Here is a 71,767-nt window from a genome sequence, read left to right as displayed (position 1 = left end):
GAGTACTGCTTTTACTTTTGAAGGATTTGGCCGTATGCCGTCGCGACTGACAACATTGCCGAGCAGTAGACCAGAAGGAACACCGAAGATGCACTTTTTGGGGTTAAGCTTCCACTTGTATCTATTAAGCGCCTTAAAGGTTCGGTCCAGGTTGTCGATTAGGGTGCTTGCATCCCTTGTTTTGACGACCACGTCATCAACATAGGCCTCGACGAGGTCATCACGAATCTCGTCGTGGAGGCATTGTTGGATAGCCCGTTGATAAGTGGCTCCAGCGTTTTTGAGTCCAAATGACATGGTCGTGTAGCAATATGCGCCGAAAGGAGTAATGAAGGATGTTTTTATCTGATCGTCTTCCTTTAGCGAGATCTGGTGATAACCAGAGTAGCAGTCTAGAAAAGAGAGGAGTTCGCATCCGGCTGTTGAGTTGACCACCTCGTCGATGCGAGGGAGACCAAAAAGATCTTTAGGACAGTGTTTATTGAGATCAGTGTAATCAACGCACATTCTCCATTCATTATTCTTTTTGCGTACAAGAACCGGATTGGCAAGCCAATCGGGATGATACACTTCTTTTATGAATCCGGCTGCTAGAAGCCGTGTTATTTCTGTCCTAATAGCCTCCTTTTTGTCACGAGCGAACTGTCGCAGCTTTTGCTTGATTGGTCTTGCGGTCTTCGAGACATTTAAGGAGTGCTCGATCAGGTTTCGTGGGACACCGGGCTTGTCTGCGGGTTTCCATGCGAAAACGCTCACGTTGTCCCTTAGAAACCTGACGAGCGCGTCTTCCTATTTGGGATCCAGATCGGCCCCGATGAGGGCCGTCTTCTCGGGGCTGCCGTCGACCAGTTGAACTTCTTTATGTTCCTTGGATTTTGAATTCTTCCTGGCGGTCTCCTGCTCGGGTAGTCGGAGTTGGTCGGGAGGCAGCTGTGCGGCTTGAGTCGCCGTTTCTGCCATCCAGATTGAAAGGTCAATTTCTTCGGTGATCTTGAAGCTCTCTTCTTCGCAGGTATATGCGATGTAAACATTGCCTCTGACGGTCAGGACGCCCTTCTCCGTAGGCATTTTGAGGACCAGGTATGAGTAATGCGGGACCGCCATGAATTTTGTCAACGATGGTCGGCCCAGTATGGCGTGGTAGGTCCCATCGAAGTCGGCGACCACAAAGTTGACAAACTCTGTCCGAAAGTGGTCGGGTGTGCCGAATTGGACAGGCAATGTTATCTGTCCGAGGGGCACTGAACTCTGACCTGGCAAAACTCCCCAGAATTGAGCATCGTAGGGTTTTAGTTGTGCAGGAGATATCTTGAGAGCGGGCAGGCTGTTGCGGAAGAGGATGTCAATGGAGCTTCCTCCGTCCACGAGCACGTGCTCGAATCTGATGCTGTTGATGCAACGGTCCAGGATTAGAGGGAAACGTCCTAGCTCTGGGATAGCGGCCCACTGATCCTTCCTGCTAAAGGAGATCTCCCTGTGCGACCACGGAGGAAATTTCGGGTCTGCGATCAGTCCGTCCGTGCTGTCTATGTTGAGGCAGGCTCTTTTTAATAGCTTTCTTTCTCGCTTAGATTCGATGGAGACCTTGCCCCCGAAGATGGAGTGGACCACGTCAGTGGGGCTGACGTATTGGTGTCGAGGGTCCCTATCTTGGTCCTCGTCCTCGTCTTCGTGGTCGGGCCCGTCTCGCTTGCCGTTTTTCTTGGCGGAGTCGTCTTGGGCGGCTCGCCGTGTATAGATGTTTTTAAGGACGCGGCACTCTTCCATGGTATGATTAGATTTTGGATGTAGTTGGCATGGTCCCTTCAATGTTTTGTTGTAGTCTTCTTGGTAGTCTCGCCGCCCGTTGGGACGCTTGACCGTATTCACTTCGTGGTCGTGGTCGCGGGGGCGTTTTCCTCTGAAGTCATCGCGATTATCGCGCCGCCGATCCCAACCTTCTCTGTGATCACGGTTGTCGGGACGGCGGTGGTTCCTGTTGTCGAAACGACCGCGACTATCGTCTCGTCGGAGAGGCTGGTCGGGACCTCTTGTATCGTCCCGGATTAATTTTTCTGCGTCGTCAGCATCGGCGTAATTTTTGGCCGTGGCGAGGAGCTCAGCCACTGTTGTTGGCCTTTTGCGCAACAGCTTGTTCCTCAGTGCTTCATGGAAACGCAGACCCTTGATGAAGGCAGAGATGGCCTCATCGTGGGAAATCTTCGGGATCTTGAGGCCCATATCCGAGAATCGTCGGATGTAATCGCGCAAGGGTTCGTTTTTCCTGTCCCTTATCCTTTCAAGGTCATACTTGTTTTCAGGCTGCTCGCATGTGGCGATGAAGTTGTCGATGAAAGCCTGGCGTAGCTCTTCCCAAGAATCGAAGGAGTCCTCAGGCAGGCCGAGGAGCCACTGATGACCAGCCTGGTCGAGGACTACTGGGAAGTAGTTGGCCATGACGTGCTCGTCTCCTGCTGCTGATCGGACGGCGATTTCATAGAGAGTGATCCAGTTCTCTGGATTTTCCTTGCCGTCGTATTTTTGAGTTTCTCGAGCTTGAAATTGCGGGGCCACACGACCTGGCGGAGGTGTGAGGAGAACTGTCTTAGGCCCGGGGGGCCGTGCGTTGCATCGTACTCGATACGGCGCAGGTTTTCGTGGACTGCTCTCTCCGTGACGCGTCTGTTGATGTGGTCTCGGGCATCTTTGGGGGGGATGTTATATCGAAGATCCCTGTGCTGGTTTACTTCTTGACCGCGCCTGTGGTTCTGCTCGCGGTGACCGTCAACATCCCGACCACCATCGTCACGCCGTGAATCCTTTCGATGGTTGTCGGGGGAACGACTACGGTGATGCCTGCTGGGAGGCAGTGAGGTCCGGCTATGGTGAGTCTGGTCGGAGGTGGCTTCTGTATAGGAGACGGCCTGGACTCTTTTGAGTAGAGTGGCTGTCTGTCCCATCGCGGCGATCAGGTGTGCCCGGACACTGGTTCGGACCCCCTGGCACTTGGGAGTATCAGGGAGCCGATCAAGATTGGCCATGGCGACGGCCACATTGGCACTTGGTGTTTTATAAACTTGCTGATCTCCGACCATGTCAAAAGCGTCACTGAGATTATGCGGCGGGATTTGACGTTCCTCGTCCGCGCGTCGTCGGGCGCGATCGGCATTTCGCTGCTCGCGGAGCTGTCTCTGCTCGTCTGTTTCTCCGTCGACGACCGGCTCGTCGGCGCTGACGTTGAAAACGATGTCTCCTCACCGGGGTGGGAAGACCGGGAAACGAGGGAAGCCCGGAGGACGTGACGGCAGATCCAAGTCGTAGTCCTCGTCCTCGGAATTTATGACTTCAGTGGGGATGGAACCAGTGCTCGAATTTGTGCTGGAAGCCTGGCCGTCCCGTAGTTCTTGGATCGTTACTATGTTGACGTAATGACGAGCTGGTCGACCGTTCCCCTTTGGCGACCAACCAGCATTGTTAAAGAGGGATCAGACGTGTCTCGAGTAGAGAGAGGCCGAGTTGTTCAGACCGCAATGACAATCTTCCTCCGGGTTAGCTTTGAGCTTGACGGATCGTCCTGAAGGAGTTGAAGTTATCGTCAGAGACGTTCCCAGCCGTTCGTGTGTAACGACACGAGTTGGCCGATGGGATTTGAAAAAATCCGTTGGGGCGGCTTGATCAGATTGGCGCAAGATTCCATCTACTAGTTGGGAAGCTTCAAGTAGCTTGGAATCGGCGCGGTCAAGTGTTTGGAGAAGGTTCGAGCAGTCGATCTTCTTTCCCTTGTAGTGCGGGAGCGGTGGTCGGGCGCTCGGAGCGGTCACCCGAGTGGTCGGAGTCGACGTGATCCCAGATTGGATCTGGGTTCCTTCCGAAACCGTGGTCGTGAGACCAACGCCGCGCGTCGTCCACGTGATCTGGCCGACTGTGAGCGTGAGGCCTTCGGGCACGATCGCGGAAGCTGGGATTGTGACCATCTTGTTCGCCGGAGAAGTTGCACGCACACCCCCTACCTGGCGCGCCACTGTCGACGAAAGCTAGTCGGCAGTCTACCTTGGGGTATACCCACGGTAGTAGTTTATCGGTAGACGGTGCGCAAACTACGAACTCGATGGTGACGCAAGACACAGACAAGCTTTTTATCCAGGTTCGGCCGCCGAGTTGGCGTAATACCTACGTCCTGCGTCTGATTGTATTGGATCGTGTTGAGAGATAATGTGTCCTAGGGGGGTCCCTTGCCCCTCCTTATATAGTCTGGAGGGCAGGGTTACAGATCTGGAAACTAATCCTAGTCGGTTACAATTGCCATGGATAATTCGATATCAATTCCTATTCTAACCGACTAGAATCCTGCTTGATCTCCACGTCTTGTTTCCTTGCGCGAAACTCCAAGCTGTCGGATCAAGCCTCGAACTCGTCTCGTAATGGGCCAAGCCTCCTGGCCCAAGTCTAGCCGTAAGGGTATAGGGGTTTATACCCCCACAGTAGCAGGAACAATAGCAGCTATTTGATTTAACTGAGATTCAATCATTTTATTAAAGCTAATTTGATTCTTGATGGCAGTAGAGAAATTATCCATTCTATTATTTATATTTTCTAGCATTTTATCATTAGATGCCAATTTCTTAGATAGGTTATCCATTAGCTTTCCTTGATTAGACACTAACTCTCTCAGAGGTGGAAAATTATTATTATTGTTGTAAGAATTATTACCTTGATAATTACCTGAGTAGTTAGGCCTTTGTTGATTCCAACCTTGATTTTGTTGAGGACGGTTGTAGTAGTTGTTGTTATTGTTGTTGATGTAGTTCACATCCTCAAGTATCTTAGGGCAGTGATTGCCTGCGTGTCCAGTATCTCCACACTCCTCACAAGTCATGTGAGAGTCGTAGATGTGCATAACTTCTTTCTTATCTCCAGCTCTATTATCGAGCTTCTTCATGAGCAGGTCTAGCTTTGCAGACAACATGTGTACCTCCTTGAGCTGATGCATACCTCCACCTCTCTTGCGTGTCTGGGTCCTCTCTTTATTCCAGCCTTGGTTGGACGCCATCTTCTCCACAAGAGCTGTGGCTTGTGATATGTTGAGTGACAAGAATGCTCCTCCAGTTGCAGCATCCATGGTCTCTCGGGCACTGTTGCCGAGCCCATGATAAAACGTCTGCATTAGTAGCCAACTCTCCATTCCATGATGGGGACATTCTAGGATGTAGTCTTGGAAGCGCTCTCATGCTTCTGGAACAGATTCATCATGTTGTTGCTGAAAACTTGTAATCTTCCCACGGAGAGCATTGGTCTTCCGCATGGGAAAGAACTTAGCCAGAAAGTTTGTTGAGCAGAGTGCCCACGTAGTATTATTCTCCTTTATAGCATAGAACCACTGCTTCGCTCTCCCCAACAGTGAGAATGGGAAGAGGCGAAGTAGTATATCATCTCTGGGGACTCCTGATATGGTGAATGTGCTGCAAATCTCCAGAAAGTGTTAGAGATGAGCACTAGCATCTTCGTGTGCCTTCCCACAGAACTGGTTGGATTGCACCATGTTGATAAGTCCAGGCTTGAGCTCAAAGTTGCCATCGATCTCTGCAGCAGGTCCAGTGCGGATGTTGTCCGTAGTGGGAGCTAAGAACTCGCGGATCGATTTGTTCGCCATAGCTTCGAACTCTGAAGACAAGTTCCGGTGATCTTCTTGATTGGATGAAGCTTCTTGCTGAAGTGTTGATGATCTCTTTTTGAGCTTGGCTCTAGTTTTTCTGAATAATGCTTCAGGATTGTCAACAAAATTTCTTGGAAGATGTCTTCTATTCATACATTCCCCTGCATAAGATAAAAATAGAAAAAATATTGGGGTAAAACTGTATGAGAGATTAGATAAGCTCAATCATATTAGTGATGCGAATGATAACTCAAAATTCTATATCCATTCCTGATTAGTAATCAACCTTCCCCGGCAACGGCACCAAAAATGCTTGTTGGGTATTCTTAACATCATTACCAAAAGTAGGCTTAGTTTTCTAAATCTGATAACGGTGCCAAAAATGCTAAACCTATCCCTCATACCACTTAAGTCAAGTTGTCATCCCCAGCATGACATGAGAGACACGGTATTGAAATATGCAATTGCTCATCTAAATAAATAATGAATGGGATCTGCAAGCGCACAGATTAATACCGATGTAGCATTTTAACTGGGAAGTATTCCAGGTATCGTTATTTATATTTTTACCACTGGGAAGGGATTAGTAACCATCAATGTTGATTATAGAATGGAATATGAGATTAAGTATCTATCATTGCATGTATAATTGAGAACATTGTATCTAACTCTTTCATACAGGGGTCAGTGTCACATAAAAGATATATGAAGTAATGAATAGTGATAAAGATAATTAATCTGATCAGCATAACTTAGCCACATAATAAATATGATAAGCACCTCAATTAGATATTCTAGAAAGTCATTAGCATGGTATTAGAACGAACTATAAGAATATTTCCTAAGTTATTCTCAACTACATAGTCTAGCATTATCATAGTTAGTGCAAGCATACTTAGCAATCATTGCGAGACAAGACCACGCCCATGCATAGTGATATTAGCAAGGTAAATGAGAAACATAGCAATCACTCCCATGTAATAATGTTGCTCTGCCAGCCCAATACACGAGAGGGGGACTATATAAGAATCAATGAAGCTGTCACTATCACGAACTACCCCGCGATCTGGCATATTAGGTGCAATCGCAGATAAATACGGTATAAGCACCACGCCTACACAATATCTATCATTTACCCATGGATCCAATGGATAAACGTTATACAATCCTAAACATGTATATAAATCCAATCTAACTAAGCCAACTATATAACTATAATAAACTAAGAACAATATAATCTTGAATATAAATAAGTTGAACAAAGTCATAAACAATATATTGAAGTAGAACAAAGTCATATTCATAATATTGAAGAACAAAGATGAACAATTAGAAAAACAATTAGAGAATTACCAAGAATCCTCTTGACAGATCCGGAAATCAATCGAAGATTGACTCCTTCTAGTTCTAATCCTACGTAGCTATGATAATCTAGATGTCTAATTGATGTGGTGGCTCTAGGCTTGATCAGAGGCTTCTTCTCCCTTGAGGAATAATGAATTAGGGTTGAGAGGCTCTCTCCTCCAGGGGCCAGGGGGTCTGGTTTTATAGTCCCTTCAAGTGAATATGGGTCGTTGGATCAAACCGACATTGATTGAACGGTTATCCTTGATCCTTTAGGTCGGTGGAGATCTTTCCCGAAAGAGAGTCCTGATCCAACTCCAGGAGGGGGCGGGCGCCCAGGTCAACTGGGCGGGCGCCCAGTGCCTGGCCCCGTTCGGCCTCCGCTTCCTTCCCGTGGCTTCTGAAGTCCTCTAGATGTAAGATAATTGCGCGGCACGTTGATATCTCTATGAAATCCCGACGTGTGGGCCTTTCTTCCGTATTTCCTGATAACCCCCTGCAGAAATAGATAAACACCAAAACTCGTGGAATTCTGTCAGATAAAACCCTAAGTCTAGATGTTGATTTCATTTGGATCCTTTTCTTTATTTATTTGATAATTAAATTTGATACTTAAGGACCGTCAACAACCACCAAGTGTACACCATCATGTGCATGTGTGTTAGCAATTTCACAAACATTTTCTTCAAAGAAGTTATGCTAGCACTCTACTAGATCCTAACATAAACACTCAAGATGTTGACCTAGTAGCACTTGATTCATGAGATGACCGTGATTGTCCCTCTTGATAGTCGGCTATCTATTATAAATTTGATCAGTCACTTCTCTACTCATCTTAGACCAGCAAAAGCAAAACCCTATGGTTATACCTTTGCCTTGATCACTTTACTTCTTGTCCATCACCAAGTTCTTGATCACCATGATCTTTATTTCTATATTCATGCTCCATCTCTTTGTGATCATGTGGCCACCACTCTATGCCATCACTTTACTTCTTGTCCATCACCAAGTGCTTCATCACTTGTGTTGCCATGCCTAACTTAAATCACTTTAACACAATGACATTAGCAACTTGGTGTCATTACTTACCAAAACCAAAGTTAGACTTTCAACCACACTACCTTGATGTGCCCCACTATTGTGGCCACAATGCCTTGTTTATGGACATTACCTTTGTAAGGTAGTGTGGAAGGTCCTGGCTAGAGGGGGTGAATATCCTATAAAAATTTACAAATTACTAAAGCAAATTGTTAGTCAATAACAAAGCGAAGTTTTTTGCTATAACTCTTCTAAAGAATGCAAGCCACCTATTTGCTATAATCTCTATGTCAAACAAAGGCTAAGTCTCTACTAACACTAGAGAGCTACCTAAAGTTTTACACAAAGAAAACAAGCCACACTAAATTGTGGGAATGTAAGAGAGTGGGATGGGATCTTTATACCACCGTGTAGAGGGAATGGACCCAATCAATAAGAATATCAATCAATCACTAGGAGAATACTAAGGAGGCAAGCGACAATCGATTTTTCTCCCAAGGTTCATGTGCTTGTCGGCATGCTAGTTCACGTTGTGTTGACCAATACTTGGTGGTTCTCCCTTACAATGAAAGCACTTAGCATCAGCAGCTGGTCCAGCCTTGGGCGCAGGTGAATTTGGCTTATGGATCTCATCCTTAGCCTTACCCTTTTCCTTCTTCCAAGTGTTGCCCTTCTTTCTCTTAAAGTTATGCTTGTTTTAGATTGCCAATACTTGGCTACTGCTTGCACCTTTCTTGATGTTAGCCTCTGTTGTTTTCAACATGCCACATAATTCATTTAAGTCCTTCTCCGCCCTATGCATATGGTAGTTCGAGATAAAGTTTCCATAACTGGGCAGAAAAGACGAGAAAATGAAATCAGTAGCCAACTCTTGGCCAATCGGGAAGCGTAGCTTCTCCAACCTCTGAGTGTAACCAACCATCTTGATTACATGTGGACCAACTACTGTGCCCTCTGCTAGCTTGCATTCAACAAAAGCCTTTGAGACTTGGAACCTTTTAGCCCTAGCCTCAGATTGAAATATATCATGAAGCGCTATGCTTATATCATATGCTGCATGATTATTTTCGAACTGCATCTGCAAGTCTGGTTCCATACAAGCAAGCATGAGGCAACTCACTTCAAGATCAGCATCACATGCTCTCTTGTAAGCGTTCTTCTCTATAGAAGATGCATTATCTGCAGGTGCTTCTGTAAATGGGGTGTCTAGAATCTCTTCCTTTTTCTCAGCCCTGAGAACAATTCTCAGGTTGCGGATCCAATCCATATAGTTTGTTCCATTCAGTTTATCTTTCTCAAGAATTGAGCGCAAAGTAAATGTTTGATTGGTAGGCACCATCAATCTATAACAAAAGTAATATAAAACACTAAGACAATGTATCCAAGATAGAGTAAATAATATTAAATAAAATCTACTCCCACTAAAATCAATATCTCTCGATTGATACTTAGTGATTCAAGATCTACAACTAACAAGTCTACTAGTGAGCTTTAGCATCACTCCTAGTAGACATGGTAGATTGGTAAGCAGCTCCTTGCTAATCATAACACATATGACTCTTGTTGTTGGGGTAGCATCTCTATGCTTTTGTTGCCCTACTACTTATGCTCCAAGGTCCCTAACCATTAGGATGACCTCGTTCAAGTAACCAATCCTTCTATAGTAAGTATCTGATATGAATCTACCTAGTCAAGAAAAACCAGTGGCACCCTAATTTTATAGACCTACCACCAATTGTACAAGACACATGATAGTGTAGGGTTTAGGGAAACATTTAACGTAAACATTGCTGAGAGATCGTTCTACTTCACTACCACATGCATATAGACAAAAACATTATCGCATATGAAAGTATAACATAGTAAAGAACGACATTAACACAGATATGACTTGGTATAGCCCATTATCACTTTGGAGATCTCCATCTATCTCTTCATCATGGTGATCTCCATATCCATGATCCACATACGCCATCCACCAGTAATGAGTCCACCAAGACTAGCTATCACTAACGCAAGGTAGTAAATTAAAATTACATAGTCGCAGATAGGATCATCACAGTGTGGCACGCAGGCCATTACATCAAAAGGACAATATTTATATGGCTCCAACCATATTGTCATTGTCATGACATGCAAGCCATGAATTTATTACATAAATGCATCACATACACATAAGAGTTATACCAGTCATGAATCCTTGCAAAATAGAGTTAACCGATTCTGACGTCTAAACTTCTAGGGCAAAAAACTCTATTTTCTCGACCTCGGTTACACTGGGAAGAATTGGATGTAAAAAAATTTTCTATGATTTTTGTTTAGAAATCATCTCGATCCAAGTTACGGATCAAAAGTTACGGTTGTTTTACCAAACAACACTTTTCTCAGCAATTCGGCGTCCGGCAGTAGATCCCATCTACCACCATCACACATCATATGCGCTTGGCACTTGACCTAGGGTCCAATTAGATCAATCTGGTTGATCTCTATCTTGCTATGACTGAGTTTACATGTATCACTTAACTCAGATGGTGGAATTCCTTCCATAACGAGTAGATTGTTACAATACCAGCATGACAAGACCATGAACCAAGATGAGAGACTCATCTAAAACCGTACATATCTCTGTATGTACCTAATTGAACCTATAACAAAGCAGCAATGGCTCTAATACCATTGAAAGGTTATAAGGATTGTTGATGGTCCTTAATGCTCACATTTAACCATCAACTAATCATGGAAAAGGAACGATATGCAACCAACATCCAAAATTAGGGTTTCATTTGACAGAATTCCACGAGTTTTTGGTGTTTGTCTATTTCTGTAGGGGGTTATCAGGAAATATGGAGGAAATGTCCACACGTCGGGTTTACATAGAGATATTAATGTGTACCACAATTATCCAACATCTAGAAGAGTCCAGAAGCCACGGGAACGAGCGGGAGGCCGAGCGGGCTCGAGGGCTGGGCGCCCGCCCTCCCCCCTTGGGTGCCCGCCCTGCCCTGGTGACCAATCAGGGCAGGTCTCGCAGATCGTGCTCCACCGCCTTTGAAGATCAAGGAAAACCGTGCGATTAAGGTTGGTTTGATCCAACGGCCCACGTTCATTTGGAAGGGCTATATAAGCAGGCCCCCTGGCCCCTAAGAACATACCTCTTCTACAGAATCAAAGCTAGGGTTTCAATTATTCATCCAAGTAGAGAGGATCCCTCTAGTTCATCTAGTTCTAGTTCTAGTTCATCTAGTTCTAGTTCTAGTTAGTTCTAGTTGTAATCTAGAAAATAGGGAGAGAGAAGAGGAGAGCGGAGGAGGAGTCGGATCTGTCGGATCTTCCTCAACATTGTACTTTTGCAGCAACTGGTTCGTTCTTCATCGTTCTCCAAGTTATTTGATTCATAATTCCTGAGTTCTTTAATTACTTTTATTTATATTCAAGTTATTTATTGGATTCCCGCTTGCATCAAGTGCTCTAGTCTTTGAAACGCTAGAGTAGTAATTAATAGATTAGACGTGGTGTTTAGTCTTGCAATTACCTGGAATTACACCCAATTCTGCAGATTGTTGTGGTAGCCCTAGGGTAGTGACAGCCCTAACGGTCGACGTATTCCACCTCGTTCGGATCGGTGTTTGTAGGACCGAAGTCAGAGCTTTCTAGCCCCCTTCTCATCTCTTTCTGTGGTTAGTGTTCTGATGTCCCGAAATAAATATTCTTTGAAGTAATTCTTGATTCTTAGATCAACTAGAGAACTCTTAGGAAACTTCCTCTCTTCCCACCAAAAATAATTATATAGTTATCTTTGGGTGATCTTGAATCTTAATTAGTATACTCCCGGGTGAAAGCTACATCGGTATCCGTGCGCTTGCGGATTTCTCTATTTGCGTTTAAAATACCCAACAAGGATGCTACGCTAGCCAGAAAACAAAAGTTTGACCTCATAAACTAGGATCAACTGCTAGTTATAGATCACGAGATTACCACTAGATGCGCAGGTGCAGCGAAAGTGACTCGATGTAGTCGTGCGCATCGCTGCAGTGTTGTGCAGTTACATGGTCATTCATCATGTCAATCCCTCTCGTGTGGTTCATCCTTATGCTCTAGATGCAGCATCTTAGAGGTATCTCACATGTATGGGAAGAAGCGTCGTGCCTTCGGACTGCTAGGTCTGTGAGGAGCAACAGGCGCGGGCCTGGGTGAGTGGTGGCGGCTGCCAAATAGCGTGTATCAACCCTAGCTGCCCCACCCTCTCTTTTATAGGTGTCCCCTAATCAGCCCCGAGTTGGAGGCCCAATTAAAAAACCCTAAGCCTTGTCTAATTCAGGTCCAACCCGAATTAGGCTTTCATCCCCTTAAGCGTGCGACCCTATGGGTTTACATACATATAGACATGAGCCGAGTACTCCTACTCGCCCAATAGTTGTCAGCAGCCTCTAGCAAGGCATGACAACTCCTATACGCATGTAAATATCATGTCAGACGAACCACTACAAACACATACATGTTATTCTCTTACCACACGATATTTGGTCCAACTCGTGGGTTAACACTTAACCCAAGCATGGCCATGCATTTTTTGATCTAATCACTTGAGTGATCTAGTGATATCTCTCTCACATAGAGAGAGAGAGGCAAGTTCTATCTTGATTATGTATGTCTCACATCATATTTTCTCACAAACTCGAAGACCCTATCCTATTACAAAGTAGCGTTTAGTAGTCCCTAAGTAGGTCGTTTCACATCTTGAGAATATACGACAATCTCAGGTCTAAGGACATAATGTACATGATGCACAAAGAGAGAATAAGAATAACTCATGTTGGGTCTGTCCAGCCCTATGTCATACATGTGCCCACATTATTAGTTTAACATCTCTATGTCTATGACTTGTGAAACATAGTCATCAACTAATGCATGTGCTGATCTAATATTCATGTGTGTCCTCAGACGAACTCTAATCAGGGACAACTTTAGAATAACCATACAAGTAAATGAGTATCATAAACAATTCACATAATCGTCAATTGATACAAGTTTGTCTATAATGGATATTCATTGAACTCATAATATATGTTATGGATATAATCATAATATCATCATCTCTATGACCACCTCTAGGGCATATTCCTAATACAAGTCGTCTAAGGTGGCGGAAACCACCAAGAGTAATAGAAATTCACAACTCAAATGATCCCTAGTGCCACTAGATGCAACCACTTAAACAAATGCACTTGGAATCACTCCCAATCTTAGAAATATGAAGAATCAATGAAGAAGATGGATGGGAGATGTTTTCTTAGGCTCACAAGGATGTCAAGTGAGTTACACCCAAAAGCCGGTTACCCACTATTTATAAGCCCCCAAAAGAATATAGTTGTTGGCTCTCTGTTCACACAAAACTCGGGGCGACCAGATGCACATCCTCAGTGTCTGATGCTCGGACTACAACCACGTGTCCTCTGTCTTTCAATGTCGCATGTTAGATCTCAACGGTTAAGTTCACACCAGACTCGCTTTAAAATAATGACTGGATGTTGGACCCTAGGGTCCGATCTCTACTTAGAGAGGTCCCAGAACACGGTTTCCTCCACCAGACACATCTGATGACTGGTGACCAAACTCAGCCCCGCGTCTAGTCCTACCACTGCTTGCTCGCTCATGCCACGTTAGCTCGACTGGATGATGAACAATGTTCACCCAGCGTCCAGTTGCCTACGTCTGCTGCTCTCAATAAGTGACTGGACGTGTAGGTCCCTGTGTTCGATACTCAACCCTAGGTTGCTACCTCTGCACACTGCAATTCAGTACTAACCGGACACAACCTCAGCGTCCGGTGTACCCGACACCAACATTTGGTTAGTGTTTGTCAGTGTTTCTCGATGAGAAACACTACCGTGACTTTGGCACCTTCTCAACCCTTGCTCAAATGTGCTAACCACCAAGTGTATCATCTTATGCACGTGTGTTAGCATGTTTTCACAAACATTTTCAAGGGTTAATGTTAGCACACTAGGTTCCTAATGCATATGCTCATATGAAATCACCTAGTGGCACTTGATAACCACTTTAGCCATGAAATTCCTCTCTTCATAGTACAAATATCTAAGTGTGATCACATCCTCTATGGTGTCTTGATCACTAAAACTAAAATCCTATGTTATACTTTTGACTTGATCAATTGGGTTTTGTTTCTCTCATATTTTCCATGTTGACCACGTGATCATCTTATAGTCATCACCATCGTTGCAATGATCATTTCTAGCTTCATGACTTGGCATGGGACCATTCTTACATGTCTACACATTTATATTAGGATTAGTCTCTAGGTTTTATCAGTTATCTAAAACCAAACTAGGGCTTTCACAGTGGCTACCATGTCACCTTAGCATGGCAAGATGCTGTGAGGAAGAGGCAAGATCTGGTGGGAGAAGGAAGCTCAATTGCATAAATATAGGTTGGATCTAGTCAACTTTGGTCAGCCCACGTCACCATGCTAACTAGAGAAGGATAAAACACCCATTGCAATATCTTCACTACCCACTATGTAAGAATTCAATTTCATCGCTTCAAGTTAACATTCTTAAAAGACTAAAGGATGCTTCCCAACATATGACTCTCCATAGCTAGCTTGGTGCCTCAATGTTGTGCCATTGCTTGAGCACTTCTATGTCACATGTGTACCTTGATACCAAGTTGCTCACTTGTGCTTTGAAATGAACCTGCAATTTCCACAAAGGGAAATCCATAGATAAATAAATAATACAAGCGATAGTCCCAACTCCCAAGAGATCATGCAATCACTTGCTCATTATCTAGTTGGTACCATAATCCTACATTATAATTACCTATTTTAAGGGTTACATGACATGAATTCCCATTTATTACAAGGCCCATGTGGGTGCGCGCATGCACACATGCACAGAGACAGAGAGAGAACAATATTAGAGTAGAGCAAAGTGAAGAGACTCCATCCACCAATAGGCAACTCAAGTCTGGGATGAACCCTCTAGTCATCCCATTCATCATGGAGGTCGACGAGTTCTACCCTCCATGTCATGGAGGCTGGCAAGCTCCGTCCGATCTACACACCATGGATCTCACACGGCTCATGCTTGAGCAACAATGACACCAAGAGACGTGTGAGGTGAGCGACAAGGGACAATTGCATGGAGAAGAGAATAAGGTAATGTAGGGTTGGGAGCGTCGTCATTGAGGCCAAAGCAGATCCCGCTTGGTGGGTGATTTAGTGTGGCAGTGGTGGCAAGGAGAAGCGAGAGGAATGAGGAAAGGATTATCATGGGTTGATTTCTAAAAAGATGCAAGGTTTTTTTTTGTAAACTATACACTAAGGAGAAGTGAGAGGAACGAGAAAAAACTATTACCGGTTGATTTCTAAAAAAATGGAGGTTTTTTTCGTAAACTGTATACTGCCACACGTCAGTATGCAGGGAGCCACCAATGCCTCCATTGCTCTCGTGCGGGTAGGAGGGAGGAGGTTTTAATAAACCTAATATATATGTTTGCGTCATTAATATTTTTGTACAAAACTAAAATAGTCTCCTACCTAAATATATGATTTATATAATCAGACCGCACCCAACAACATCCAAAAAAATTTTAAATCCAAATTTATCTACCTTCGCAATAACCCTATTTCCCTTTATTCATCCCACTGTATCTTGTATAAGAAAGAAGTATTACAGGCTAAATATCGATAAATTTATAAATTAGTTATAGTTCTGATGGTGTCTAAGTTCCAACATTTCTCTAGTGGGATTGGATGTATATATGTTTATGAATGAAAAAGGTTTTTATGGTAGATGGTGAGTGTAACTTATCTCTTCTGTTCAGCGACATATATTCCTTCTAAATACTTCACGAATTGAACACTTGAACCGATTTTCCCGATATAAGATAATGAATTTGTTAAGCATAGGACAATTGGTTCCACTATGGTACAAACTAGGTGATTTTGTAGTGAAATGGGAATGAACGATATGTATACCTTAGTCTTCTTCACTTCCAATAGCCTTTGCAGCGTATGCAATGTGGGTTAGAGATGCTGTGAGTTCAAATCACAAGCGAGCACGTAGCAATCTTGGTTCCAAGCACTTTTATCTCCACTATGCTCTTGCAGCTTTTTTTCAACATGGATCTTGGGGACAAGTTAGGTGATTAGCTGTTGACCTGAGAGTTGTACTATTTTGCCGATTCTCAATTGTTATCGTTAAGAAAGAAATAGATGGTTTATGCACATTATCCATGAGCTCAAATACAACATTTCTTCGCCAAACCATCTATGGTGTCATTATTTTTAAAGCACCACCCAAAGCTCTGATACCTAATGGCTTTATCTTAAGAGTTGTCATAACCGAATGTTTTTAATAGTTGATTTTAAATGTGTCAACAACATGCTAACAACCAAAATGATCAAAAGAAGGTTGATACTTGATTTTCATATGGTTTCCCAAACCAGCTAGGATGGTTTATGAACTTTGTCAAAATGCATAATGGACTTCATCATTGTGTTCCTCCCATCGAGCCGTTAAAAATACCATTAGTTTAATTATTATTTGACATTATAATGCTTGTTTGCTACTCACTCTGTTTCAAATTATATGACATTTGACTTTTTAAATATATTGTTTATTATGATATAATGTATATCTAAGTGCATGGCCATAGATATACCCAAATGTCATATACATTAACAGAGTGCTACCATATACTTTGAACCACATGAAGATAGTTAACCGCATGAAGATAGTTTGAACCAAAGTTTGGATATCTACCATATACTTTGAATCAAAAATCAACCGCATGAAGATAGTTAACAGAGTGCTACCATCAACCGCATGAAGAATGGCAAAGTTAACACAACATTTTAGATCTAAACATTTTATTATTTGACTATTTTTATGAATTTAGTTATCGATAATATACTACTCTAAACTATATTTTAAACTTATATACCATACTTTCTTAATGTGAGAATATCTAAGATTGAAATCCTAACTCTGCCACTATGCATTATAAAAGATATGTGTTTAAAAAAGTCAAAATATCTTATGATTTGAAACGGAAAAAGTACTTCTGTATACTTTCCTCTGTCCTAAAATATTTGAAGTTTTAGATTTGGACATAAAAATTAGGATGAGTGAAAATGTGTGGTGCATAGAAACCAAGAATGATAGAGATAGAGAGAAATATAAAAAAATGTATTAAGAAAAGAGAGAGTATGTATTGAAAAGTGGGAATATTAAACATTTTAAGATAAAATTTTAATGCTACTCCGTATAAGATTATTTATTTTGAAGGCAGTGAATATGAAATTTGAGTATTCCTCGCCTCAGGGCCTTTTTTATTTAGCCGTTATAAATTTCAACAAGTAAGTATCTTCCGTCACCATCGTCATTTTTTAAAAGTAAACACAAAAGAGAGGAAAACGAACGAATTGCCTCTGAATCCTTAACGGGTCAAAAGAACAGACGACGATCCGACGCCGGACCTCGTCCCCCTTCGTCCTCCTCCACTGCAAGTCTGCAACCACCATCTGGCTTCCTATTCCGCTCGACCGCCTTCCTCCCTCCTCCCGCTCGCGCGCGGAGCGAGCCGACACCATAGGGAGAAGCAGGCGCCAACCGTTTCACCGAGGATACCTCCCTGGAGGCCGGTGATCTCCGGTTCCGGCGGCGGAGATGGGATCGTCGTCGCGGATCTTCGAGTACTTCGTAGTGTGCGGGCTGGGCCCGGAGATCCGGTCCCTGGATGGCATCAAGGGTTTCCATGGTGTTGAGGAGATGTACATGTCGGCCTTCCTAGACCAGTTCCCGCCGTCCAACCACGCTCTGTACCCTCCGCCGCCGCCGCAGCTCCCCACCGTGAGTTTGCAGATCCTGCCTCTCCTCCCTTCCCCTCGCCCCGTTAATTTGATTGAGCGTTGATCTGCTTTGGGTGAATTCCGGTCGAGTTCCCTCCCGGCAGAGTAGAATGGACCGAATTGGGGATCACCGAAACACGTGCATTCAGCGTCGGCATTTGGTTAGGGGTGGCTTGTTGCTCATTTCGATAAAAAGAACACTGATTGTAAGGAGTGAATCATGCTGCTCTTATGCAGCGGGCTTATTGCTAGTATCGTGTGTTTATGTGGCTGCCTCACTAGCACAGTGGTGGAGCCAGAAAATTATGAAAGGTGGAGGTGATGAAATTGTCTTAGCCTGCTGCAGAACATGCTTTCTCTGCATACTAGCCTGCTGCTCCCCTGTGCCTGCCTGTTGGCCCTCCTGCAGGGCTCATGCTGCACTGCTGCTGCGTGCTCTCGATCGTTGATTTGTTGTTAATCTGTTTTTTAACATAAATGATATCTAATCTCTCTTTAAATTGCTCTTTTACCTCTGGATTTGTGAATCTGATCCTATGTAACATTGAATGGTCACAAATGCAGTGTGTTTTGCCAGCGGGAGTAAGAATATATTCTTCAGGGCTGGACACAGATGATGTCTCAACTTATCCACGTAGTTATCCTATAGTTTTAACAGGTACATGTCATAGCCATTCAGATTTATATGTCTGGTTGGAAAATAATATTTTGTATAAATTTTGTAGTATACTGTCCAAGCCTTATGGTCAAAACTGCTATTGCTTTGCTGTATACAGGTCACCCTTTTAATTATGTTGTCATTTCTTGTAGAGGGAGATGGCTCAAAAATTTATGTCAGTTGTATTGCATTTCGGGATCCTATTTGTGAAGATATAATTGAAGCCTACCAAATTCCAGCGAACTCCTTTGCTGATAAATGCATCTGCCTTGTGTCCCATTCTCCTAGTTTCCAAGTCCTTCGTGATGCCCTTGAGGAAATATTTGTTCTTTGTTTTTCTCCTGCAGGGTGTAGGTAAATTTAGTATTCATGTGCTTTGTATGTGCTTGTTTCAAGTACCAACTACTTCAGAATCTAATTTTCTGTTATCGGATTTCAGCAAGCCTTTGTGGGACATAATATCTCATATGGTGTCACATGTGACATTACCCACACCAGGAAAGAATCGTGTCTTATTTGCCATTGAGAATTGTCTTCTTTCTGCGGAAGCTCCTCCAAAAGAATGGCTTCCCCACGCTGATGTATGTTTCCTGTTTTGATTTGTTCTTACACTATTCAGCCTTGTTTGCAGTATAATTCCTATGTTAAATTGAATACATTCGTTTTATTCACATCAGACTGGTTATATCAAGCTTTTCTGTGCCTGCAGATATCGTTCCAGCCATTGGTGCAGTGTCTGGATGTTGATAAACTAATACTGCTCTTTACTGCTGTCCTGCTTGAAAGAAGGATATTGCTTCGATCAAATAAGTATTTGATTGTTCTGTCCCCACTTTCCACTTAGCAACTTTGATCATTTTCCTCCCTCGGTCCCTCCTATCAGTTCATCCTTATCTAGCCTACTCCAATTTACTTGGGACTAAAGTGCCTTGCTGTATCTCACCCTTATCTCTGCATGTCATAGCCACATAAGTGAAGGAACTGTTTCATTGCATGTGTTACCTAGACATGAAAGAGTTCTTGACACATTCGCCACCATTAATGATGAAATTATTATGCGTTTGATAGACTTCTCTTTGATAATAATGCAGGTATACTCTATTGACTCTAGTTTCAGAAGCCATTTGCCATTTAATATACCCAATTAGGTGGCAGGTAGGTTTCACTCACATATGTGGTTTCATAAACTTTTTCATTGGACTTGAAAAGTACCTTGGAAAACAACTGCTGTGATCGAGGAATTCATTTATATCTGTATCCATAATTCTGGCTGATATTATGTTCCTAATCATGGAGTGAATTCATATAGCTTATTCTGTTTGCTGCAGCATGTCTATATTCCAATAATATTCTCTAGTGGGGTTGATTACATTGATGCCCCGACACCCTACATGATGGGACTTCATTCTGGTGTTGACACATCTGCGGTGACAATGGATGGTGTAAGTTGTAAAATCAAGACAAGATTTTCCATTTGCTAAACTTTTTGGTCTTGCTCTTTTTCTCTTGTAGTGATATATCAGTTCTCATTTATTTGGTATGAAACAGGATTTTCTTTCTTATTTTTTTTCTTAAAAGGTAGTTTTGGTTGCCTTGATATTCACAACTGATGTTTGAGTGAGACATCTTCATTCTATTTGATTTGCAACATAAAAGTCGGAGGTGTGTGCAACACATGTTAAGAATCTTCCAAAGCGATAACGCTTTGCTTGAACTTCCAACATATTTGATTTTTGCAGAATTTGTAATTATACTAATATTTAGAGCTTGAGGGCACTAGGTTTTCTTCCAGATGTGTTAATAATTTCCATTATGATAATATGACTACTTATTCAAGGATAATTTTGTATCGACTCCAAGTAATTCTAATTAGTTAAGTACCTATTCAAAGTACTCTTAAGAGAAGTTTTGTTTTGGTTATGTGCATGCATGCTTCAAATAAAAGATTCTTTTGTTGCTTATATTTAGCTGTTTTCTAACCATGGTGTAGTTGTCTTAATTCATTTTTGGTTTGACAGCTAATACTTGCATTAATCTATCACACTTGACACATTCTCAAATCAATGCATTTCAACATTGTTATGATAAGGTATATGACTGCAGGTAGTGGTGGTAGATCTTGAATACAACCGGATAACAACGTCAGAAGAAATTCCTCCAATACCAGAAACTGAACATAGCTTCCTTCGTGGTGAGATATTAAAATTACTACAACCCAATGTCATGGGAATTGATTTCATGAAAGTCAATCTTGCCAATATGAGTGACCGTTCTTTAAGGGCTGGCACAAAATCATGGAGTCAGGAACATGATTTCCAACTTAGGTAATTCTATTCTCCTTTCCTATGCTTACCATGCTCTGCTTAATACTGCCTTAGATATGAATAGAGATGAGTAAGTTGCTAGTACATTTAGTTCCTGCACCATCATATGCACATGTGCTAGATATTTGGATTGTTTTTGCCATTTTCTGTGTCACATGATACCAGAATCAGTGGGTATAAATTATTTTGTCATAAGCAATGCAGAAACTACTGGAATCTGGAAAGAATAATATGTTCATCCTTAGTCAGATAGGGACCTTAGAATTCTTTGTGATGTTACTCCCAATGCTTCACAATATTTGTCCATTCTCCTGGGAATCATTATTTTTAGGTCTTGTAGTTCCGTTTGATGCTGTGAAAGAAGTTAAATTGTTTCAGCATAACATTCAGTAGGAGCATGTTTTATTAGTTGATATTCTTTTTTATGCAGGCTGATATTTTTGAGATTCTTTGCACAGATCCTGAGTGGTTACCGTAACTTCATTGTAAGACATCATGTCTAATAACTTCTGAAGCAGCCATTTATAATGTTCATAGTGGTAACTTAGGAGTACCTTTTCCCCCTTGTCAGGATACTACTTCAACGACTGGTTTCAATTCTCAAGCTTTTCTGAAAAAGCGTTCTCGAGCAACTAATCAGCCTGTCGAGTCCATGTCAATGGTATGCTTCCAACTTGTGCTTACTCATTTTTATTTTCTTTTTCATGCTGTCATAATTGTTAGTGTACAATTGAGATGTCTGAGGAAAGAATTTAATGGTGAACATGGGAAAGTTTGTTTGGTTTCCTCAACTGCTGTTGTAATTTTCTTTATATGGTATTTTGTCTGTTTTTTAATTACTATCTTATAGGGTTTCAAGAAGAGACCTAGCTGCGTGTTTCTAAAGCACAACTACCTTAGTTATTATAAACTACATTATACAATACAATCTTTAGATTCTATGTTCATTGGTCACCAAAACCAAAGAGGGGTGGTTTAGGAGACAAGAGTATATGAGCAAGAGACAAATTTGGGGCTTGTTTGACAGGGCTCAAGACGAGCTCCACAATAGAGCTATGTGGATCCCTGCCAAACAGGTGAGCTCTAAGACGTTTGTAGAGTGGCAGATCATTGGAGCACCCCTAATCGTATTACAAAAATGTAGAGAGGTGAAAACCTAGCTCTCTATGTAGAGTTGCTGATTGAAAACTGAAGTGCCCATACACGCACTCTGTAATTACAAGGAATTGCCATTGGTGTTAACCCCCTCGGTCTCGCTCGCCCCCTCTCTCCCCTGACTTGTTTGTTCCCATCGCCTCTCGCTCCCACATGCTCTCGCTCCACCCTTAAACCCCGGGCGCCGGAACTAAACCCCACCAACAGAAGAAACTGAAGATGACGAAATAGACCCAGACTGATGCCTCTTAACCACCACCCCCTCCTCATGATTCCGCGCCTCTGCTTGCTTGGGCACCGTCATGCCAGGCAACCATCACAAGGCACTAACCGGAGGGAAGATGATGTCTCCTAGCTGTTGCCGCAAGGATAGCTTGCCACTGAGCTGTTGCAGGGAGGATTCATGGCCGAGCAACTCACATCGACCAGGCTGCCCACAGAGTTGAGATCCATATCCATGGCTGTTATGTGATTTGGTAATTTCAGATATTGTAGTTGGGGGTCTTGGTTAAGATTGTATTGACTGTGGATTGTGTAAGTGATTTTAGTTCAAACTAGAAAATGATATGATACAGGTGGATTATTTGTACCTACAATTTCATTTTTTTCCTCAAAAACGCAGGAGGGGGGGTAAGAACCCATACAACACAACACACACAAACTCTGCAGCAGCAGCAGCAGCAGCAGCTGCTGCTAAGAAACTAACGCGCCTGTGACAGCGAAAACACTTCCACAATAGACAGGGCGCTAACCACCCGGAGCGAGGGCATCCAAGAGGGACAATCCTCGAGCCCCTGCCAAAGACCACGACCTTCTGTCATCTTCCGCTACAGCAAGAGCGCCTGCAACACTTGGGGGCTGCACCATCAAAAACACATCTGTTGCGGTGTGTCCATAAGGTCCAAGCTCCCAGGATTATGAGAGAGTTGATTCCTTTCCTTACCATGTCACTAGTAGCATTGCTCACTCTCTCCTACCATGAGTGAAAGGATGTTTCTGTGGACTGTGGGGAAAAAGCTTGGAGTCCAATCCGAGAAAAGAAGCGGAACCAAAATTCTCTTGCAAAGACACACTGGACTAAGAGGTGACCAATAGTTTCTGCAGCCTGATCACATAAAGGGCAGTGCTCAGGATGAGGGAGTCCATGGCGATCTGCTGTCCAACATCGGTTGTGAGCCACCAACCGAACAAAGAAGTGGCATTTGGGCGGTGCCCAAGTCTTCCAAATTCTTTCACAAGGCTCAAACGATGTAGATCCCACAAAAAGTCCCTTGTATGCAGTCTTGGCCGAATACTGTCCATCTGAGGAAAACCGCCAAATATGTCTGTCTTCAACATCCGGTTGCAAAAAGAAATCAGATAGGACATCCCACAGGAGGAGGTAATCAACAATTACACCAACCGTGCGAGCCCCTTTTATATCAGAAATCCAAGTCTGGTTGGTGAGGGCATCCTGGACCGTTTGTTGTTTGGTCCTCCTTTTAGGGATGGCGGCGAAAAGACGAGGTGCAAGAACTGTGATACATTGGCCATGGAGCCAACGGTCTGTCCAGAAAAGGGTGTTCGCTCCATCCCCAACTTCGGAGTAAACAGCCACTGCGAAGAAGGCTCTGACTTGCTCTGGCACATGAATTGGAAGATTAGCCTAGCCCATGGACGATGTGGTTCTGTTTTTTGTAGCCAGACCCATCTCATTCGCAGTGCCCAGCCAAGGGATTTAAGGTCTGAAATTCCTAAACCCCCAAGTTCTTTAGGAATACAAACCTTACCCCAAGCAACGAGACAGTGCCCTCCTTTTGCATCTCTGCGGCCTCTCCAAAGGAACCCACGCTGAATTTTATCCACTGCTTTAATAGCCCAAGGTGGAAAATCAATGCCATAATTAGATAGATGAGCATATTAGTGAGCACAAACTGAACTTGAACCTTTCTTCCAACCTTGGTCATCAATTCTGCTTTCCAGCCTGGAAGCTGATCAGCAACGCGGTCAATCATAGGCTGAATTTGATCCTTGGTAAGCTTCTTCAAAGAGAGGGGCAATCCCAAATATTTGCATGGGAAGTCAGTGAGTGCACAGGGCAGCAGGTTGTGCACTACTGCAAGCTCCGCATCGCCACATCTGATGGGCAACACATTCCTTTTAAGTTTGTCTTGAGCCCCGTTGCTTCTCAAACAAATTGAGGATACCCGAGGTTACAGCAATGTCACCAGCTTCTGGACGGAGGAACATAACCACATCATCTGCATAAATGTGTATTCTGTGATGTAAGCTGCGCCTAGGTAGTGGCTGCAGCAAGCCTTCACTTTCAGCCTTCGAAATCATGTGCCCCAATACATCCATAACCAGGATGAACAACATCGGGGAGAGGGGGTCGCCTTGCCGCAGCCCTCGTCTATGTGCAATATTGTCACCTGGGATCCCATTTAACAAGACTTGAGTTGAAGAAGAAAATAACAGCCTGCTGATTATATCCCGCCAAATTTGTCCAAAACCGAGCTGCTGCAATATCTCAAGTAGGAAGGGCCAGGACACAGAATCAAATGCCTTCAAAATATCCAACTTGAGTAGAATTCGGGGCTGCTTCTGCTGATGAAGGTACCTTGCTACCTGTTGCACTAACATGAAGTTATCCTGCATAAAACGCCCTTTTATGAAGGTGCTTTGGTTAGGAGAGACAATCTGTTGCAGCCGGGCAAGTTGATTAGCAAGCAGCTTTGTTATTAGTTTGGCAAAACTGTGGACCAAGCTTATGGGCCTGAAATCCTTGGGTTGTTCTGCACCTTCTTTTTTGTGGAGGAGGGTGATGTAAGCTGAATTTAGAGTTTCAAAATTTACCATTTTCCTGCTCCATACCGCTGAAGTTGCTACCATGATGTCTTCTTTTATAATAGCCCAGCAGGATTTATAGAAACGACCTGTGTACCCGTCCGGCCCGAGGGCCTTATCTGAAGGTAACTGCTGGATCGTCCTCCACACCTCATCTTCGGTGAAGGGAAGTTCAAGCTGCGACATGTCTTGTGCATTAATTCCCAAATCAGCCAAGTTGATTGTGTGCTCCCTAACTGTACAGGTTCCCAGCAGGTTTTCATAAAAATCATCAATGACTGCAGCCTTGTCCTCATGGCTGGTGCAAATTTGTTCTCCTGTAATAAGTTTACCAATAAAATTCTTCCTTTTCTGGTGCCGGGTGTGCATATGGAAGAGTCTTGTATTAGCATCACTATCTTTGAGCCAGTTGATCCTTGAGCGTAAGCGAGCCATTGTGCACTTGAGGGATGCGAGGGCCAAGCTATGCTTCTTCAGATTATTCTTGAGCCATACTTCTCCAGGGGAAAGCTGTCGGTTGTCTTGGGCGATCTCGAACTGATGCAAAATTTGTCTTGCCAAGGCAAGCTGAAAGCTAACCTGTCCCACCGCCTTATCACTCCAACTCTGCAGGCCCTTGGTAACAGCTTTGAATTTCTTGTTCAGAGTTAAACAAGGGCATGGACCAGCAGGGGTTGAAGCCCAAGCTGAAGCAGCAGCCTCCTGGAAACCATCAAGTTTGGTCCAAAAGGATTCAAAGTGAAATCTGGGTCATCCTGGTTTATTATCTTGGAGGCTCAGCAGGAGAGGGCAATGATCAGAATCATCTGAAGCCAAACTCTGAAGTAAGTCGTTGGGAAATTTCTCCTCCCAGTCAACTGAACATAACACTCGATCCGATTTCACCAAGGTAGGAGAGTTTTGCTGGTTTGACCATGTGTACTTGCGACCACGCAGGGGTATCTTTTTAAGAGCCAAATCATTGATAAGCCTCCTGAAACGACCCATCATTGCGCTGTTATAATTGGTATTATTCTTGTCTTCATCCCTGTAAATTAGATTAAAATCCCCAGCCACCATCCATGGTCCTGGGCATGCTGCACGAATATCCCGTAATTCCTGTAGAAACTGAATTTTGTCCTCATTACCTTGGGGTCCATAAACACAAGTCAAGCACCACGACTGCCCATTTTCCAGGGAGAACTGAACTGTTACACTATGATTGTCAACCCGCTGAGCTATAGAAAATCCAATATGTCGTTGCCAGGCAACTAGCCATCCTACTGTGCAATTTCACAAGTAATCATTCTTTCTTGCCCAGGATCATTGGGTCCATGTTTGAAACTTTTGCCAAAAAGGAGTCCACAACAAGGTGCAATCAATGGGTCTTAATCACATTTGATCAATGGGTCTGAATTCTGTGTTAGATGATTTTGATTAGCACTTCAACTATTAGAGCATCTCTATTAGATACTCGAACACATGTATAGCATGTAACTTGTACTCCTATTTGTACTTTGACTACATATATGAAAGCCACCTCCCTAACGGGTGTGAGGTGTTCCCTTAATTCTCCACATGGTATCAAGAGTTCGGGTCCCCTTCCGACTCCTTCCTCTACATAACTTCTCTCCCGCGCCACCTAATCCATGGCCGCGTGGCCACCCAACTCGCGTCCTTCTCCCTGCGCATGATTCCCTCCAGCACGCTCGTTCCTCCCTATCGTGGCTCCTCTTTGCCCGATCGGTGCCCCTCCTGATCCATCCTTGGTTGGTCTTCCTCACCGCGATGTCGACAAACTCTGCCTCCGCCACCAGCGGCGCCATGGGCAATCTCACTACCGAGCTGATCGTCATCATTCCCTACGCGATGATTGCTGTCTGCTCTCATGTTCTTGTTGTCCTCGAGCTGAAACACCCAAACTTCCACAAGTGGGCGCCCTTCAAGTTCTTGCTGGGGAAGTTCGGACTTCGTGGCCACATAGACGACCATGTCTCGGCCAACCCCAATGATCCCCAGTGGATCATGGATGATTCCTGTTTGCGTCCACAGTTGGCTTCTCGGATCTATTGCTGCAGATGTCTAGGACCTTGCCATGGCACAAGATCAATCGGCGCACCAGCTTTGGGTCACCATCGAGGGCCCCTTTCTGGCCAACAAGGTGCCCCACAAGGTCTTCCTACATGAGGTATTGTCCTTTATGAAGCAGGGGACCTCGACTACTGCCAGCACATGAAGAACGTAGCCGATGCCCCGTGCGATGTTGGCCATACTATCTTGCCGTCGCAACTGGTCCTCAACCTCCTATGCGGCCTCAACCCGTGCTTCTCCAGCATGGTGGACAAGACACCATGCTGGGTGGTCAGCAGAACTCGTCCAACCGCCACAGCAACAAGGAGGGCGGCGGCAGGGTTAGGCGCGACCACCAGCAGCAGCAACAGCCGGCCTGGCGCAGGCAGGGTGTCCTTGCCCCCCCCCCCCCCCCCGCCCCTCTCTGTCTATCACTGTGGACAATGGTCACTCTAACTGTTCCATTGAATTTGACGTTTCTGTTTTTTCTGTCAAGGATACATGCAAAAGAAAAAGGTGTTAATACATAATTGTTCTGTGTGCTCAAGTCTAAATGTCAAGGAAAATGGCCTGGAGTGAGTACTTAAATATCAATTTGTTTGGCAGATTATGCAGTTTTTGGAGACTCAGGGGTTCTTGGATTATCTGGAGAGATGCAACAGTGCAGAAGAAAATGCCCACAACCTTCTTGATAAGTTGCAGGATGCAACTGGAAGAGGACAAAACCCTCTAACCATTTTTCCTTCTCAAGTTGCTGATCCTGAGATTATAACAATAGCTAATCCTGAGATTGAAGGTTCAGGTACGTATTCAATTTTTATTATTCTGCACTTATTCTCTCCATTTTTATTGTAACAATTAATTGTGTGCTCTAGTAATTCAAGCTCTAAATTAGAATCAAAGGTATATCACTTAAAAATATAAACCACAGTGCATCATACATCTGCACTGAATGGATCATTTTATCTACTCTCGGTACCAGTAACATTCACATGCACACTGCTGCACATGTTCCTTGTCAATTGGAGTAATGTTAGCATCATATCGTCTAAAAAAGAGCACACTTTGAACTATGCAGATTATCATGCATGAAATATAGTTTATTGGATCTAACTCATCATCCTGTAGGATTTGTTTTTTATGAACAACCAAGTTTCTCTAGTGGAACTAATTGAAGGTACTGAATTTGTGTATTAATGGTCTGTTTGGTTGGTGGGCTGGGCTGGGCTGGAGCCATTGCATCGCAATTTCTATTGTGTTTGGTTCATGGACATGAGGGATCTCCCCTACTGGGAATATTTCTTAAGATACTGGATAGGCTCCTCCCAAAAACCAGTGGAATGCACTAGTGCCACGCACACAGGATTTTTCTGCCATTTCTCTCCTTGCGCATTTCATGGTTGGTTGTGCGGCTGCGCCATGGACATGGTCTGCGATCTGTACAAGGAGGTGGAGCAGCTGCGCCTCCCCGTGCTCAACGATAATTGCCTCGTGCCACCACCTTTGCTCACACCAATGCGACTCCGCATGGCTGCTGCTGTTGTCCGTATCTATCTCATCCCCTGTTGCCGCCTGCTCTACCTCTTCGCCGCCAACGACAAGCACTACATGGAACTAGGGAAGTTGGTGGTGCTGCTGGAAGCCGCATGGCTGGCACCCTGAGCCCAGATCTACTTCACCATGCAATGGGAGTTCAATGGTGCTGCTGCTCACAGAAGGGAAGGAACAGGATGTTTCACTTACAGGCTGGTCCCACAGTGATGATGACTAACAGGTGTTGTTGTCGCATCATCGGCATTCCTCCAACCAGATACAAACATTGAACAGTTCCATCCCTCCAAAGAAACATCAACACAAAACCATTCCATCCCTGAAACCAGGGTTGGACTGATCACGTCCATCTTGCTCTCCAACCAAATGGACCTAAAGGATCCATGCATAATTATCTTATTTTCTAATCTCCTTACATTGAGGTCCATGGTTGATCTATAATGCTTGATGATCAAGGACTTATGTATAGTGCTTAGGTTTCTAGTGTTTTGGAAAGATAATTAACCTTATATTATATCTGTATATGCAGAACCAGGCAATAGACACTGCTATAAGAGGTTTCCAGCAAATGCAAGAACAGAAGAACAAGAAGAAAAACGTAAGTCGATTCTGGCGTTAGCTAGTGGGGCTAGTAAGCAAGTACCGAGGTAAGAAGGCATGCTTGAAAAGTTTCTTTGCTGTTATTTCTTTTTCCAATGTATTTATTATTATTTCAATCACTTCCATTTTCAGTTCTCCTTCTGTCCGAGTACATGGGGGTCCAAAGGCAGAAAGTCTGAGCCCAAGAGAGAGGGCGGTAAGACATCCTGCTATGTGAAATAATATCTCTACCATTGACCCTCAACATGAATAACAGCATAATAATCTTTTGTGCATATTTTGTTATTTGGGTCAACAGGCTGAGAGAGAAAGGATGGTTCTGGACATAAAAGTAAAGCTCCAGGTAATTATCGCCTTCATCTCTATTACCCCAACTGCAACACATTGGGTTTCATGCACTTTTTTAGCATGTATTAAATTGCTATTGTCAGCATTATACAAAACTATTGTGGATTATGGAAATTATGTCCAGATCTTTGAGCATGTCATGAATTTATTTTTCTTAAAAAATGACCTTATTAATATGCAAACAACTAAAGTACCCTGAAACCAAAATGAAACAAGAATTGAGACTCCAAGTTGGAATTGTATCTAGTAACATTTCAATTTAAAGCTCAAAGTAACCAAGCTACTATTGACGCATTGCAGCTATTTTTTTCTTAAAAAAAACTCGACCTGCAGGGGTAAGACAGCCCCTGGGCATTGCATTAAGAAGAAGACCTTCTCATGCAGGTTGAGGAAACCCCTGAACCTTGCCTCACCCATACACAGCGGCACCGTAGCCCATGTGAGAATGATCACGACTGGGGCCGGACCTTATTGCAATTAATTTAGATATTATTATATTAGTTCTTGGGCTAGCTGATAAACCTCGATTCTTGATATGTTGTGAAAGATTTTATTTTAGTTTCAGCTTTAAGAATCTTTCCGTTTCAACTCTTGTCAAAGAAAAGCTCAATCTTGAGATAATCTAGAGTAGCGGAAGATGTTTAGATGTCACTATTTTATATCAGTGCCATGAGCTTTCATTACTGATATTGCCTAGCGGTGTTTTCTGTACTGGTATAAATTTAGCTTGTAGTTCTGTTTCTGAGGCAAAACACTGTAATACGTTCATTATGCCTGCAATTCTATTTTTTTTTGCTGTTCTATTTTTTGTGCAACCTTTTGTGTAGGCCACCACAAACTCTTCGGTTAAGTATGAAGTACTGTTCTGAATTCTGATTGTCCCTTCCTAGGGCAGAGATAGTTACCATTATTGTTTATTATGTATGCACGTAAGCATGTTATTACTAAAACCATGCATATTATCTCCAGGGACTCTGGCTTCGCCTTCTGAGACTTGGGGCCACTGAGGATCCTCTCTCATCTTTTGAATATGGCACCATCCTAGGTATTCTGAAGTTTGAGTTTACTATTTGTCTGTGCCTTCCATATCCTCTCTTTATTTTTTTCCTAAACTTCCTTTTGCAGCTTTGATTGAGTCTGATGCAGAAGGCATTGGGGGAAGTGGCTTTGTTGAATGCATCAGAGAGCATATTCATTCGGTAATCTGTTAGGATCTTGCAATTGATAAATCTTTACTCGGGCACTTTCTAATCCACTTTATATCTTGCTTTGCTACCTTTGTAGGGCTGGCAATGTCGCTTGACTGATGAACAGTTTATTGCTGTAAAAGAACTGGTGAGTCAGATTTCTAATTCCCCATTTCTGCACCCCTCAATGTGTAAGTACTAGTTTCTCTTACAAGTTACAATTGGTGATATCTGCCCGAGTCATTGGATGTCGTATCCTGGATGGTAGGATGTAGTGTGATGTGATGGCTGGTACAGTGGTACGTTCATAAACCAACAAGCCAGCTGGTGATACTCATCAGGTTTGATTCCAGGATAATGTGAATATAACCTGTGTGAGGTGAGGTTACCAATAAACCAGCTTTATCTGGTTTATAATTTCTTGTTAAGTATTACTCAAGTTTCTTTTTGTCAACACTCATTTCAAGATTCAAATTTTGTAATTTATCTAGCAACATCTGGAATTGTGGATATCATGGTACATTAGTGGTGCCATTAGATTCATGTTATGTTCATGATATTGTTGTTGTTTTGAAGTATATATTATAGAGAAACTAAGGGTTAAGTTTGGTTTTAGATACCACCATGAATCAAATTATGCCTTTTATCTAGATACATTGGGCTGTGGTGCCGCTGTGTATGGGTGCGGTAGGGGTTCAGGTATTTTCTCGACTTGCGTGAGAAGGTCTTCTTCTTAATGCAATGCTCGTGGGCTGTCTTAGCCCCCAGCAGGTCAAGGATACCACCTTTTAAACTCTAGTTCCTAGTTTTGAATATTTGCTATCCAGTGCAGTGCAGTACATCTCATTCTGCCGCTAGGCTTTTCCTTATCAGATTTTCCTCACCATATTTGTTCAGCACTTCTTCTATTCTTATTTCATCACATCTATTGTTTACCGGGTTATGAAACTCACATGTTCTATATAATTGCAGAGCTAAGCAATATGAATAACCTCATTGTATTTTTTTTTACGTGCAGCTTAAGATGGCTATAACTCTTGCTAACTCCCGCAATGACCTGGCGACCATTAGAGATGCTCTTGAGGTTTCTGCTGAAATGTACAGAAAAGACCCAAACAATGTTCAAGATTACGTTCAGCGCCATCTATTATCATTGTCAGTATGGGAGGAGCTTCGGTATGTCATACTTTGTGTGAAAACTGATCAATTTCGTATTAAATTGAGCTTAATTCTCAAATTCATGTAAATCAATTTGCTCCATGTTGATCTTGCCACTTACCTTGGAACTTTTCAGTAGTAATAAAGTTTATACATAAAATAATCTATAATCGATACCCTTATTGGGAGTGCAAAAGGACAGTATCTGGTGGTCATACACCAGTCAGGAGGCATGAAAATCCCGTAACTATTCAATTGCTTGTAATCTATACTTTATTTACTACTGGCACTGCAGAGGGTAATTGGTGAATAGCTGCTGTTTTCTTGACCATTATGGTACTGGTCAGGTTTCCGAAACCTTAGTTACACCTGTTGCTGTGCCCAGCAGAAGCAATGAACTGGCATGTGCTTTCTGTTTGCCATGTCATTCCCGATTGCCACATGGACTTGAAAGCACATGGGCTTGCGCCTTGTCATGCGATCCACCATTTTTAGTAACACCAAGTAATGCTGTTACTCCACAAACTTTCTAAATTGAGAGAAGTTGAGGTAATATATGATCCAAATAGAAGTTCGAGGCTTACCACTTGAAACAACTTTTGATCAGAGGGACTTCTGGTTTAGCTATCTCTTTAAGTTGGAAGGAACTTTTTTCGATGAACTAAATGAGAAGAAGCTGCATGTCAATCTGTAACCATCAGAACCCTTACATTTTCTTTGGAGGCCGTCCTAGTTTAATTGCAGTGTTGACTGCTGCTTGGGAAGAGCTGCAGCTATGGAGCATGCCATTGGCCAGGGCTTGGGGTGTCTCACCTAGCTGCCCTTGCGCCAATTGGAGGCTAGTCCTTGGAGGCTACTGTTCCTAGGTCTAGGTCGTGTGTGTTTCCAAAGGCGTGTGTGTTCTTATGTAAAGCTGTGAGCATGTTGGGTTTGGATGGGTTCTAAAACCCTTTCTTTCTAATAGACCTATAAGTCTTGTACTTATCTAGAGTAGTTGGTGCCTGTATCAGCACCCTTATCATCTCTCTTTTCCTAGTTAGCATCTACTTTACTTTAGTGATTGGAATATGTTGTAGCTTTCTTAAGTTGCAAGTTTGCTATCCTATATGTACCCAAAACCATGCCATGGTTTATGTGGCTAATGAAATCTGAAATCTGCCCCAAACCTGTGCTTTGGTTCCAACACTTTCTTCTTAATATAATGATACACAGCTCTCCTGCGTTTTCGAGAAAAGAAAAGTTGCATGGAATTCAAACAAATATGTTATCAACAGAGGCACTGCTATTTAATTTGTTTGTGGATAGCAAGTTCAGACTACCACCTAGTAGTCTTTTGATCTGTTGATTATATATGACTTGATTTTCTGAATGACTACACTAGTTTAGAAATTTGTAATTGTTGTGTTCTTATTTATTGATTATTTCATGTTATCAATTTGTGTCTTCGTTTATGACTTCTCTTGCAGCTTCTGGGATGGCTACTTCGAATATTTGATGGAAAATTGTTCCAATAAGTAAGTAGAGCATTTGGATTGTTCTCTAATAGTAAGACTGTTGTTTTAATTCCATGCGTTGAACTGAAAGAACAATATTCTCAGTATAAATGCACAGCCTTGTGCACAAGTAGTATAAGGTGAGATAATTTGATGCAGCCTAAAAATATCCGTTGGTAAAACAAAGTTTGTGCACAAGATGAACGACTTTAAAATTTTCTTTCCCTTTTCTTCTAGGTACATACATCCAGGACTTAAAAAGCCATGTAAATCGTAAACATGATTTAGAATATTGGATTAAGTCGGTTTAACATAATTATGACAGCAGTGGATAGTTTTTTTGGTATGCATAAAAGTTCTAGTATGGTTTTAATGAGGAATTTTATAAGGCTGCATGTGCTGTTTTATCTTATGTTTTGTTTCTTCTGCTCTTCAGGTCAGCAAATTATGTAACATTAGTTACTGCACAGCTCATTCTCATGGCAACTCACATGGTACTTGACGCAATCATCTTATTTCTTTCAAAATAATCTCATTTGTCTGTACTTACTTTTTTTTTACTAAATAATGAAGGCTGGATTGGGATTACCTGACATTGACTCTTGGAATATGATTGAGAAAATAGCCGAGAGAAACAACTTGGGTTATAAGCAGCTTGTAAGTCAAACTGCAACTTGTCATTGAGAATTGGTGTCTTTAAACACTTGGTTTCTTACATTTTCTTTACACTTCTTCAGATCAAACTTAGAGCATTGCTCACACATCTGCAACAACTCCGGATTGGCTATTGGGGGGTTGCTACAGGGAAAAGCCAACCATTGCAGTCATATGGCATGGCTTCACCTCATGCGATTGATGTGTCTGATGAAAGCCAACAACCTGCTGAAGCATCTGGGCTGGGCCGAAGTTGGGTGCAAAGTATGTTCAGCAGAGACAGAAGTTTAAGAGCCACCTCTTTCAACCGAGCTAGTAAGTTTTCAGCTACTACCATCTCTGCCCTTCTGAGGACCTTAATACTATTTTTTTTGAACGCCATGGCAGGAGCTGTGCCTTTCAATTAAGAAGAAAAAGAATTGACCTAGTTTATGAGGGAAACCAGACCTAAAAATCTTACAGTCACAATTTATTAAAGGAAAACTGGGGAAAAACCTAAACATGACAGCCTAGACAACTAACTCTGAGCAACCCATTAAATACCCTAAGGTGACACGACCGACGGAGCCCACCGCATGTCATCATTGCTGATCTGCTCTGACTTCCCATGACAAATATCAGCCAAGGCTCCTAACATGTCAACACTCACTCGGAACAGGCTTTGTTGCACCCCACAAACCAAAGCAGCTCTAACTTTGCCACTGCATGTCCACTCTGAGAATCAGAGATGCGCCACAAGAAAGTAGCGGAACTAGAGAGAACCCAGCCTCGTCGAAACCCAAAGCTTGCAGAAGAGCAAAAAAGTTCCACATGGACCAACATCCAACTAGGTTGTGCAAGATCTCTAGGTGACGCCTTCAGTTGTCATCACCTGCCTAAGAACCTAGGCGTTTCCTCATAAGAATCCCACAAGATGACAGGAGGCGCCTTGACGACACTTCCAAGGAAGGGAACATCACCTAAAGTGTTGCCGTCGTCGGCTCCAGGTAACACCGGCCGAGCATTCGCCCAACGCGCTCAACCTCACACCCACACAAAGGGGCCACACCACCACTCATTAGCTGATCCTACAAGCACCGCGGCATGTGGTCAGAGACCAACACATGCAGCCAAATGCAGCATCTTCCATGAAGCCATATGAAATTGCTTGCCGTCTTCCACTGCACGCAGCTTGTGAGCTGAGCTCATGGAGCTGTTGCAGATGGAAAACCATGCCACAACTGGTCGCTGTAATCAGCCGTGCCGTGCCCCAATAGCATGTGTGTAGATGCGTCGAACGTGGCCTCTGAGCCACCGTCGTGTGGCTGTGCCGCAACCACCTTGCTGCCTGCATGCCGCAGTTAGCCACCTCTCTGTGACCGCGCCGTCCTCCGAGCAGCCGGCCTGCAGCCTGCGCCTCCACGCCCACGACCCACCACCACCAGCCTCCGGTTGTCAGCTCCAAGCGCAGAGTCTACAGATCTGGCTGAGGGGACGCTGGATCCGCATGCACCGGGCTGGATGCTGCCCCATGCAGGTCTAGCCCGGGAGCTCCTCTGGGAGGGGCAGAAGATGTAGCTACCGCGTTCCTTGTCCTCTAACATACTGCCGGCGTCGAGCTCCTGCAGTGGCCAGGCAGTGGAGCCACGAGAGAGGTGTCCGGCGGTGGAGACGGCGCTGCCCGAGCGCCCCCCCCCCCCCCCCCCCCCCCCTGGAGAGAGCGATGTGGGGGCCTTTGGGTCGCTGTCCAAACTGTCCCTCAGTTCCAAATTGGACCTTAATACAATAGAGCTTATATTAGTGGGTACATAATTCAGACTATATTTCCACATTTCTAATATAGCCACTGTTGTATCATGTCAGGTGATGCAAATGCTGTTGCTACCACGGGCAAAACTGACATCTCAGCTGCACAAAAGAAAACTCAAACTAACATGAGGACCCTTAGAGGACATACAGGTGCTATTACTGCTCTTCATTGCGTAACAAGAAAGGAGGTCTGGGATCTTGTTGGTGATCGTGAAGATGCTGGTTTTTTCATCAGCGGAAGCACAGATTGCACGGTTAGCTTAAAGCTTATGCTGTTCTACTTATCCTTGTTCAATTACTTTTTGCAATACTTGCTCTAGCATCACAGTTCACTTTGTTATCAGGCATGCCAGCATGCTTCAGGGCCAGTATCCATAAGTTAATCATATTACCTTCAATTATGCCAACATTAAACAGATAAACCTTGCGAAGAGAAGGAAGATGCATTACACTAAAATAGGAATTGGTGTGCGTGTTTTGTGAGAAAAGCTACCATCTCTCCACAGTAAAGAATACTATGTTCTTGAGAAAAGATAGCATTTCATCGTACTCTGTTCTTTCCTTTTGTTATGCTTTAGGAGTTGGAAATTGAAATAAGAACAACAAAGCCTTCTTCTCCTAAGTATGTCAGGGTAGGCTAGAGATAAAAGCCAACAAAAAGGCAATAAAACAGGAACTAGTAAAAGATAAAGATGACTCAACTTGGCTGTGTTGGTTTATTGTCAATCGCCAGAGGAAATAGTTGTTAGAAGTAATCCTTGCATTTACTGCTAGATAAGCAGGTACTAGTAGTTTATGACGTCTTTAGGTGGCTGCTGACATATAGGTCGGTGTGCTCTATATTCTTAGACAGGAAGTCTAGCTGCTGCCTCTGACAGCAAGTAGTAAGAGCAGCTGTCCTTGACAGCAAGTAGAAGTAGTCTATTTTGTTTTTACTAGTGCACAGCAGCAGCAGTATATGTATATAGTAGGTTCTGCTTGGTCAGTAAGATAGGATGCAGGCTGTCACTTGCCAGGGAGTCAATTTGATATCTGTAGTGACAGCTGCCACACAGCTGCTATAGGCATATGGTCGGTATACAAACCGACTTATGTCCTGCTATATATGTATCCATATGCAATCAATAGAATTAATAAAGTTTGCTTCAAACTGAACCGTGTCCAGCCACTTCACCTCACTCTGCTCATCCTATAACTGCTGCACTACTAATAGTAGTAACAGTATATCAGCTGTGGTTCTGCAGGATTTGAACTGAGAACTAACTTGTTAGTACTTGGTTTCCATCAATTGAAACCATATTTGATTGTTACTAAAATTACTGAACTGGTCGTTAGTTTTAAAAAAAGAGTAACCATGACCGCTTATATTTGGCTGTTAGCATGCTTGGTATTCCCTCCATCCAGTTTTGATTGTTGCCTAAGCCCTTCTGCGTCTACTTACTCCAGCTGCAACCGTCAACCGCCACAGGAAAGAACAAACAGATACTAGCACCTGTGGAAGAATACGTAGCGGCAGACGGTTGACACATAACTCGTGGTAGAAATGAAACGTCACATGCAACCAAACCCAAGGCAAAAACGTACTGTGCTATGTACGGGATGATCATTCTTGGATTTTTTTTTTATGATTATATGCTGGACAGAGGGAGTAGTTTGATAGTTTCATCTGTATTTTTTCTGTTTTTCTTATGTTAGTACCCACTTCAATGAATAACACACACTAGCATTTGACATAAGAATCAAGGAACAAATGTGAAAGAGTAAACCGGCTCCTTGAATGGCTTAATAACAGTAAATGCATCAACTCCAACATGCATGAGCTACGAGTAAATTCATGTCAACCAGTTCCATAAATGCACTAGTAAATTAATAGTAATGCAAATTTGGCTGATAATATACAAGTTTAGATGCAAGACCATGATGAGGGTGGATTTGAAAGTGGGAAAAAATGAAAAACCACCTCGAAATTTTAGAATTTCATGTCTTGAGAACAAAATTTGCATGCTAGAATTCAAATTGTTGGAGGCCGAATTGCTTCATTACCTTCCTCTTAACGGTACCAAAGCCGGTATTTATTGTTTATTTGAACTAAGCAAAAGTTCATGTGCACTTTATTTAGAATTTGTTGGTATTTTCATGCGATTTGGTTGACAACCATCCCTTGATTTGAATTAAGCTATACTAAATTATTACATGATATCTTTATCTGTCTTTGATGTGGATACTGAACATGTAGTTTGTTTTGTACATCTCACAGGTAAAAATTTGGGATCCAAGTTTGCGTGGTTCTGAACTTCGAGCAACACTTAAAGGGCATACTAGGTAGTAGCTATTATGTAAATTATTAAATACTGCATTGTCATTTTGATCGTATTTCAGTGTCTGGTTTTTTTATGATACATCTGTTTGATACTTCTGGGAATTTACTGAATAGACTAAAGCCATTTACCCTGTCCTCTTGTATCGTTCTTGAGATAGTTATAGATTGTCCATTTCATTTACTTGTCCCCTGATTTTATATATCAATCTATTCAAATTTGCAGGGCTATTCGAACAATCAGTTCAGATCGTGGCAAAATAGTTTCTGGAGCTGATGATCAGTCTGTCATAGTCTGGGATAAGCAGACTTTTAAGCTTTTGGAAGAACTGAAGGGCCACGAGGCACCGGTGAGGTTCTTACATTTAGCTGTAGATTTGATTTAATCCATTATCTCTCCTTAGTAACTCTGAAGCATGTTTGTTTAATATTGGTATAGGTTAGTTCTGTCCGGATGCTCTCAGGAGAACGTGTCCTTACTGCATCCCATGATGGTACTGTGAAGATGTGGGATGTCCGGACTGATACTTGTGTTGCTACTGTGGGTCGTTGCCAAAGTGCTGTTCTCTGTATGGAATATGATGATTCCACTGGAATCTTGGCGGCTGCTGGAAGAGATGTGTATGTACCCTTTTAACCTAACAGGGTTTTGGATACTTCAATCTTTTAAATTTATGTGAGTTGGGTTGGAATTTGTTCTGAGAAGTTTATGCTCACCAGAACGGCGCATGTCTGGGATATTCGTTCCAGTAAGCAGATGTTCAAGCTTCAAGGGCATACAAAGTGGATAAGGTAATTTCTGCGTTGCATTTTCAACTCTCTCTGTGTACACTCATGTTTGGCTCTGACATAAATCATTTACCGACTAAAAGATCAATGAGGATGACTGGAGATACCATAATAACCGGTAGTGACGATTGGACCGCTAGAGTGTGGTCCCTTAACCGGGGAACATGTGATGCAGTGTTAGCATGCCATGCTGGTCCCATACTATGTGTGGAATACTCACCTTCAGACAAAGGAATTATCACTGGTATGTGACTATATCTCATTTTAAGAACAGGGTGGCCTGAAATGTGGCTCTATATTTGAATACTCTGCATGTCATATGCTTCTGACTCTTAATTTATTCCAGGTTCAGCTGATGGGCTCATACGATTTTGGGAAAATGAAGGTGAGTTCTTAGTGATTGTAAACCTAATTTCGGTTACTGCATTGATATTTTTGTTTCTTGTTTTTTGGGGGAAACTAGGGTGTGGTTTTCTGCATACTTTACGGTGGGTTGTTTGAGTGATGTTTATTGCCTATCAACACATGTCCACGGGTGTAATCTAAATGTGTCTTGCCAATAATCACCTATTTGATAATGGATACAAGGTTATCTGGATTTACCATTAACTAAATAATCAATATCATATTATTAGTATTTTGTAGGTTTCAGTTTAGCAACAATACACCATGCCAATGATTTCAAGACATATTAATAGTATTTGCTGTTAGTACCAATTCATTGCATTATATATTTATGTCTATCTATTAGCCTTGCCAAGATTAGGAAAAAAAGTGTAAGCAAGCCAGTTTGCACCAGGTGAAACTCTCTCTCTCTCTCTCTCTCTCTCTTTCTCTTCCTTGACTTTAGAAGTACTTAGCGAGATATGTTGTTTGGAGTGGAATTTGTAGAAACTTATAGAAAAGTTTGGAGAACTATTTGATTTACCAGATAATGAAAATTGATGGGTGTTAGGAAATTTCTCAAACTCACAATGTTTTGTGAGGGTTGCTGTTTTTACAACTACCATACATTTGTTGAATGGACATATTTTTTTCCTGTTTTTTTTGTTTGGAAGTTTATAAAGTCTATCATTGAGCTACTGCACATGGCTGAAAAACTAAAGCATTTCGTTCTCTTTTATAGGAGGAATAAAATGTGTCAAGAATCTTACACTTCATACAGCAACCGTTCTGTCCATTAGTGCTGGTGATCACTGGCTAGGGATTGGTGCTGCTGACAATTCTATGTCTCTTTTCCATCGGCCACAAGAAAGATTCGGTGGCTTCTCAAATGCAGGATCAAAAGTTGCAGGATGGCAGCTTTACAGAACTCCCCAGAAAACTGCTGCAGTGGTATGCATGCAATGCTTTCTTTTTAGCTCAATCGTAGCAAATTATTCTTCCAGTAGCAGTGCTGCAGGGCCACACATATTGATGACCTTTAGAAGATCTAACACAATAATTATATATATATACCAAAACCGCCTCTTTTAGAAAGAATGCCGTATACCTGAGATCGCCGCCAGTGATGCTCCTGGGATTGTTTTCTACTCACTACTATTGTACTGAATCAATTGTTAAGGGCATGATGCATATCTACTGATGCAATGTTTATGTTTGCTTAATTAATCCAACTTCTCTAAGCATGATTGTAGGTCTGTACTAATGATTAAACTGAGGTGCTTGATATACTTGTACATAAACGTTTGTAGCAGATATCATAAGGCTCATTCCAACTCAATCTTGGGGCAACTGCTCTTATGCTCTGAGCAGTTGTATTTTTTTGTTCTTTTCGTGATATTCTGAATTATTCATGCTCAAAATATTCTTAATTTCCTGTTGCAGGTGAGATGTATAGCATCTGACCTGGATAGGAAAAGAATATGTAGTGGTGGTCGCAATGGACTCCTGCGGCTTTGGGATGCAACTACAAGCATCTAGTCTAGAACTGATATATGTTCATGTAAAGAGGCAATTGACCATGGTGTTGCATGCTATTTTCCTTGCTCCTTTTCCTTTTAGCTAGGAATTTCTATGCTATTTAGATAAGAAAGGAGCCGGACTTTGTTCCATTCTTTCTTTCTCATCTAAAAAAAACCTGTCCAGTAGAGTATATGCTTGATGTCTCGTGTAAAATTTTGTTTGTATTTTCGGGTTCAGTAGCCTTGCGTGGCTATGATTTTGTACGAACTATGAGGAACATGGGAAGTTTTGTACTGCTACTAATGCAAATGTTTGGTGTAATATAACATTCTTTTCATGTGCATGTTCTTGTATCAACCTACCCAAGTGCGAACATGACTCCTAGCATGCGTCATATACAACCTATATTAGTCTCCAGTACCATCTTCTGCAACCTCTCCGGTCGCATCAGGGCAAATACAGGTTTGCTTGTTTGGTAGCCAAAGACCAAACTAGGAATTTTATGGTATGGCGCTAGCAAAATCAGGATTTCAGGAAGCTCGCAGCGTAGCTGAATACATCGAACGCGGAAGGTTACCAAGCACAACACATCTAAGAAGCATGAATAACCCATCACAGTTCTAGTGTCAGACGTTGAATCAGTAAAATAGCTCTGCTCTGGCGTTTTAAACGTTGAATCAGTAAAATAGCTCTCCGGTCTCGGTGATTTCAGACGTGGTGTATTTTACCCCATGATGTTGCATACTATTTTCCTTCTTGCTCCTTTTCAAATTTTTTGAGCGAATCTAAAAGATATTTTAACCAATTTTGTATAAAATGTTAATATACCATGCAAAATTTGTTGAATAAGATTAGAAAGCTATTAAATTGATCTTAGTTTGTTTCAAAAAAAAAGTGATATTAGTTTTTGTGTGTGTTTAGAATTCAAAAAGTAATGAAATGTAGGCTTTAGTTCAATCACTGAGAATGATTACACATATACTTTATATACTAATAAGGAAAAAAAGGAAGGAAAGTTTTCTCTTTTTTTAGAACTAGGTAAATGACCGTGCATTGCAACCAGAAAAAGTAATATCATGATAACATATATGAATGTGTGTTGTACTATTACCCAAACATGATACTACGAGGGCTGTCCACTTTTGCCCTACATCCAGTGGACTACACTGAACACACAACAAACATATAAACCTACAACTGTGTCACTGGCTAAAATCTTCCTCTGCTCATTCCTCGCACTCTGGCGTATCTTCTAGTTCTAGTTGTTCCTGGTGTTGCCTTGCCAACTACTCATCTCCGCTAGTGTCATGCACATAGCTTTCTGCATTTGGCTTCAAACCAGTGGCTTTCCTCTTCTCCCATTGATGAAGGGTAAAAACCTAAGCATCTTATTCCTTACCTTTGCCCTTGACAAATTATAACGAAATAAGTTGATATGAAAGGCAAGGTTTTGGAGTCTGGCCTTATTTTGGTCTGCTATATACCTTGAGCAATTTGCTTAGATTCAACCTTGCATTCAATAGTGTCTTTGTTCACATTGTTCGAATCCTCATTCATTTGTTTGTCACCAGAGTTAACTGGCACATGGTATGAGCAACTACCAACTTCCTGGCTTTATGAAAGGAAGACAGATCACACAAGTTACAAAAAGACATCACCAAAGCCTAGAAGTTTTGCGAGTAAGTAATAATAGCACCAAACAGATGAGAATAATGTAGGTATAAAGAATAAGTACAACTATGCAAGCCTGTGAGAAACCTAAGGACCAGGTTTTCCATCCAACGAGATGGAGAGCTCCATGTTTCTCAAAAATGACAGCGAACCGGTATGTTATCTGATTAATGGTGCTTGTTCAGATTTAAATTTAATAGTGTCTTCCTATTAAATTTCAACAAAAATCTATATATTTCTTTTCATGAGAAAATAATCCTGAAATGACATCCATGCAGATTTCACCACATCAACCAAATGTAAATTTCTGTTGACTTCGGAGTTCGGACACTGTATTTTACTTGTCTTCACACAAGTTTTTCAGTTTTGCTGGTGCCACACAAAGGTTCCTTTTAGGGTCCCCTTATTCAGGAGCTTCATTGGATAAGTCTTAGATTCAGCATCTTTGTTACAAACCCATCAGCACAGCAACACCCCAGCTCTGAATTAAGAGCAAAGCAAATAATAGCAAGAAAACACCGGACACATGTTTGTCGATGGCTTACATCACCCATTTGTTGTTGCTTAATACTTATCTCATCCAAACTGACATTACAGATGGCTTGAGTGGAATGTACAAACGGGGTTTTTTAGAATACTGGTCCCTACTGCCTAATGCCATGCTAATTTCACCTTTGATGCAAACTTTGAGCAACCTGTAATGTATGCATTTATTTTCTGGACCTCAACCATTCATCGTTGATCAGAAAAGGCTATAGGCAGATAGAGATACAACTATAGAAGAACACAGGATAATGGAACCAACGAAATAAGAGATATCAAAATAGGGAATTACCAAGAAGGGTGCTGAAAAGGTCGCCGACACTGAACTCTACAGTCCATTGGTCCATGGCATATGTGCAGATACTTGTCCAAAGTGCAGGGTTTAGCTCCTTGCTAATATCAGAAACCGCAAAGCTAGTTTATGCATGAACATTTTTGCAAGATAATTCCATGGTTTCCCATGTGTTTAGCCAAAAAATCGTCTAAAAAATTGTGTTGCAGTTTGAGAAATGAGATTGCAAAGGAAAATATGGCCTTAAAAATAGCTTGCAGGTCCATTCAGTGGCGGAGCTCGTCAACTTTGATGCCTAGGGCCACTATCAAAGTGTATATGCTTCACGCATCAGGTCAAAATACCATCCGATGGTCTTGCTCGCTTGAGCTTATCTGTTGAATCTGTCTGTCATTAAACAATATTTTTCTCTCACAACAAATCAGCGAACAGTATTTTTAGCCACGGCTTTTTAGACAAGTGAACAACAAAACTAACTCATAAATGCATAAGTTTTTTTACAAGTAAATGCATAAGTTTAGATGATACTTAAATCCACAACATAGTTGATGGAAATATAAAAGTAGTTAAAGAAATATCTGATTAAAAAATTTGACAACTCTATACTTTCAAACTATATAGGCTACAAAAATTAACATAATAATCAATTATTCATTCATGGAATTCCTAGATTGGTAAAAGTTTATTGTCAAAAATAGAACTTAGATTTGAGAATACGAAAATTACCAATCTCCTCTTCTATTGTAATCTGCAAGACAACAACAAATAAAGTAACAATGCAGCAGGTTCTCGGTAGGTCCAACTGTCAAGGTCCTCTCCTGCTATCTCCACTGGGCCTCCATCAGCGACTGAGCCTCTTTCTTATCTATTTGTCGGGCCGGGCCAGAGTATACAAGATTTAGCCCAACATCTTGAGCCAGGCCAGAAAACTGCATATACTATAGAGGAGATTTTGGGCCACGCCTAGGGCCATGGCCCTACTAGCCCTAGGCCCAAATCCGCCCCTGGGTCCATTTCACATTTAAAATTGTTTGCTTGTTCATCTGTTTATCATTCTGCTTGGCACAAAGAAGCATTGTAAAAGCCCTGTGAACAAAACACATAATGGATAAATTCACCAAACTTAAAAACGAAGTGAACAAATAATAGGAGCTGCTGAGTGTGACTTTGTGGTTAATTTCAGAGACTAAAATAGAGATGTTTTATGACTCATTAGACCTAGACATCTAGTGGCATACAAACTTTCTGAAAATTCCTTGTTCTAAGAGCAAGATTAAGAATCGGTGGATGTTGATTACCATGCTGATGGCCCATGCGTCACCTCCTCCACTCCAACACTGCCATGTGTCGGGCCCTTGTGTTACCGAATATCGACAGGAAGTACTGAAGGATAATAGTTCCTAGGATCAAATTGACATCAGTAACTGCCAGCACACCGTTTTTTAGCAACAAGTTGGAACAGAGTGTGCTCTGACAAATTCTAGCACCAAACTAAATCTTAAGCTTTAATCCAGCAGGAGCAGCCACAGTGTCAAGCAGCGGAGCTTGAATTGTTGCCCTTAACACTCTCTGTCTGCAAAACTTGTTCATAGCTGTCATCCTAGTGGCTCAATTCCCATGTCCAACCCGATCAGAGGCATCGATGTCCACAGGTAGCCAACCACCTGACAATTTTGCATTATACCCAAGTCCTCAATTTGATTGCCTAAATGGCACATTGAACTGTTCACTGTTCACAGCCCCATTCAAATCTCCACAAGTCCACATGAATCCTAAGACATACATTTGGTGTCAGTAATAAAGATAATGATACAACTGATAATTGTCGAGAGAGTTAATCACGTGCAATGGCAAACACGCTCTCTATTCATGTTTCATGCTAGGACAAACAACTATTTCTTCAGACCAATAACAGTTTCTGAATGATTAACATGAGGTATGGCTACAGTTCATGGTTTCATAAAATGCAAGCGGTAGAGTCAAACCTAACTATTGGAATGGAACGATGAAGACTATGATCCGGTTTAGTCAAAGTGAGCATATAAAGAAAATGGTTGAAACCATTAGAAGACCCACAAGACCAGGTAACTCCCACAATGCTTTTTTAAATCAGCTAGGCAGAGAAATGAAATTTGATATCCAAAATAAAATCTGTACGCAAGGGAACTTTATTATAATAACAGCTCTTTTATAGTGGTTGGGGTACCTCTTGGTTCCTAAGTAATTAATTAACTCTAATTAATTTTATAAGTGGAAGGTCAATACGGTAATTGTGCTTCTCCTCCTCCCGGCTCCCGCAACCCCTTGCAGTGCCCATGCCCACGCGCACCTGAACCCGGACGCACTCGCCCAGGGGACAGACGCGAGGCTGCCGCTCTGCCCTCGCACTCTCAATCGCCTCCGCCTTGCCCTCGCCCTCACACCATCGTGTGTTTGCTGTCGCCCTCCCACAGCGTCGTCGTCGCCGCCGGTGGCGGTCTGCCATCGCCCTCACGCAGTGCAGCAGCCGCCTTGCCCTCGCCATCACGTGTCGTGGCCTTGTCCTCCTGCGGCGCCGCCGCCGCTGCAGCCGGCCTGCCCTCGTCCCTACGGAGCGCCACCGCCAGTGGCCTGCCCTCGCCCGCGCTCTGAAGCGTTCTAGTACGCCACGGCCACCCGGTACCTGTGCCCGGAGCCATACCCGAAGACGAACATGGAGTTTCTAGGTCTGTGCAATGCACTATGGCTGGTGGTCTGTGGGAGCTTCCCAAGAACAGATCTTGGATACGGTTGTCTTGGAGTTTTGGCTATTCGTGGACACCCCTTCCCTTTGATGCTCTAGTATTAGCTAGTTTTGTGGCCTTGTTAGTATTTCTTAGCTTGGCATTCAATGCCCTGTACAAAATACACTCAGATGTTGATGCTGATCTCATGATGTATCCAGTTTCCAAACAAAATTTTCTCACTGCACTTCTGAACAGAGCTTAAAGTTCATTGTAGATTCTGATTATTTGAAGTACTTTAGCATTATTGTAGAAGATGGTTATATCATGGTTAGCCATAGACAATTGCTCTCTGTTATAGTAGTCTACGATTGTGTTGAGTTAGGTGCATCCATATAAATGAGATCAATAGTGTGGTGTCTTAAGTTCAGCTTGGCTGTGCATTTTTTTTTTTTTTTTTGAGGGAACCGTTCAAATTATGATGTCCCCTATAATTTGGTCGACCTTTAGCTGTAAAAAATGAACGCAGAGCCAACTTATGATGATTTCTGACTATGCTTTGTATGTCAGACTACTACAAGAAGATTTATGCACCCAAATTGTAAATCTGATTTCTGAAATCAAACAACAATTTACAAGTAGAACCATCCTTGAGCATCTTGTTGAACCCAGTTTTCGCTATTGACTTGATAGTCGTGTCACGTTACAGACCCATTTTATCTTTAGAATCTGAATAAATATATCTCATATTTTTTTGCTACGTACTTATAGAAGGAATTAAATAGAATAAATATATCTCATATTTTTAGAGTTTGAGGCGATTGTGCAAGTTTCGATTGTCGACAATCGAAACTTCAGTGGTCATCTAAAATCGACATTCCCAAATGCAGAACATGACAATCTTATAATATAGTAAAAATAAGATAGCTCCACGTGAATTTGCTCTTCCTTCGGAGGTGGAAGCTAATAAGGGAACTCACAATGCAAGACTCTATCACAGAGTCCAAGACAATTAAATACATATTATTTATGGTATTTTGCTGATGTGGCAGCATATTTATTGAAGAAAGAGGTAGAAAAAATAAGACTCTAAGTCTTATTTAGACTCTAAGTCCACATTGTTCGAGGTAATAAATAACTTTAGACTCTATGATAGAGTCTGCATTGTGAGTGCCCTAATCTTACCCACCTGTCGACGAAAGCTGGTCGGCAGTCTACCTTGGGGTATACCCACGGTAGTAGTTTATCGGTACACGGTGCGCAAACTACGAACTCGATGGTGACGCAAGACTCGGACAAGCTTTTTATCCAGGTTCGGCCGCCGAGTTGGCGTAATACCTACGTCCTGCGTCTGGTTGTATTGATTTGTGTTGAGAGAATCGTATGTCCTAGGGGGGTCCCTTGCCTCTCCTTATATAGTCTGAAGGGCAGGGTTACAGATCTGGAAACTAATTCTAGTCGGTTACAATTGTCATAGATAGTTCGATATCAATTTCTATTCTAACCGACTAGAATCCTGCTTGATCTCCACATCTTGCTTCCTTGCGCGAAACTCCAGGCTGTCGGATCGAGCCTTGAACTCGTCTCGTAATGGGCCAAGCCTCCTGGCCCAAGTCTAGCCGTAAGGGTATAGGGGTCTATCCCCCCACAGCTAGTCCCCGAGCACCATGTATTGTGATGTAACACGCCGTCTTGAGCTTCTTCGATCAGTGAGGCTTGACGTCTTCAATAAGCAGGAAAGTCGTCCAAACAGTTGCAACAGTATTTTGACCAACTCAAAAAACATGATCAACATTGACATCGAAGGAGCAGGTTGTTTGAAGAATGCATGGTGCTCTAAATTAAAAAAGATTTCTTTCCTGGTGAAGTGTGTCCACTTTACTTTTCTGAAAAGTATAGACCTCAAAATAGCAAGCATATTCACCGCAAGGTGAAGTGTGCCCACTTAGTCCCCGAGCCTGGTAGTAGGTGACGTAGGCACGTGGTGCCAGGATCAAAAGAAAAGTCCTCAAAGATATTCTGAAACTGAGATGCATCGCCAGATGCATCGTACCGATGTAGTCCCCGAGCTTGCTGGAAGACGAAGTATGAGCCTTGTAGCAAGGTCTAAAAATTGAATTTACCAGTCCCCGAGCATATCATGCTCGTCTGCAATTGAATAGACTAATCGACCAGTCCCCGAGCATATAACGCTCGGTGGTCGGTACAGTCCCCGAATTCTCAAATTGGTGGGCTGGTCGACCAGTCCCTGAGCGTATAGTGCTCGGTGGTCGGTGCAGTCCCCAAACTCTCAAATTGGTGAGCTGGTCGACCAGTCCCCGAGCGTATAGTGCTCGGTGGTTGACACAGTCCCCGAGCACGGCGTAGGGACCGGTGGACAAGTCCCCGAGCGTGGTTGGGAACGTAAACGTGCTCGGTGGTCGGCACAGTCTTCGAGCACAGCATAGAGAGTAGTCGACAAGTCCCCGAGCGTGGTTGGGAACGTAAACGTGCTCGGTGGTCGGAGCAGTCTCCGGGCACAGCGTAGGGAATAGTCGACGAGTCCCCGAGCGTAGCTTGTCGACTGGGCCAAACCCCTGAAAAATAAATATAAAAAATAGATAGTACATGATGTATAAATAAACTGTACTGAGATAAGTTTTAGATTTTTTATTATAAAATTAGCACGAGTAGTTAATTCATCCTAGAGCTTGTACCAGCTCTGGTCTAGCCAACAATCAGCATGAGGTGCGGAACCTAGGCACGCGTAGGATTGTCAGCCACGTCAGAGAGCTACTGCCGACCACCCGGAACGCAGAGGGCGGATCTCGTGCACGTGTAGGGAGGAGTCGGAGACAGTACCGGCTCTGGAAAGCTCGTGTAGGAGAAAAAACTAGTCGGCTAAAAAAGTTGTTTTAAAGAATAATAATATTAAAAGTATTATGCCAAAAATAAATAAGATATTAGAAGTGTACTTATCTTTGGATGAAAGTCTGGTCGGTGACGACAAAATTGCCTGGCCCTCGAGCTTTTGGACTTGTTATCGTGAATGTGGTCGCGGTTGTCGTAGCGCCGTTCTTCGCGGCGATTATTATTGCGACTCGTGGTCAGAGCAAGCAGGTCAAACAACTTGGTTGATAGGCTGAGCAGGTCGGTGTCGTCGATCTGCCTCCCTTTGTAGCAGAGAAGCGGCGACGCGTTGTCGGCGTGGTCGGAGACGTTGCTGGTGTGGTCGAAACCGTAGCTAGCGTGGTTGGAGCCGCAGCCGACGTCGGTGAAGAAGTGATCGGCACAGATCAGATCTACGCCTCCTCTGTGGTCGTGGCGGTGAAGCTGTTGAAGCTGACGGTGAACGTGAGGCCTTCAGGCACGGTCGCGGAAGCTGGGATCGTGACCATCTTGTTCGCCGGAAAAGTTGCACGCACACCCCCTACCTGGCGCGCCACTGTCGACGAAAGCTGGTCGGCAGTCTACCTTGGGGTATACCCACGGTGGTAGTTTATCGGTACACGGTGCGCAAACTACGAACTCGATGGTGACGCAAGACTCGGACAAGCTTTTTATCCAGGTTCGGCCGCCGAGTTGGCGTAATACCTACGTCCTGCGTCTGGTTGTATTGATTTGTGTTGAGAGAATCGTATGTCCTAGGGGGGTCCCTTGCCTCTCCTTATATAGTCTGAAGGGCAGGGTTACAGATCTGGAAACTAATTCTAGTCGGTTACAATTGTCATAGATAGTTCGATATCAATTCCTATTCTAACCGACTAGAATCCTGCTTGATCTCCACATCTTGCTTCCTTGCGCGAAACTCCAGGCTGTCGGATCAAGCCTTGAACTCGTCTCGTAATGGGCCAAGCCTCCTGGCCCAAATCTAGCCGTAAGGGTATAGGGGTCTATCCCCCCACACCACCCTTGTCGGGTATCCAGGTGGACATCAGACAATAATTTTGATGGATAGTCTGATTATCTCGGGAGTGTGTAAGATTTCTAAAAAACCACTAAGCTTCCAATATGTTTCAAATTGTTTTCTCGACATCAATAGTAAGAAAAGTCATTCATTTTTTCAGAGAAGTGCAACGTGTGCTTGCTTTGCTGCTTCAATCTAAATATCAGGCTTGGTTTATTTTCATACCATGTGGGCTTCTTTTTATATCAAATCAGTTTGGGCCTTACTTGGGAGATGCTGAACGTCATTGGTACCTTTCAAAGGTATGCTTTCTCAACTGGAAATACTTGTATGTTTAATGTGTTATGAGTTTGAAGGCATATAAAGATTTGTATATAGATAGCTAACTCATTCTGTAATTAGTAAATTACAAACTCCAGAACCAGAAAGAAGAAAGATGACAATTTTGTATGCTATAATCCGATGAAAATCCTTGTAAACAGATGGGTCCATCGGACCTAGATCAATGAAATAAAATTAATGTGGGGAGATTTTCCCCGTGACAGTTAAAAAAATCTCTTGAAATTTGTTGTACTAATGTTTGATCCATTTATCTACATTTTACAGTATCACTAAAACAAATAGGAGGACAGGGACTTTGGCTGTTTAGCCCAAGGAACTAATCCGTTCAAACAGGTTGACTATTGTCATAATTCAGAAAATGATATATACTGATGAAATCAACGCCAACTATACCGAACAGCCTCTGTTTTGTGTAATTGAGTAATGCTAACTTGTACTAGTTGCCAAAAACCTTTGTGTTAGCACACCTCTCAACTGGTTCACAGAATAGCTCGATTCAGATACAAATCAGAGTACACGACCTCAGGGGAAGGGAGGTCTGGAGCTTAGCAAAGCAATCTAGATGGAGGATTGGAGAACTAGAACTTGGGAAGGATGAGAGTTCCAGACCTACAGATAGAGGCTTGAGGAAGAAGATGAACAGGACCAAGAGAAGAGGAGTTCAGTTTCTGAATAATTGTTCGATGTCGTCCCAGCTCTTGCTCTCTTCCTTTTGTAGACTTCTGTCCCAGCAGAAGGCCCAAGGCCCAGGCCCAGTTTGAAGTCCCAGCCATAGCAGATCCCTAACATTCCCCTCTTCTTGAGATTCGGCTTGCCCCCAAGCCGATGGAAAAAAAATATGGAAGCTTCGGGATCCCAAGGAAACTGCGGAAATTCTTGTCGAAGTGGTACATGCCATGGGTTTATTGTTGGGTGCTTGAGAGGATCAATGCTTCAGTATTAGCAATATCCAGAATCTTGTCACACTGCGGAAATGAATGCACAAGGGACTTGTAGTCACAGAAAACATTCAGTAGCTTGTATGTTTGATCAGAGATTAGGTCTGTAGAATGAACCCATCTCACTGTTGGTTTGTCATCCATGACCATGAGTGCTACCAGTGCTAGCAGGTTGCCAGAACTTCCCACTGTTGTACCAGAAGACAAAAATTGCTGCAACAGATCTTGTTCAGCCCGCCAGTGATCCCTGGTCTTTCCTCCTACAACTTGAGATTGTTGTCCTGCCACTTCAAGCAAGAAACACCAACAATTGCCACCACACTTCCGCTGTACTAGCTTGTGAATCAATGCGCAGCCAACCATGCTCAGTGATAGCAAGAGATGCAAACCACCAAGCTGAAGGCACTTGCCACAGTCAAACACAAAGCACCATTGTAAAGTAAATTCATGAAATATGTTGATTTGTTGGCAAATTTGTATAGGCCATGGGGGCTTCCACAATCGACCACAGTAACTATTGACAGAGAACCACTCGGCCATGATGAACGTCGGCCATGGTGTAGGCCGTAACTCAACATCACAACTCGTCAACCTCAGTTCGTCAGGTGGTGGCCATGGTCCCTTGCTGGCAAGATACGGCAGCACAACAACAATAAAGTTATCATCATCAGTAATTTCCATGAATTTAAAACCCACTATTCTTCTCTGCAACTTCCAGCCAGCATCAAATGTTTCAGATATGGTGGAATGCAGAGCATCCTTTTCCCTTCCATATAAAGTCATCAGATCTTGGTCAAAAGTTGGGCGGCTTACAGGGACTAGCCGATTAAGAGCACTAACAAAACTCTGAAAACCAACTCCATCAACAAGTGAAGGCGACTGACCAGCAATGATTATACACATGGTCAAGGCTCTTCTAGCAACATTGAGATCAAGACTGACATTGCTCTCAGCATCTGAATGAAAGGACTCCAAATGAGAAGTGCAGTTATTACCATAGTTGGCGCTGCCACCATCTTGTTTCCGTATCAAGAAGCCTGTCCAAATGTCATACTCAACAGACTTGTAGCCCTTCTCCTCATGATGGCCACGTACAGCACAGAGCAAGGTAGTTGCTCGTCCAGCCAAGCTAGGCATCCATGGTTGGGTACGTGCAGGCTCAGCTCTAACCACCACCTCGAGCTCAGCCATGTTTTGATTTCTCTGTCCCTCATGCACAGTGGCAGCACAATCCAACAATAGAACATCCATCATAGGAGTAGGGAAGAGGATGGTGATATACCTGCTGAGCAGTCCACCGAGCAACTCGTGAGCACTTGTCAACACAGACGAAGACATGCTGGTAGGAGCCATCGCCGCAACACGGGAGGTGAACACGGGTGCAGGCTTGCTTGCTGTCAGAGTTTGAGTACAGTTTGGCATTTCAACGAACACCATCTGAGCATGAATAGAGATGGTAGCAGGCTTGCTTGAGGCTGTTACCAAAACCTTCGAAGGCATATCCTGTGGAGGAATATGCGCGGTGGGTGAAGCACAGGCAGCGTCGAGCACGATGGAGACACACTTCTCAGACGTTGGGCAAGTTACAATGTAACTTACCTCCTACATTCATTCCTCCAACACTTTATTTAGTTTTTAATTTTTTTTGTAAAATTTAAATTTTTCAGAAATTCCACGTTATATCAAATCTTATGACACATGCATGAAGAATTAAATATAGATAAAAAATAATTATACATAAAAAATAACTAATTACATAATTTTGCGAGCCACTGAATCTTTTGAGTCTAGTTAGTCTATGATTGGACTTGTATTTTATTGTGCTTTGTTAAACTGCTATGTATATGTCCATCTGAATTATGGACCTAAATTATTGTCTTTTTTTCTTTTTTTGAAACTATGAATTATGCTGCTATCTACTATCTATGTCCGAAAATACAACCAAGTCTCATGAGTTGAAGGGATGGATCTGTTTTGAGCCACTGGATCTGATTTGGGCCTTGTTTAGTTCCAAAAAAATTTACAAAATAGATAGTGTAGCATTTTCGTTTGTATTTGATAAATATTGTCCGATCATGGATTAACTAGGCTCAAAAGATTTATCTCACAAATTATAGACAAACTGTGTAATTAATTATTTTTTTATCTATATTTAATGTTCCATACACGTGCTGTAAAATTTGATATGATGGAAAATATCTGAATTTTTTTAAATTTTATAAAAAAAATTGAACTAAACAAGACTTTGGAATAATGGATGGAGAAGGTAAGTTACGTCGTGACTTGCTCAAGGCAAGTCACTGAATCTCTATCCCTCATGGTGGTGGATACCGAGAATCGACTGTCTCTGATACCAATAGTTAGCACACCTCTCAACTGGTTCACAGAATAGCTCGATTCAGATACAAATCAGAGTACACGACCTCAGGGGAAGGGAGGTCTGGAGCTTAGCAAAGCAATCTAGATGGAGGATTGGAGAACTAGAACTTGGGAAGGATGAGAGTTCCAGACCTACAGATAGAGGCTTGAGGAAGAAGATGAACAGGACCAAGAGAAGAGGAGTTCAGTTTCTGAATAATTGTTCGATGTCGTCCCAGCTCTTGCTCTCTTCCTTTTGTAGACTTCTGTCCCAGCAGAAGGCCCAAGGCCCAGGCCCAGTTTGAAGTCCCAGCCATAGCAGATCCCTAACACTTTGTTTCATAAAGAGAGAACATTTGATACGGAGAGAGAGAAAGTTGCAGGTGCAAGATTCAGATAGTGATTTGGTGACATTTGTTTATTATATGATTGTACATAAAACTGCACTAAATTGACTGAGCATGGCAGGTTTTAAAAATTGTGATAACCTTACAACCTCCATCTTTAATAGGTCCATGGAAAATGCTAAGTCTTATGCATCGAGGGCGCCTGTGCTTTTTCAACCCTTGAGCGAGCGAGTGGCGACGCGAGGGCGGCATCGAGGGTGCACAACCCTGTTCTAAATAGCGCGCTATAGTGGACGCTATAGTGCTATTTAGCGTTTGTGAAAGAGGACTGCTAAGCTATGGGGATTTTAACGCTAAATGATTGTTCCCGCTATTAGCAGCTAATAGCGCGCTAATTTCGCTAAATTGGGTTAGTTTAGCGCCGCTATTTGGCCTTGGGATTCATTTCTATCGACCCAAATAACTTGGAGACCCAAATAGCAGAGATATACCTCTATGTGATGTATGTTATTATTGATGTATCATGTATGAACTACGAACTTTGATGTAATATGTTAGTAACCATTTGAAATATCTATCACTATTGGTATTGATAATGTTTTTATCTTTATTATGTGTAAAATTACATGATGTTTGACATATTTTTTGCTCAGCCGCTAAATGGCTTAGCCCGCTATAGCTTTTCTTAGCCTTTTAGAGAGGCTGCCGCTAAGAAGTTTAGCACGCTATTTAAAACACTGGTGCACAGTGCAGGGCCACCGCCTGGAGCTGGGCGCCCTGCGTGAAGTGTCAGCGTGACTGGGCCGCGGAGCAGCTGCCGCCGGTGTTGGAGCAGCCTAGCGGCAGGGCGACGCAGCGGTGAAGAGCGACCAGCATACGGAAAAATAGAGGAAGATGATGCATGGGATGTTCGGCGAGTTCTCAGGTACGCGGAAGAGGAACCTCAACTTGTTTTCGCCCAAAATTTGAGTCTTTTTGCAAAATTGCATGCTTGGATCATTAGAATCTTCAATTTGCCTCTAAATATTGCTCATCCTCTACCTTGATTCATCTCACATTCCCTAAATCGGCATTTCCCTGACCACCCGCAAAAAGGATTCGAGAAGCCCACATGCTGTTGGCTAAATTCTTATAGCGGATTCTTTCCTTTTTTTTATTGAAAATCTTTCTTGCCCTTATATAAGCTGCAAGGATTGCCAGTTGCTTGGCTCTCAAATCCAACTGAAAGGATATAGCAAAGCCTGTTTAACCTGCTGCAGTTTACCTTCTCTGTTTCAGTTCAGTCAGATTCTTTCCTACTTCCCTTACTTTTTTTCTTCTTTTGTTTCACGTGTTTAACAACAGTGTTCGGAGGGCATCTGTGTCGTAACAAGCTGCAAAGGTAGCTCACCTATGCATGGATTGGTAGTGGATTTTATTAACAACCAAGAAACTATTGTCTACCCATGTGTACAAGACTAATAGATTGATCTCTAGAGTATGATGAGTAATTCATTTTAGCAATCGTGTAACAAAATCGGCAATGATCTTTGGTTTTGTGTTTAGTTACCTCTGATAGATGGAATGTAATCTAAAATCTTTTATTGTTTTAAGTTGACAATCAGTACTTTGACATCAAGGTTGTTCATGTAGGCTTATATAATCCTTTTTCAATAAAGTTGAATGTATATCACAATATATCTTTGCCTTTTAGAATATTTTTTAGGCATGTATGCATTATAATATGTTATGTCAAATATGATATTTGCATGAAGTCTGCAGTTTTTAAGTCACTCATGCGGAGAAGTTCGAATCACAATAATTGTACTTGCCTTTTTTCTTTAATTAATGTAATTTGGTTGTTTTAGATTGCATATATTTCAATTTTAATTTGTGTATACCCGAATGTTGATCTAGCTCCAAATGTCACCGTAGCGTTAGCACGGGCAGTGTACTAGTAGCACTATAAGGGGACACAAGTGGCCAGGGTGTGGGGCCTTCTGGAAATGCAGGTGCACATGGAGCAGGTCATCGGCAATTAGGTATGGTACAACCAGTCTATACATCGCCCCTAACTACATACTTGAGAACCAAGACAATCCAAAAACTGCACTATGACCTCATGCGGATTCTCATGCATGTCCCTTTATTGAACAACCCCCCGATTCACTAGAAGGAGATTCGCCAAAACTTTCCTCCGGCGCAATGAAAAAAATACAATTCATTTTCCTGAAAGCACCAAATCTCGCTTCGCAAGCTCGGCGGGAGGGAGAGAGGAACCCAATCCCCTTTCTACCCTAAGAACTCCACCTCCTTTGCAAATATGTCAACACCGCTAAGTGTACACCATCATTGTGCATATGTGTTAGCATTTCACAAACATTTTCTCAAAGGAGTTATGTTAGCACTTTACTAGATCCTAATGCATATGCTCAAGATGTTGATCTAGTAGTACTTGATTCGAGAGATGACCGTGATTTTCCCTCTTGATAGTCAGCTATCTATCCTAAATCTGATCAATCACTTCTCTACTCATCTTAGACCAGCAAAGCAAAATCCTATGGTTATATCTTTGCCTTGATCGTTTTACTTCTTGTCTATCACCAAGTGCTCGAACACCATGATATCTACTTCATGCTTCATCTTTTTATGATTATGTGTTCACCACTCCATGTTACATTTCTCCTTCATTACATGTGTTGTTATGCCTAACTCAAATCATAACTTGATGTTATTAATTACCAAAACCAAACCTGGGCTTTGAAAAAGAAAGGGAGCGAGAACGAGAATAACGCCGAAAAGGAAAGAAAGACCTAGTTGAATTGTTCACTTGAAAACAAAACAAAGTGATTGAATGACCCTAGAAGTGGAATTGGGCCACCTTGGTCAGGTCCCAAACCGACCAGGGCAGTTTTGTGGACCCTGAGGGGGTGGCCACGGTGCAGCGCAGAACCGGCCTGGCACTGGCCACTGGCGAAGCACAGGCTAGGCCAACCTGGGCCATGCCCCCCTGCCATAGTCTAAATAGTAGTTATAGGCAACTAATGGATGTTCAATTTCTATTTTATGCTTTTAGTTTCCATACTAATCTGCAGAATTATTTCCTATATAGCCTATATAGTATACTAGAAATGAGTATTTAAATGATAATTCATACTTTAATAGTCTACTTTATGTTTGTTGTTGAGTTTTTGTGGTATTAATTAACATCAAATTTATGATTAGTTAGTGATTAATTGTTGTACTATGTGTACATATTGATCTTCATAATGTAAATTGGCCTGTTCTATAATTTGCTCTTAGCTCCGCCACTGGGGCCTGGCCCTCTTTCTTCTTGATCTTCATAATGCAAATTGGCCCGTTCTATAATTTGCTCTTAGCTCCGCCACTGCGGCCTGGCCCTCTTTCTTCTTTTGCCTCCGAGCTCCAAATTCGTTGCTCCAATACACTTTCCATGAATGCTCTAGTACCAGGAACATTGCCACAAAGCTCTTTTAGGCCTTGCTCAATTGTATTTGTCTTGTTTGATTTCCTATGTACAAAATTCCTCCACCAACTTGGTACAGAGTGCCAACATGCATGCTGCTGCCCACACTATATAGCTAGGCACACGGTATCACACAACCTAAAACCACAGAGTTCCATAATCTGCAACCTCATCTATGTGGTCACATTACAGCAACACAGCGGGTTTCTTACTTGCTAACCACAAAATATTACTACTAGCTAAAACTCCTCTAATCCCCCGTGCGATCCCGGCTCGTCGTCTCTTCCAGGTCCGTCACCGGGCGCCGGTACGTTTTACCGCTTCAATGGTCGACGACGACGATGACTGCCCACGAACGGCGACTCCTGCCTAGCTAGGCTGCGGCCACGAGGGGGGCCACGGCGGCGCAGGAGGCAGGTGAGGAGGAAGACGACGAGGTCGCGTCGTGGACGGCCTTGGTCATGGCCTCGTGGAACAGCGCCTCGTTCCAGCAGTCGGCGTCCATGATGTGCAGCTTGATGCTGGCGAGCGCCTTGAGCAGCGCCTGCGGCGAGTAGGTGTCGGCGTCGACGGACAGCACGCTGACGCCGGCCATCCAGCGGAGGCGCTCCAGGACGTGCAGCACCAGGTCCACGATGTCGCACTCCACCATCACCATCACCGTCAGGCTCACCTGCTGCTGGTCCGACGCCGCCCTGGCGATATGAACTTTGGCTCTCCGGTGCGCCGCCGTGGTTCCAACCCCGCCGTCGTCGCGGGGGACGTACCTCTCCAGCTTCGTGTTCTTCTCCTCCAGCTCCGACACCTGCGCCTCCAGCGTCTTCAGGTAGCTCGCCGCGTTCATCAGCACCGTCGTCTTGTCCTTCTGCCATCCATGAATGCACGTACGTAAGCAAGCTAGGTTCCATTTTTTTTAAAAAAAAAAACAAAACGTAAATATTGAAGAAAACAAGATTGCTGTGAATTCAAAAGTTCCTGGCATCCTGTCTGTCTGAGCTTTAATCATTTTCATTGGAACTATGTTGGAAGCTGCGGGCTGCGCGTGTTTCGCCTTTTTTTTTTTTTCTGTTTTCTTCTTCTTTTTCCAGATTAATGGGACTTTATATAGATAGGATAGGATAGGATGTCAATGGAAAAGGCAATCTCAAGCTTTGTCACATCCATGAAAGGGAAGTTTCATTCACCGACTGGTGGCTAATCTGCTTAGCTCGGCTGATTAGGACAGCCCATGTTAGCACCCAATCAATCAATCTCTCCTCCCTGTTCTATGCATTTGCAGGCAGCAGGTTGTTTCGTGGCAACCACTGACTGAGGGCTGTAACTGTGTAAAGTAATGTAGACGATGGTGGCTTTGTTCATCTTTCCAAGAATCATCAAATATTTACATTTCAGCCTTATCTTTTGGACTTTTTCATTGTCGTTGTTGAGTTGCCTGTTCCTCTACACCTACCCTGCCATCATCAACTTGCATGTTTGTGGACCATATTGGATGGACACACACCAACAAGGTCCTCCTTCCGATCGCCTTCCTCGGCTGCTGATGTCTTTCCTTGGAAACAAGAAACTACTGACCACCCCCAACACACTTGACTTTCAAACAAGTCCTACTTTTGCAACTGGACAAAATTTATGTTTTCGTTCCCCTCAAATTATTATCATATATAAAAGTAATTCATATTTGTATATTACGTACAAAAAAAAGAAATAATGATATTTGTGCAGTACGCACTACAAAGATTTGAAATATGCTGGACCGACGCTTTCTTTTTCTGTTCTATATATGTGGAGCTATTCTTATTCTAATATATTTGTGTGTTGTTTATTAACTGTCTAGTATTCAAAACCGCATCACACATTGACTTATAAAAGTAGTATTGTCATTTGTTAACAGCAAGCAAAACAATTTTGCTGAAAGCTTCCACCAGCTCTTGTAGTTTACTAATGCATAATCCTAGCATAGCTCTGATTCGCCAGCGTACTTCCTCTTGGAAGCTTCCATTCCATTTATTTGTATTGGACCTTTTGTAATACTATGACGCTTCTAAACACCTTCCTCTGTCAATGTCGTTTTCAAAAGGCTAAATAATGCTATCCTTCACAAACTAGGCTGGACGTATATATAGTGGCAAGACTTCCATTCTTCCAAGTCACCTTTGAAAAATTTGGGAAAAGAACAGAGCATCTATTCTCTGCCTCACAAAAGCAACGTACGGGACTTATCACAACTTTGTTGGGATGCGTCCTTTTTCGACAATCAAATCGGCCCAGGAATTTATTTTTTTTAGTCCGTGTAATTATATATTTGTTCGTTCTATAAGGTTAGACTATGTCAATAATACCGCAGGTCATGTTGTTGCAACGGGTCTTATCTATCCACGTAAATAAATATGAGTGCTACCAAGTAGTAACAATATAATGCTTCGAGAAATTAGAAGTAAAAGTTCTAGTCTCCTTGACATGAGGTAGCCATCAAACAATTCTTTAGAAAGAGAATATACACATGTTCTAATGGTGTATATGGATCTTTATTTTAATAGTATCACAAATATTGTGATTTTATTTAACAAAGTGGACAGTGCCTTCTTGCATTTTGACAGTGTCCGATTTATATGTGGATGTATGTATGTCTAGCAGACCAGGTTCAAATTCTAATCAACAGATGCATAACTCCGATCCTCCTCGGTTGGTTTACTTTTAAAATTTTTTGTAATCAACGAGTGAAAGGTGGAATTTGAACTTACACATAAAATGAATGCAATTAGTAAGAAACTAACAATGCATAGCAAATAAAGCAGGAAGATAATGGATGCATTTGCATACCTTGGAACAGGGTGGGAGGAGCGACCTGAGCGTGTGGAAGCTGTCGTTGAGCTTCTCCCGCCTCTTCCTCTCGGACATCATGTGGTACACCTGGCTGCTGCTGTTGGTGTCCGGCTGCAGCTGCCGTGCGGCGGCGCTGGTGGTCCTCTCCGGCACCACGGCGGCGGCGAGGCTGCTGCTCCTGACGGTGACGTGGCTGGCGCTGTCGTCCCCGCCGCCGTGTAGGTGCAGGCGCGGCTGCACGGCGGAGGCGGCGGCGGCTCTGTGCGGCGGCGACGAGGACTCGGAGGAGGAGGGCGACGCGGAGGAGAGGACGGCCATCATGGCCAGCATGATGGCCTCGTCGTCGTCCCCAACGAACGGGTCCTGCAGGCGCTGCGCAGGCGGCGGCGGCGAGAAGATGGCGGCGGCGGGCAAGACGGCGTCGTCGAGTGTGAAGAAGGTGGCGGAGGAGGACCCCCCGCTGTCGATAGAGAGGGAGCGCTTGGAGGAGAGCGACGACGACGAGTACACTGGCTGCTGCAGCTCGTCTTGGCGCGTCGTCGTCGTGAGACGGTGCTGCTGGTCGCCGCGGTCGTTGTCGGCGAAGAAGCCGCTCGTGTCCATGGCCTTGCTGGCGGAGGCGGAGGCGGAGGCCGGCGCCGTGAGGTCGAAGCAGGCGGCGGTGTCGTCGTCGCCGCCGGCGAGGAAGGTAGCAGCGCACTCTGCTAGAGCTGGCCAGAAGGGGTCGTCGTCGTCATGGCCATTATGGAGGTCAGTTGCAGTGTGGAGGCCGCCGTCGACGATGTCGCCCGCCTGCAGCTGCAGGTCGAGGCCGCACCACACTTCTTCATCCATGGATGGATGGATGGTATTATTTTGTGCTGATGGACTGATGGGTTAGCCAGCCAAGAGACGACGGTGGTGGGAGCGAGTGAGATGGCGAGCAGCGAGGCAGCTGCAGCTGCTTTATATGAAGCGGAGAGGAGTTGGTGTTTGTATGTATCTATAGATAGATTCATAGATAGACATAGACTCTAGTTGCAATGGTGAATAAATTTTATATTTCGTCATTTTGTAAAGTAGAGGACAGAGGAGGTGGCGGATGCAACTATACTATGCAATCCAACAACAAGTGGGCAAGTGGCAAGTGGTGGTTTTCGGAAAAAAGAAAAGAAAGAAAAAAGAAAAGAAGTCCTGTATTGGAGAGATGGAGGAAGCGAGAGAGTGGAAAAGTCGGTCAAAGTCGCGGGTGGTGGTGCATTGCATTTGCATGCATGCGCGGACGAAGCTGCAGCGAAGGCCGGTCAAATTCGGAGGCAGGCAGACACTCGGATACTCGGATACTCGGATGCGCGGATCGGTTCAAGAATTTCAGATCAACGGCGATCCAGAGGCAGAGGCAGAGAACGAGAACGCTGCTGCGGACTGCAGACTGGTCGTCCGTCGTCAGTCCTGCCACGTACGTAACGTACTCCTCGGCCTTGTGACATCGTCCTCCTCCTCGTCCTCTCGCCTTCACCTGCTTCGCCCTCATGACCTCCGTCGGGGTAGCTAACCACCCATCATAAACAAGTGTGTGATCATCACCATGTTCGTATGTACAGTGTAGTGTAGGTATGTACAGTACTCCATTATTAACATCTGTAGCTAATTCATACTCCGTATGCAAATTTGATTTGTCCCATTTATACTTTTTTTTTGGTTTGGTCTATTGTGCCACTTGTAAACTGTTTACGGGGAGTATTAAACATAATATATAAACACAACACAAGTACAAGCCGTGCCGTGCCGTGACAAAAATGGGGTCCTGCATAGTTACATACGGAGTACATGGGCACAGAATGGGTCGGGTCACCAAAGGATTATTTGTTTACTAGAGTAGAGATGGTTGGTTGGTTATCAAAGTCGTCGTCGCATGCGCGCCGGGTGCTCGGAGTGCGACCCGGTACGGTGGGTGTAACAAGGCATGCATGCATGCTGCCGCTTGAAAAGTTCAGTGTACAAAAAAGAAGGTCTAAGGGTCATCATATTCATGGGAGCAAATATCATGGCCAAATGCTGCTTGCCGTGCATGCGTAATAACCCTTCTATTTCTATACGGTTACATGGATGACACCCTTTAATTTACAAAGAAAAATGTAATTGGATAACTTTTCATCATGCCTCGTACTAATAATCAAACCAAAGGATGTGGCCATCCAATTTAGGTCTTGTTTGGATGCGTACGTATTTATCTCAATCTATATGTATTGTAGTAGATTGGAGTAAAACTGAACTAAGTTTCGTTTCAATCCACTCTAACATATGTAGATTGAGGTAGATACACATGCATCCAAACAACACCATAGAGAAGCAATCCACAACAATGTCCATGCTGGCTACCCATCCAAGAATTTATTAGGCTTGCTTTGCATAAAAAATCCATTTAACCCCTTCAACTTTCATTCGAAGTTTGATTTGATTCCTGCAATAAAAAAATAAGTTTAGTTCCTTCAACTTTTAAACCATGTGTGAATTTGCTCCATAGGTGATTTTGGCTGACATGGCGTCACACATTAGCTGCTAGGGAGGTGTATCAGACTAAGTTGATAGTTCGAGATCAATGTCATTAGCACAAAAAACATAGAAATACTTTAAAAAAATAAAATATTTTCTAAAAATACGCGATTAAAATCATTAACATTTGATTTAAACTTAGAAAATTCATAGAAAAATTATTTTTAGCTCAGAAAAATATGAACCAATTTCATATTTTTTTTTCCTAAAATCGTGTTCTATATTATGGTGCCTAGCTTTGGATTGTTTGAATCTTATACAACCTTGTTTTGATGTTCATTTGTTAGTAGATGTTCTTGTGATTCTATTATAATTAGTTTATTTTAATGATCCATACCACGTACAAGTTCAGTTGACTTTAGTGACAACACACGGTTTATTAGCTCAAAAAACTGGATAGTTTTTTAAATATTTTTTAGAAAAAAATATATGGATATATTTTTAAAAATATATGTTGTAACTTTTTTATAAAATTTAATTGACTTTCATGAACTATCCGCTTCGTACAATGTACCTTCCTCAGCTGACGTGGTGCCACATCGGCTAAAACTGCTTTCAGAACAGCCTACAGAGCAAATTTGGATGGTTTAAAAAGTAGACGAGGTTAGAAAATCATTTCTTTCCGATCGAGGGAGACAAATCAGACTTCAACTATTTTTAGTGGAGGTCAAATAACTTTTTCTTTGCTTTTTTCAGGGGTGTACATTTGTTCTTTTCTTTTATTTTCTTCGCCCAACAAAACTTGCCGTCATTTAGTAGAAATTAAAAATAGTAATAGTAATGGCACGAAGTACACGTACCTGGCAACACTTTTTAGTGGAGTAATATACTAATGGAAAAACTCAATCTCTCTTGCACGGCATAGAAAAAACAAGACCCTCTTAATGCCATCGGTTCAAACTAATAGGCTTGACAATGACAATGAGTAATTTTCTGTGTTTCGCAGTAGTTTCCCAATCTCCCATGTTTGTGGCCAACTTAAGCCCCTATCACACCAGCTTTATGTGCTCACTAGGTAGCTTCCAAAGCCTGAGCAGTGTTGCTGTCTGGATCGGAGATGGACCCCAGCTGTGATTGTGAAGCTGCAGGGGCGGAAGATCGATCGAGTGAACAAGCAAAACGCCTTCAGGCTCATGGACGCCGAGGTGCCACTCAGCCTCTCCAAAATTATTTTGCAAAATAAACATTGTAGCACTTTTGTTTGTATTCGACAAATATTGTTCAATCATAGTCTAATTAGGCTCAAAATGTTCATCTCGCAAATTACAGTCAAATTGTACAATTAATTATTACTAGGTTAATGCCTTACGAATTTTAAAATCCACATACTCTATGTTTCTTCATTGTTATTTTTTTCTGTCTATATTCTTCCTTTTTCATTTCTTTTCAGTTTTAGTTTTTCAATTTTATTTTATTTCCTATCCTTTCCTTATTCTTTTCTTGTTTTAATTTTACCTTTTATTTTATTTTTCTTTTGGTTTTAGTTTTATTGTTCTTCCTTGCTTCTATTTGTTTTTCTTTTTTTTAGGTTTTCTATGTTTCTTCATTCTTATTTTATATTTTAATTTCTTTTAATCTTCTTTTTATCCTTATTTAAATTATTTATTTATTTTATTTGCTCTATGCATTTTTATCATTTTTTAATCATGTTTGTTTTTATATTTTTCTTCTTAGTAATTTTATTTTTTATTTTTATTTTCTATATATATGCGATGTTTATGTATTATATATTTAGTGTTCTATGTTGTGTTATGTCATGTTTACGTAGTATACATGTGATGTTCTATGATGTTTCTTATGGTGTTCACTTAGTATACATGTAATCTATAATAGATGTGATGTTCTATAATATATTTAATGATGTTCTATGATGTATTTAGTGATGTTAATGTTCTATAAATATATTTACGATATTTGAAAAGTAACCTTTGATATTATTTGAAATTTTTCTCTATTTTGTTTTTATTTTTTCTTATGCTTTTTACTCTAGATTTTATTATTGTTTTTATCTATGTTATGTATTTATGTATTTTTATGTATATTGTAATAACAGTTTCATAAATCTAAAACCAAAATACTATTCTTCTAAATCGATTACATTTTTTACTTTGTTGAACCTAGAATATTGTCTCTACTTAACAAAAGAAAATATTTATTTTTATCTTTATAAGATAAATATTCATTAATAAAATTTTATCTAAATATATCCATGTGTGATCTTGTTTTAAAGGATTTGTTATAAAAAATTTAATGGTGCAATCGAAATTTAATTTATATCTTCGGTTTAAGAGTTATGACTTTTTTTAATTCGATAAAATAATTTTGCATGCATGAGTGAGTGGGGCCTGAGTTGATGAGATAGCCTATCATGGCATAGTAAAAAGGGAGTTGTGGCTTCACCATGGATGTGGTAGATGGGTCCTCTTCATAATTTTTAGTTGTAGAGATTTTTATCTATATTTAATGTTCTATACATACGCCGCAAGATTTGATGTGACAGAAAATCTTAATTTTTTTGCAAAACTTTTTAGGAACTCAACAAAGCCTCAAGGATATACTGTATTGTACGTCTGTACCTGACGTCCCAACCCCTGAAAATAGTATTGATATATAAAAAACTAAATAATTATATTATGAAAATATTAATAATATTTATGTCATTCTAATAACTATTAGTATTTTAAATCAAACTTTATATTATTTGATCTAGCATTGTTATAGAATTGTAATTTTTTTTTAGGGCGGAGCATGTACTGTTTGATTGGACGCCGTGCTGACCGTGGTATTTTGTTGTACATGTAATAAACCTAGGAAAAGGAAAGCAGTTCCTTGTGCGCGTGGTGTACCGTACTTTCTGTGAATTTCAGCCAACCAGAAAAGAGGTGTCGTAAGCCAAAATCATTTTCAGCAGCGACTGGGTCCAGACGAAACATTTCTGGAATCATTTTCTTGGTCATTTTCCCCAAAAGCAGACATGTACATCTTTTCTAACAGCGTCGGCAGACCTTTACCGTGTCTGGTAAAAAGGTTGAAGCTTGCAACACGGCCTCCTTTGCCGCATTAGAGCGCTCCTAATGCTAAAAATTATATGTAGTTTCTATATCTATTAATTTTTATAGACACTATATATATATATAGAAATTATATATAGAAACTATGATCTCAATGGATATTTTCTATAGAATATTTTTTTATCCAATCACATCCATTCTCTCTTCATTCTTAGCCAATCATATCACTTCATATCTTAGATTTTGTGTAGATATGATTTCTAACTTAGACCCAGTTTCTATGATTTTTGCTCTCTCTTCAATAACTCTCTTGCCACATCAGCAAAATATTTAAATGACACTGCAATTAATATCTATAAAAATCACGATGGTTTCTGCATTAGAAGTGCTCTTAAAAAAAACTACAAGGTGACGGCACACAACCATCATGTCTGCCTGTCAAAAATGCTGACAATCTGCACCAGATGAGGCTCGACCGCTCGACTACAAATCGATTCCAAACACGCATCAAAACTACCGAATAGGGACAATCAGAACGGCTCGCAAACTCACACGTTCCTCTCTGTATTATTCCAGAACACGAATACTACTCCATCGCAATATGATGGCAGTTTAAAGACATTTACATGCTTCTCGCGACTATGCAACCCACTGCCCACTGTAGCAGTGTAGAATGCACTGCTACGCTCCACAGACTGCCAGATCTTCTATACAACCATCATATATCATGTATTCATGTTACAGAAACCAAAAAAAAAATGAAACAAGTTATTCTAAAATGCTCTTACAAACAAACCCCCAGCCCAAAAATTCCTTAAATAATAGTGATGGGCAGTGCCATCTCATCACCTTGCATCAGTTTGGGAAGGGCAAGCTTACAAAAACTGCAACGCACCTCAATCTTCCTATGTTCTCGAGGCACCCTGTTTTCCTCAACTGCTAGAGTGGGTATCCAGCCAAAAGCTAAAGATCACTCAAATCATTGCGCCACCGGGCTTGAATATTCGGGTCCAATCTCCGAAGTCGTTACGCTGGATGACCCTGCCGATGTCACATTGCTGTATGAACCGTTCCTGGTGGATTTTGGTTGGAGCTCCAGCTCTCTTTGCCTGTCTGGGGCTGCTGCAGGTTCTTGACCAGCGTCGGCTAATCTCTTCAAGATGTTCATTACAGTGGGAACAAATTTCGTCGACAGTGAAAGGATGGCAGGAAGCTGTGTGACAGAGCAAGCATAAAGAAGTTGATTAGACAATATTCAGGTGGCTAACGCGTGCAACAAAAGGTGGTTTGAATACTCACAAATCCGTGTTGGAATTCCCTGCCAATTTCTGACTGCACCCAAATGGCTTTTCCAACAAGATAAATCACAAATATGGCAAACAGGTAAAGCGGATTCCTGTTATTCAAGTGAAAAAGTTAGCATAGTCAAGAGCGATAAATCCACTATTGACATGCATGTATGCTTCTGCAGACAAAAGAAATACCTCAGTAATGTCATAAACTCGTTGAATCCAAGGATAGCCATTGCAGCAAGTGCCCATGGAGGCGGCAGCCAGTTGTTGTTCCTCTTATTTGCTTCCTGGTCAAGGCAACAGTAATGTTTAGCAGATAGATCTTCTCAAACAGTTATATATTTAAGGGGACCATTCCCAGTTCCCAAAAAAAATCAAAAGTAATACACAAAATAGAGGGAGTTTGAGATGACATCCACAAAGTTCAATTGGACATATCAGTTAACTGGTGGAATGGAAATGTGGAGATACCTGAGCAGCTATGGCTTGAGTGACTGTATATTCAGTTTCAGCTTTGAACTGCCTCCACAAATTTTTACACTGCACAGGGGTAATTAAAGTCTTCTCCTCGGCAACCTGCTCATGAATGGCATCTCCTCAGCAAAACATATGTTTAAGTGATGAGTAAAAACTGGGTGTTCCTTCAGCAAAGGAACATAAATTTGGCATGTAAAATACAGCATTGTTACCGTTTCCCATGAGCTGGAGGCAAGTGGATCAGAAATTTGGATACTCCTATCTGTAGTCCCAGGTTTTTTGGTGTCAACAAGAGCAAGGGAGAGAGTGTTCTCAATGTTATCACCATCTTCCTCCAACCGAATTGCAGCCATTGTAGAAAGCAACTTCATGGACTGCAGCAAAATGGGAGAATGAATATGCTTCAGTTCCTAAGACAATTCCTTGCTGTTTCATATATATAATACTAAATATTAGCATTCGACATACGGCTGAACGAGCGGTTTTTGTTATAGCTTTTATGTCCTCCTTTCCTGTCCAAACCCTGGGCATAGAGTCAGCATCTCGGCTGAACAGTGTTGAGAACCTGTAAATTTGTTTCAGTTTAGTCTGCACAGAAGATATATACGAGTTGTTGATATGGAGCACAGCTCACCTGTCCTTCATGCGGATCAAAACCCTTCCAGCTTCTTCTTTTGCCTTTGACTCAACAACACTCCTTCCATGCTTCTCCAGCTTCACAAGCAGCTCTTTCTCACTTGCTTCATCGAGTTCAAAAGCTGACACAGCAGATTCAAGACCTGAAACAGCAGTTTTTGTCTCGCGTTGAAGAAGCTTTCTAATAGCTGGCCACGTATCTTCACTGGCTGAATCTAGAAGAGATTCAACTGGTTCCGCCAGAGCTTTGGTAAGTTGTGCCTGAAATAACATATCTAAGGTTAGACAAGGATTCTCTTGTGCTGTGTCATGACACAAACCTGGGACCAACCTCATATTTGGCACAAAGTTCAGATAATTTAGTAGCTCGAACTGAAGCTATATGAGCCTCAATGTCACGTCTAAGCTTATCCTTCACTTTTGAGGTGTCCCAATTCACTTGTTGAATAGCAGCATCTGTCAAAGAATATATGCACACATCTGATAAGACATACATTTATGTGAAAAAGGGAGGGTGCAAACTGGCAAATAGCATCCTTCATTCCTTTGGAAGGAGAGTTTTAGACAAAAGCTTGAGCATAGAAATAACCAACAAATAGTCTCAATTGATGTTTTAGGAAGCTGAAACGCCAACAGCAAATCTGTATTGTTTCATTGTATGTAAGTCTGTTTACAGCCCATTTCAGACTCAGCTGGCTGGTACAGTTACCAGAACCAGAAATGTACCAGTCTTTTTGAAGAATTTTTTGACAGAGTTGATCATACTTGAACAGTGAACACCACTAATGACCAAATTAATTTCATAATTGGCGGTAGGAAAATATTCAGTAACAAGTGCTGGAACAAATATCACTTCTAGGTAGTCTGCTAGCCTAGGAAGGTGCACTGCTAGATTATACAAACCGGTTTCCACTTCTATTCTAGTTCTAGATTAATGTTTCCAACCTACCCCAGAGTTGACTGACTGTCAATGAACATAAGTATGTTTTCTACTGAAGTGGAGCACTACCAAAATAAGAAACAAGTAAAGATTAACAATCCTGAAAACATACCTTCAGATCCTTTTTCAAACTTCTCCAAGAAAGTTTGACTACAATTGCGAGCTGCAACAGCAAATCCCTCCTTTTCTAGGGCCTTGTCAAAGGACTCCTTAAATGCTTCTAAAGTTCTAGTCCGTAAGTGACCTAGAAGAGATTGATAGGCAGGATTGACAAGCTACAAAGACGAGGAAGGCATTTGTGTAAATAAAATGTTTGTAAGCAGCACAATAAAAATACATCAAAATGCAACAAAAAAAATCAGGCTGCAAAATTGGAAACATGTAAGCAAATATATATTAAAGAATCATGGCAGCAAAATGAATATACAAAATACGTAGTGGGTACTAATTTAGATAAAAAGTTCCCACTCTTCCACTAACCAGTTACAAAACATGTACTCAGGAAATGTACATCAATATTTGTTCCCCAGATTTAATTCCAGATTTATAGTTTCATTTATGACAACGGGCAGATACATGAGTCACACCATAAATACCTACGCTAACTCTTGAACTCAGTTTATAAGTGTATGTTGATTTGGACACATGTCATTGAGAAGTTTAAACTTTGGCTACAACATCTGAACAATAACCGAGATTGACCAAATAAAAGTAATATGAATATGTTCATCATCAAAAAGATACTCTCATCACACATTATTTTTATAATGTTCACCAGCTTATAGTGCTAGTAGCAGCCAGAGTAACCCCATGAAGATAATTCACATCCAAAACGACATACATTCATACGAAGATAGAGTATATATTTGTACGTGAGAATTTCAGAGATAAGAATAAATGAAGCAGGTGTGGAGAAGTACAGTTTATTTCAAAATTCATACAATGGATCAAATGTTCTTAAGATACAATAGTTCAAAAGTATCATCGAACCTGTAAGAGTTTAGACTCAAGTTGTTGTCTTTTAGAGCTTCTGACACCTTCATCAAAATAAATAGCCTCCATGTCATACCTGTAACCAAAGAAGAACAAAATCATCATAAAAGGAACGAATCTTTTTTTCCAGATACCTTCAATATTATGCCAAGAATTGAGCATGTATATCTCATAAGTCATCTACAACAAATGGATAGTCTCCACTCTGCTGTTTTGCAGTAATTAGTTGGCTCCAAGAGTTCTATAAAGGCAACTGGGACTTTATTTATCTTCAATAGATTTGTAACAAGTCAAAAACATCATCTAAATCATGGGGATTCCATGACCAAAAAGATAACAGAGTACTCATAAGACAACCAATAAACTCACTCTGATAAACATCTATCAAGAAGGCTGCTGAGCTTCTTCCCAAATCCAGGAACAAAGTCATGTTGAACAGCCTCCTCAAATTGTTGCCATTCCTTCACACAAAAATCATATAGAATCAGTTCTTGAAGGAATCTATGATCCACAAATCATGTGTGGTATGTATTATAATCACCTCATCAGCTGTAAAACTGGCAACTTTCTCATTACCAATTTCCTCACAACGTACAGTAGCCACCATAACCTGAAGTGAAGCATAAAAAAAGTCAACATACATTATGTTGGCAGCTTAAGTTGGAAAACAATGGATGGTACTCACTTTATGAGCAGGCAGATCAAGGTCTTTGTTCTCCTTAATGACTTTCCAAAATTCCTGGGAACTAAATGAGAAACCTGAAGCTGGGACAACACCACGACGATCCCCAGCAAGTCCGCCAGGAGCAATAGAATGCTGAAACCTATCTCTTAAATCAGAAACCTACAGAAAGAATTGTTTACAATTAGACATAATCCTAGCAAAATCTGCAATGAGCAACCTTTTCATAATTTGCATTTCATAAACACCAACCTGCTGTTTGAATAACTCTTCTTTTTCTTCATAACTCGACAGTGCCACAACTTGTACCTAGATGTGGAAAACAAATGCACTTTGTAGTGAACAACTTCAGTACAAAACATGTGTTGAAGAAAGGTTAAGTCATGATTTTTACATCGAAAAATTCACTAAGTGGAGTTTCTTTATGGGCATGGGGCTTTGGAACAGAATCCCATATCTGCAGCAAAAATGTAAACAGCTTATAGGCCACAGAAAAAACAAATGTCTCAAAAGAAAACAGGATATCAACTAAACACATACCTTCTGAATGTCTTCCCTTAGAATTGGTTCAAGATTTTCTAAGGGTGTCTGTCAGAAACCAAAAGGAGCCAATAGTCAGTATACAAGCAATTAAATGTGAAAAGGAAAGTAGAAATGCTGGCAGTTGTTCACATGTCTTAATTCTAAGCTGCCTAAACTGCAAAATAGCAAGTCCTTACCCTTGATTTGTCACGAATAACAAACAACAATGTTGTTTTGCGGGGACTGAACAACCTCATCATGACCTACACATATGAAAAAAAGAAAATCCCAAGGTAAACGCCTCAAATGCCAATTCACATCAAGCATAGACAAAATATAGTCAAAAAAGCTGCATCAAAATAATATTCATAAACAACTTGCCTGGAAAACAGTCTTCAAAAGAGGCTTGTTTGCAGCCTGTTCTCTGCCAATGTCATGGCACCACCTGTATAGGAAAACAAAAAGAATTGTTGAGTTGCACAAGGAATAATTGGTCCAACTCCATCCACAATCGCTTCACTAAACAAACTTACATATTAATCAACACAATGTCCGAAACGGCCAAAGCAAACAATGCACTTTGCTTCTCAAATGCTGTGTCATCCTGAAATATCATCATGT

General features: G+C 42.1%; 3 protein-coding genes across 4 annotated transcripts in view; 1 reads left to right on the top strand and 2 right to left on the bottom strand.

Moving 5' to 3' along the window:
• On the top strand, positions 17,465–41,033 carry LOC110433463 (DENN domain and WD repeat-containing protein SCD1). Its single transcript, XM_021455636.1, has 31 exons — positions 17,465–17,889; positions 18,453–18,546; positions 18,699–18,900; positions 18,986–19,127; positions 19,256–19,356; positions 19,638–19,701; positions 19,875–19,988; positions 20,650–20,870; positions 21,301–21,355; positions 21,442–21,531; positions 27,507–27,702; positions 28,981–29,098; positions 29,184–29,247; positions 29,350–29,394; positions 30,369–30,444; positions 30,525–30,598; positions 30,684–30,734; positions 31,605–31,762; positions 33,211–33,258; positions 33,674–33,731; positions 33,811–33,894; positions 33,975–34,206; positions 35,734–35,933; positions 37,937–38,001; positions 38,223–38,346; positions 38,436–38,617; positions 38,717–38,788; positions 38,869–39,029; positions 39,132–39,170; positions 39,912–40,120; positions 40,613–41,033. The coding sequence occupies exons 1-31, from the start codon at positions 17,707–17,709 to the stop codon at positions 40,706–40,708; spliced, it is 3,618 nt and encodes a 1,205-aa protein (XP_021311311.1). The 5' UTR covers positions 17,465–17,706; the 3' UTR covers positions 40,709–41,033.
• On the bottom strand, positions 57,227–61,108 carry LOC8078627 (putative transcription factor bHLH041). The gene is made up of 2 exons (XM_002455783.2): positions 60,056–61,108; positions 57,227–58,100 (listed from the first exon to the last, which is right to left on the bottom strand). Exons 1-2 carry the CDS (start codon positions 60,890–60,892, stop codon positions 57,609–57,611), a joined length of 1,329 nt encoding a protein of 442 aa, XP_002455828.1. The 5' UTR covers positions 60,893–61,108; the 3' UTR covers positions 57,227–57,608.
• The window catches only part of LOC8078209 (protein ROOT HAIR DEFECTIVE 3), a 7,609-nt gene continuing 1,983 nt past the window's right edge, over positions 66,142–71,767 (bottom strand). The window contains exons 5-23 of one of the 2 annotated variants that reach the window (XM_002455782.2): positions 71,680–71,750; positions 71,528–71,591; positions 71,344–71,409; positions 71,165–71,212; positions 71,019–71,081; positions 70,877–70,933; positions 70,628–70,786; positions 70,484–70,552; positions 70,312–70,403; positions 69,940–70,018; positions 69,062–69,224; positions 68,341–68,465; positions 68,008–68,270; positions 67,842–67,938; positions 67,586–67,747; positions 67,368–67,472; positions 67,089–67,183; positions 66,904–67,000; positions 66,142–66,817 (exon numbers count right to left, since the gene is read on the bottom strand). In XM_002455782.2, the coding sequence (XP_002455827.1) occupies positions 66,584–66,817; positions 66,904–67,000; positions 67,089–67,183; positions 67,368–67,472; positions 67,586–67,747; positions 67,842–67,938; positions 68,008–68,270; positions 68,341–68,465; positions 69,062–69,224; positions 69,940–70,018; positions 70,312–70,403; positions 70,484–70,552; positions 70,628–70,786; positions 70,877–70,933; positions 71,019–71,081; positions 71,165–71,212; positions 71,344–71,409; positions 71,528–71,591; positions 71,680–71,750 (2,109 nt within the window). In that variant the 3' untranslated portion in view covers positions 66,142–66,583. The remainder of the gene's footprint in view (positions 66,818–66,903; positions 67,001–67,088; positions 67,184–67,367; positions 67,473–67,585; positions 67,748–67,841; positions 67,939–68,007; positions 68,271–68,340; positions 68,466–69,061; positions 69,225–69,939; positions 70,019–70,311; positions 70,404–70,483; positions 70,553–70,627; positions 70,787–70,876; positions 70,934–71,018; positions 71,082–71,164; positions 71,213–71,343; positions 71,410–71,527; positions 71,592–71,679; positions 71,751–71,767) is intronic. The other variant, XM_021456725.1, reaches the window with a different exon arrangement.

The sequence above is a fragment of the Sorghum bicolor genome, chromosome 3, assembly GCF_000003195.3.
Source record: "Sorghum bicolor cultivar BTx623 chromosome 3, Sorghum_bicolor_NCBIv3, whole genome shotgun sequence".
NCBI classification, from domain to species: Eukaryota; Viridiplantae; Streptophyta; class Magnoliopsida; order Poales; family Poaceae; genus Sorghum; species Sorghum bicolor.
Note: the sequence above shows the minus strand (reverse complement) of the source record. Positions and strands in the feature narration are given on the sequence as shown.

Bases quoted from the DNA above. Each gene is read 5' to 3' on its own strand.
- LOC110433463 (XM_021455636.1), top strand. From the start codon at position 17,707: ATGGGATCGTCGTCGCGGATCTTCGAGTACTTCGTAGTGTGCGGGCTG. The intron at 29,248-29,349 runs GTAAGACATCCT...TTGGGTCAACAG, and splicing joins TGAGCCCAAGAGAGAGGGCG to GCTGAGAGAGAAAGGATGGT. The intron at 35,934-37,936 runs GTTAGCTTAAAG...TACATCTCACAG, and splicing joins GCGGAAGCACAGATTGCACG to GTAAAAATTTGGGATCCAAG.
- LOC8078627 (XM_002455783.2), bottom strand. From the start codon at position 60,892: ATGGATGAAGAAGTGTGGTGCGGCCTCGACCTGCAGCTGCAGGCGGGC. The intron at 58,101-60,055 runs GTATGCAAATGC...CATGGATGGCAG, and splicing joins TCCTCCCACCCTGTTCCAAG to AAGGACAAGACGACGGTGCT.